Source organism: Ambystoma mexicanum, chromosome 1p (genome assembly GCF_040938575.1).
Source record: "Ambystoma mexicanum isolate Mex_15411 chromosome 1p, UKY_AmexF1_1, whole genome shotgun sequence".
Taxonomy (NCBI): domain Eukaryota; kingdom Metazoa; phylum Chordata; class Amphibia; order Caudata; family Ambystomatidae; genus Ambystoma; species Ambystoma mexicanum.
Genome location: NC_090921.1, coordinates 1,429,276,661 through 1,429,348,749, shown reverse-complemented (window position 1 = coordinate 1,429,348,749; position 72,089 = coordinate 1,429,276,661).

Below are 72,089 nucleotides of genomic sequence, written 5' to 3'. Positions count from 1 at the left end.
GAATTGTCTGCAATGTACTGCACATCTATGTTTGCATTCCATAAGTGGGCAATGATTGCATTATAATCATTGATATATTTTTCTTCTTCTTTTCTTTTTATGTAATATGTATTTTTAGGTGACTTTCCTTTAACACTATGTCTAACTGAAGACATGAGGTTGTTTACTTGACCTGTATTTGTAACTGGTCTAGGGAAACCAAATCGGCATTTGGTGTAGTATTTGCCTTTGTTTTTATATTTGCGACGACAATATTTTCCACATTTGTGTCTTTGAAATTGTAAAATGTGTGCACGAAGATCACTATTTGTGGCTTCTGATGGAATTTCACAAGTGACATATTTTTCAATAAACTGTAAAACAGTGGCATCACTGTCTTGACCAAATTTAGGAGCATCTTTAATCCATAAAAGCATGTGGATATGTGGTGCTCGTCTGGCTTGTTACTCTTTTCTCCAAAAGTGTCAGGAATAAGGGCAAGCATGTGTACACTGGGCTCAGAGGGCTAAAACACTGAAAAAGTCCAACAAAACTACAATTCCCAGCAGTACTTGGGAGGCTGGGTAGTTTACTGCCGTGCGCGCGTGGGGCCAGCTGATCATGATTGCTAACGGTTTATGAGCGGCCCACGCCGCGCGGCAGGTGTGGCTTATTTTGTTTGGAGGTCGAAGCTGCGTCGGTCTGAGCAGCATTCGGAGAAGTCAGGAGCCGCCCGCTATGAAATTGGCATGAACACGGAGGCGGCGGGCGTGAGCACTTTGCAGCGGGGAGAGGAGTGATCTTCACGGCTGCTACGGGCAACAGCATTCAACGTCCGGGAAGGCTCAGGAGCTTCCCGGACACAAGATAAGTGCGGAAAGGATTTATTGGTCATTAATGAAATGCACACGTGATTACGAGCATGCTCATAGAAGTACCCAGCGTTGAGAGACTGTGCACATTTTTCTGTTCTGCTGCAAGGAAGCATTCGACAAATCTTTATGTTCTACACGTTTAATTATTGTCGTGCTTGCTGTACTAGTTAGTTGCCATAAGTGTTGCATATACCAGCCCAGGGGGCCATGTGTCATGTCTTCATCTTGGGAGTATTCCCATTGTATGTTTCATCTGCTAATCATGCTTTGTTTGTTTCATGTCAATGACATACAGTGTGTGAGATACATGTATTAAGATGTTCTCAAGGTATGGGTTATCAGGTAACAGGCAGTAATACCACATATGAAATCAAGTAATCAGAGTATTGCAGAGTATGATGTTATAAGTATTACTAAGTGTAGGATTTTTCCCTGTACTTTCCCCAGTCCTATCCAAACTAGGTTTTCCTCTACCCTCTATCCGGTGTTCCTAAAACCCCTCACCCTGTCCACCACCTCTCCCTAACCCTCTTCCCCCCACTGGCTGCCACGTGGTGTCCTGTCTATATATATATATCAGGTACCTGTGCCAACCACGGTGGGAGGGTCGACTTCATTCGGCTTCTGTGGTTCGGGGGAGAGTGTCGACCTCTCCTCCTATTATTGTGTATTGTGACAAAAAGAAGTGTTGCACTTCTCCAAGGGGAGGAACAGTTTTAGTACAAATAAAATGTAGCATAGCAATGAAGCGATGGTGAAAATATCTTGAAACATTAACAGGATCCAAAGAACAAAGTTCTCCAGGTGTTAGAATACCTATGTTTGTTTTGTTTTTATTTGATATGCGTAGGAAATCATGTAAATCTTCCCATGCATATTCTGCACAACTTAATGTAACAAACCAAGTGGGTGGGCCAAGGTTTCTGATCATACAACGTGCATCTCCATGACGTCGAAACCAGTACTCTTTAGTACCACGCATATTTGCTAATAGATTTGTAATATTTGATTGTAAAACCTCATCCTTTTGTTGCACTTTCTCTAATAATTGTGTAGCTGTCATATTTTGAAAGTGTGATCCTGATTTTAATATGTGTGCAACTCCGTAACATAAAGTTGCTAGTTCACTTTCAAAGAGTAGGTGGAATATGTATTCCACATTTTGTCTAAATCTGGGATCTCCAGAATACATCCTTAATGAGCGGTATTCTGAAGCTGATATTTGAATAGGTCTATCATCATACCTTCCTCCTTTGCCAGTAGGAAAGAGTAGAGGAAAAGCATGTGCTTGTATACTTTTTTCCCATACACTGATTGCCGATCCTTTTGTTTGACACATTTGGTAAGTTTCCAGTACATCTTGTACGGTGTCATTACAGTGCAAAGGATGAATTGTATAATGGTCTAAAGTATTTGATATTGTAGCAGGATCTAGTAGCTCAAATTGACCAGCTTCTTGTGTTTCTTGAATTATTTCAATTGTATCTTTCAAGTTTTCTTCAATATTACTTTCTTTGTAATATTCATTATTCTCTTTAAGATATTGGAAGGCTTCTCTAACTTTATATACATCTACCAGCTGTTGCCATATTTTTTTGTCTTTTGTAGGTACTCCATTTACTAATATAATTAAAGATTGCTGCATTGGACGTTGCACTCCTAGAGTATGCACATTTTCTTTTAGATTTAATGGTAAATAAACTACTTTTCCACGAATGCCTTTTACCAATTCAGAGGGATGTAATTTTGCTGTTTTTGGTTGAAGGTGTATTATTGCTTGAAATGGGTGTATTGTTTGAATTATGATGCTCTCATATAAATTAAGTTGTTGTAGAGGTTTTGGTACTGGGTATAATTCCAAATTATTTGTGATAGAACGTGAAGGAGTTTGGTTGTTGTCAAGTTTTGTAGTGCAATAACTGCAAAGTATTAAGGGCTCAGTTATTTCATATTTGTTTTCTGCTAGAAGGAAGAGAGCTAATTCAAACCATTTAGAATCTTCATTGTCTTCTATTTTGTATGATATGTCCACAGTTTTTGTGTTACTTTTATAAAAAATTCTACGGCAACATACACATACATGGTTTGGTACTTCAGCTGATGTACTTTTAAATTTTAGTATTTCTTTTTTGTATGTATTTAGCAAAAGGTTGCCATGTGTAGAATTGTTGCTTAATTGGTTTAAAGCTATTTCATTCTGTAAATGGCTTTCACTTCCAAAATATTTTTTCTGGATATAGTGAATTTCTTCAAGTAGGTCTTTTGCTGTACCATGTAGAAGGATGTTATTTAGCTTTGCTAGTGCTAAAGCAGGACTTTTAGCATAGTACAGTTTATAGACTAGATTTCTTGTAGTTGAATGATGTGTTGATATCCTTTTGATATCATGGAAAGTGGTTTTACAAGTAGGTCCTGTAATGCAGGCCAATGAATGTCCTTGTAGTCCTGTGTACTTGCGCACTGGACAGGTATCTATATTTCGCAGTAATTTAATTTTGATTTTGTCTTTGCTTTTTACATATTTATTGAGGAATTGGTGTAAAGATTTGAAACATTGTTTGGGAATGTTACACATTGACGTGCATGGCCATTTGTACACTAGACGTTCTGATTCAGTTGAATAGAGGGGTAATTCTAAGTTTTCAGAGCATATTTTTGTAAGGAGTACTTCTTGTTCCATTATGGTAATATTAACTTTTTCATAACCTCGACCACTGCTATTTATGGCAATTGTATTTTTTTGCTTTTGTTTGTATGCTTCTTCATTAAAATATGGTTCTGTGCTCGTAGTGTGATTCCATTCACCTCTGCAGATACTTAAGAAGTTCTTTCTGTTGACATTTCGCTTATTGAGAAGTCTTTTTTGTAATTTAGTTATTAGTTTTGTTAGTGGTTTCATTTTGTTTAACAGTAAAATAAATACATTTTTTTTAGAAGAATTGCACTGTCTATCAATGCTTCTAAGATTAATTTCCTACGATAGGTTTTAAGCTTTTAACCTGATTTCTCTCCTGTTTTTATAAGATTTTGAAGGACTTTGTGACGGTATATTTTGGCTAAAATACTTTTCTTGGTATGCTTACTTTGCACTATATTAAAATTTGAAGAAGTAGTTTTATCTGTACTGATAGCTGATTTTCTGTTAATTGTTTTTTGGTTTGTTTTACATTTTGATAGAGGAAGCAAAGTTGTTGTACTTGAAACTTCTTGTGTTTCACTAAATGATTGTATTAGCTGTTTTGTTTCAACTTTTTTTACAAATTCTGCTAGAGATGGATGCTTATGTTGGACACCTTTATTTTCATTTGCTCTAATTTTGCGTTGCTTTCTACAGAGTTGTGTTTTGGTAGGCATTCTTTAGGGTCTGTTGAAAAAAATAAAGAAGATATGGGTTGGGGTGTTCTGGAATGTATGTGTGCTGTGTGCATGAGTGTTTGAGTAAGATGATAAAGATGTATGTAATGGTGTGTGATTGTGCATTGGGAACTAAAACTAGTAGGGATAGGTATTCTTGAATTTATGTGTTACTAAACTGGGGTTCAGATGACAAAATAAAAGTAAGCTAGTGGTGTGGAAAAGTACAAATAGTAAATCTAATGTATACAATTAAAACAGTTGTTTGTTCTATAATATGAAAATTGTAGTGGTTCAGTTGGCCAATTTGTGTGTCCAAAAATAGAAATTTGTGGGCCATGCTGGTTGTAAATCGCTGTTAAAGACATGGAAATTTTTGGACAAAATGGTACAAAATCTCTATTTTAAGAAACCAAAATAGCTCGTATTAATGTTATAGTATATTTGATTAATAATATAAATATTATGGTGATATTTTACTTACTTTTTTTAAAATTAACAGGTAACTTCTTAGTTTTTCATTCTTCTTCGAATTCGGCTGCTTCTTTTCAGGAAACTGGTCTTCACTGCAACTGTAAAAGCTTCAAATTAGTAACTTTGTTTGTATATAGCACTGTTTTTAATTTAGATATAGATTTTTTTAATTTAAATCCTCAGTGCCTTCTGTAAAACCATTAAACTAATTTATTTACATAAGATACATTGCATCAGTTCAGTACATATGATATGTTCTTAATGAACAAATTGTATTGAATGACTAACTGTAGCAAAAATAAAATATCTTTACTATGTCTTGTGAAATTTATAATATATTAGTGAATACCACTATTTCTGTAAGTAAACTGTTCTAGGTAATAGCTCCCAATGTCATGTCTAATTTAAAGTAATTAAGTAAATAAATAAATAAAAACAAAAAATATGAAATTGTATAAGTATTTTTATAAAGGTTTAAACATAGATTGTGTTTGCATGCAATTTTGTTTGAATATATGTAGTCTATATATTGTATTTAAAAAATGTTAGTTTAACATGATTTGAGTGTGTGTGTATAAAGAAAGTAAAAAGTATAAAGGTGTATAAGTGATAGTTGATTTTAGGAAATTGAAAAAAGTACAGTAAATTCATTTTACAGATTTTACAAGGTAAAAGTCTGTTTGAAAATGTGTTCATCTACCATAGCTCTCAACTCACACGCTTTTGGCGGGTGTCACACGCCTTGTAAAGGGCAGACTCACCCGCCAAGCCTCCTGCACGCCCATTCATTCCAATGGGCGTCTCACCCGCCAAAAACAAAATCGGGTGATTTCACCCGCCTGTAAAACAAAAATGGTTGAGAGCTATGTCATCTACTATACAGAAAATATGCATACATGAAGTTTGTGTTCATGCATATGGATATGCATGGAGCTGCAAGTAGAAATCTTGAAGACTTGTACAGTATTTCTGGTAGATGCTGCTTGCCAATGATATGACACTTGTACTCAGAGAGATTGAGAGTACATTTGCAGTGCTGATCTATGATGATGCAGTTAGATGTAGAGGTCTTGAATGTGATTGGTGCATGGTCATGTGATTTTTGAGGTACATCCAATGAGGAAATGGCAGAGAGAGTGTAGTGGAAATGGTAGAAGTGCTGTTCATGTTACGATATGTCCGCGGACATGGCGGTAGTTCCCGGACATCGGGAGTTACATCCAGGGATTTTTGGGTTTAGAAGTCATGCAAATGAGAATAAGCACTGAAAGGGATTGGTCAGGAACGTTTGGTGGGTGTGTTGTGCCAGGAGAGATTTTCTCAGATACTCTTTTTGCTGAGAGAACAAAAGATAGCTATGGCTGTGTGTTTCAGAAAACAGATTGTTTGAATTTTAGGAGATTCGTGGATACATTGGTTGAAGGTGCATGCAGAAAGCTGTGGCGTAGCTGTAGATCTTGGATTCCCACATGTGGAAGTACACTGGCATGGAGTACGTGGAATGAAGTGGTTGGACTTGCTACCTCTCTGTGCTACTTTGGAGACAGAGCAACATCCAGACATAATTGTAATTCATTGTGGAGGGAACAGTTTAGGACATGTGACTGGATTTTTTTTGCAATTTGCTATGAAAGAAGGACTGAGGAAGGTTATGGACATGTTTCCTAATTCTCAAGTGATATTATCACGGATTGCGCAGAGACAAATGTGGCTTTGTTCTTCTTCATTTGGTCCACAAATGGAAAAAGCAAGGCGCAATGTTAATAAAGCTGTTTGTGGCTTTCTAAGAGATTTTGGCATGTCTTCTTTTCACAATGAAAATATATGTGTTGTAGTACATACATTTTTCGCAGAGATGGAGTCCATCTTACTTATGCTGGCAATCAGATTTTTCTGAGATATGTACAAAATGCATTGCGACCTTTTTTGGAATTACAACAACGATTTTGAAGTAGACGTTAAGCATTTACAATTTTTGACTTACAAACACCACCCAAAGGCTCTTTTCAGAGCCACCACTTCTTTCCAGAGAAAATTAGAATGTTTGTGATGGAGTAGCAACCCAATTTTTTTAATGTTCGCGAACTGTCCGCGGACTTCTAAAAAATACAAAGAGCCCTGCTTCATTTATTTTCACTTCTATTTTTTAACTGGGAAAGGCGGCTCTGAAAAGAGCCTTATTTTTTTTTTGATTTTTGTAATTTTGTATTTTTTTTGGTTTTTCAGACAGGACACACTAGGAGAGGAGGGTAAAGGGGGGACACCAACCACAGGGATAAGAAAGGGCGAGCTGAGAGAGGAAGATGTAGAGTGGGTTTTATTTGGGTAGTGAGCAGGTCTTCTCGTGCTCTGAGATGATAGTCTCAAAAGCACTCCGAAGTCGCTCCCCCCTGCAGAGTACTGTGTCACAGTACATACATACAACTGTGACCCTCAAAAGGTAAGGGTCATCAGCATTCTGTATGGCCTGTGAGGCAGCTTGAGAAAGACGCTGTCCCACAGAGCTGGTCTTTGTGGTGACAGGATCAGAAACAGAGGATGAAGTAGAGGAAATCAACCTGCTACGTTCTTCGCAAGGTACAACCCTGCGAATAGCCCCAGAGTGAAATGACCTCAGGTGTCGCTTCATAGTAGTGGTCCCAAAGCTGTAGTTACCGTGCTTCCCGCGACTGAGTATCATTTTGCACTCATTGCAGGTAACATGGTTCGCACGAGCCTTAGGACCATTCCCATGAATGGTAAATAACCGCCACACCCAAGACTCATGCCTAGTGCGGGTAGTAGGGATTTCCTCTACCTCATTCTCATCATCCTCTTCTTCCTCCTCTGCATCCTCAGTCCTGTTCCCCTCTTCAGGCCCTTGGGGAGGTGGTAGTGGTGGAGGGGGTGGTGGTGGTGCTGAAGCAGGTGCAGCACTAAGTGGCAGTTCAGCAGCCAAGGATGCCATGTCGATGATGGTGTAGTCTGCAGGTGGCAGCAAAAATCACTGTGTTCTGAAGAATAGCCAGAAACACAATGGGAATAAGCTCTTGGGCATGGTCTTTTATAGGGGTGCTTGTGCGCGGTCCGCGGACATGCGCACTGTGCGCGGACAGATCGAACACAAAAAAAGGATCGGAAAGTTTCAAAGGGTATATAGAAACTCAAGATTGCTATGTGGGACTTGTGGCATGGTGAGATTTTATTGAAAAATATTATGGATTAACTAACAATGTACTTTTAAATTGTTCGGGGACACGAACAGTGTCCGCATTTCAGGACACACGATGACCGTGGGCGCGGTCATATGATCTGTTTGCGAACTAGTCTGCGAAGGAAGCGCCTGTCCGCAGGACACCAAGTGCACGGAGATTGGTTAGCGCATGCGCATTGATGTCCTACGGACACTGTTCGGGTTCTGAAGTAATTAAAAGTGCGTCACACGTGAAACGAACATTTCAGGACACCACGTGTGTTCTTAGAACAGTTTAAACTTGGTAGCGAACAGTAAGGACAGATATAGTGTTCTTCAGGACACGTGTAATTTAGTTTGTGTACGAACATTTCAGGACACCAATTGTGTTCTTAGAACACTTTCAATTGGGTAGCGAACACTACGAACAGCTGTACTGTTGTTCAGGACACATCATTTTTGTTTATTTACGAACATTTCAGGACACCAATTGTGTTCTTAGGACAGTTTTAAGTTGATAGCGAACATTACGGACAGATATAGTGTTCTTTAGAACACTTTAATTTTTGTTTCTTTACGAACATTTCAGGACACTACGAGTGTTCTTAGAACATTTTGAACTTGCATGAGAACATTACGGACAGATGTAGTGTCCTCAGGACAGTTACATTTTCGTTTCTTTACGAACATTTCCGAACAATCACAGTGTCCGTGGACACCTACATTGGTTTTATCACAAGGAACTGAAAGTAATTACAACACAATATAAGAAAAGTAACTTTATTTCATATATATATATACAATTATGACTGGGAAGGTGGGGCTGAAACGGAAACAAAAACAGGAGAATTAGGGATTTCTAGATGACATCACAAATGTCATCAATGACATTTGTGATGTCATCTTTGATGTCCTGGGTGTTAGTCTTAGCAGTGCACGGTGGCGGCGCGAGTTATGTTTGCTTAGCTTACCATAACTGGCGAATTTCAAGGGTTTTTCGGTTTTACTTGGAACCATAACGTCCCTTTAACAAAGTTTTTTCACTGAATTTCATAGATTTTTAGTAGTGCAACTTAACCATAACGTCCCTTTAGCAAAGTTTTTTTCACTGTATATATATATATATATATTCAATGAAAAAACATTGTTAAGGGGACGTTATGGTTAAAGGCATGGTCTAGTAAAAAATGTTATTGTCCCTACGGGTTGGCCATGTTTTTTTAAGCCTAAGTGGCTCGATTTTAGAAAACTTTCCTATGGACCTTACCCGAGTTTTCGTCCATTAAACGCATGCGAAAACAAGCACCAGGGAGCTGCCATTTTCTGATAATCCTATCTTTTCCCCCATCGCCCTGGCTGACCTGCTTTTGCGGCACTAAATCAATTCCCCCGCCCCTGAGCCTGTCATCAGCAGACTCGTACCGCCCATTTCCCAACGCCTAAGCACGTCTCGTGTCAACATTCGCTGCGCTTCAGCTAATGACGTGTTGCCATGGAAATGGCAGGACGCCTCTTTCCTCAATAAGTATAAACAGACCATTTCACAACACACAGCAGCAGATTTTAGATTCCATTCCTCTCTCTGTGTTACTTTGAGTATTCTGTGACTCGTTTCAGTGCTCTGGTCAGCTACCTTCGCCGCTTGTAGCCCGTGTGAACAGTTACCAGTACCACCGCTATAAATTATTTTAGTTTGTTTAACACACAATGGCTACTATAATGCCCTGCATGTATGAGCCCGAGTATACCGAGGAGGAACTACTGGAAAGGGAAGCACGCGAAAACGATGGGGATTCGGACGGCAGTTGGCAGGACGAATCAACAGATGAAGAGCCTGGGCCTAATCGAATGGACGCCGTCTCCACCTGGTGCACATGCAATCGGTGCGAGCTAATGCCGACCGAGGAGGAGAACTGCTGCTGCCGAGAAAACTCGGGATGCCTGGCCTACATTTCGGAAGGCGAGCCACGACCGCAATGCATCACCGAGCTGCCAGACTTCAGGGCACCCTGCCTCACACGGGCCGTGTTGAGAATAATGATGGTGCTTATCCACGAACTTCGCGCAACTGTTCGTCCTCGTAATCCGAGTAACGAGTAAGTATACTCTGCTTGTCATGCCACTCCTATTTCATGTTCTTCTACTATATCCAAAATTACATCTACATATCATTATAACGTATGTAAGTCGTTCAATAGTGTCCATTGTCTAGATAGCATTTGTCCGTGCAGAATGCCATTAGTTACAAGAATTGTCATTGACAACAAACGTTTATTAAACTTATCTTGGTCATTTAAAAACAGTTTGTTTCATTCCTTTTCACAGGTGGTACAGGCTGGTGGCCTATCGTTCCTTTACATGGTGGCTCCACGGGAGGCTGGGGCACCGCGTTCGAAGAGTGATACCCGCCTGTGCCGTTCGTGCCATTACAGAAACGTTCCCGAGTGACAGCGGTCAGTACAGGGGATTTTCTCTCGCTGTGCTGCAACCTGAACTGTACAATGTTTAAAGTCTTGTATTTTTGTGTCATCAAAATAAGATACAAAATAAAACACCATATATATTTTAACAACGGTTGTTTCGATTTTTTAAATGAATCAAGTGTGTCTCCATTCAAGGATGGACGTCAGACATCTGTGCTCCGAATGGGTGAAGGTCTGGTTGCTGTGAAGCAGGGTGGTCACTATCTATCTAAGCTAACATAACATATTCTCGATAATGCATGCACTAAATAACACTTGTTCAAAGTCTTTCAGTGGGTTATGTCTATACTAACAATTACCATTGGATTATACAGGCCTTGGGTCTTGACCACTATAATACACCGGTTGAAGTGTGGGTCTGTGCTCACAAGAATCTCCGGTATGTGGCATTTGTTATTGAAAAGCAACGATATACTATCATTGATTTAAAGACGATATACTATATATTGATATAAAGGCGGTTCGCCGGTGGATGCGCGCTGGCATGGGGGGCTGTCAGGGGCGCGAAAGGCCAAGGTGCCAAACTACATGTACACTTCAAAAGGTGACCCACGCCAAGGGGCCATCGGTCACATGGCCGCCTCAGATCCCCGTGTCTCCAGCCAGGCCTCCCCTTGAAACAGGCCGCCCCCCTGCAATCCACATAAGTGTGTCTCCATTCAGCAGTCTTCCTGTGCCTTATCTGCACGCCCCAGGCCCATCCATCCCACCCCCCTGTATCAAAGGCGGTTCGCACCGGTGGATGCGTGCTGGCATGGGGGGCTGTCAGGGGCACGAAAGGCCAAGGTGCCAAACTACATGTACACTTCAAAAGGTGTCCCACGCCAAGGGGCCATCGGTCACATGGCCTTCTCAGACCCCCTGTCTCTGTGTCTCCAGCCAGGCCTCCCCTTGAAGCAGGCCGCCCCCCTGCAATCCACATAAGTGTGTCTCCATTCAGCAGTCTTCCTGTGCCTTATCTGCACGCCCCAGGCCCATCCATCCCACCCCCCTGAATCAAAGGCGGTTCGCGCCGGTGGATGCGCGCTGGCATGGGGGGCTGTCAGGGGCGCGAAAGGCCAAGGTGCCAAACTGCATGTACACTTCAAAAGGTGTCCCACGCCAAGGGGCCATCGGTCACATGGCCTCCTCAGACCCTGTATCTCCAGCCAGGCCTCCCCTTGAAGCAGGCCGCCCCCCTAAGACCACGACAAACATACGTCATTCATTCACAAACACACCCCTGTTTCTATTACTTTATAAACCACTTGATATGTCTCATGAGAACATCTTTGTGCTTTGCAAGTCAACTCCTGAACGTGTTACATGGCAACCACTGAGATCTACGCTAATCTGCTCGTCGTCGTGCTATTTGTATTTGTATTTGTATTTGTATTTATTTATTTATATTGCGCAACCTGCCCAAAGGCATCAGGGCGCATGTTTAGAAGGGATTACAAAGTTTTACAGAAAGATAGATTACAAATTGCATAGTAAATAAGCATACATAGAGAGTAGTCACAATAAATACAACAGTGGACGGGGTTGTAGAGCATGCAATGGATGAACTTCTTTGACCGCTTAGAGCAAACCCATCAGTGTGCTACCTGTGGCGACCCACCTATTCTCCTGCAACATACTGCTCTGCTTGCTGAATCCAACTGTTTGTTGGTCAAGGTAAGGCCATGTATCCTAGTCACATTTCGCAGATTTTTAAATTTCTATCTATTTGCGAGTTGAATACACAATAGTGCTAGGTTCATTGGTCTCATTTCTATTGACTTGAGTTTCCATTGCTATGCTATCAATAGATCTATTTATTTTCATCTGTATCTATTGTCATCGAATTGCACCCTTCGGGGGTCCAGTCTACAATGTAAGCATGTTTCCTTCTCGTGCAATACAGAACATCCAAGGGATGAGTCACATGTTCAGTTTTTAGTCACATCATTTATACATTTCTGCAATTTATGTAAATACTAAGCTGCACATAATGAACTGGTATAGTTCCTGCGACCAAAACAAACCTTGCATTGATCATTGTATGATTCATTTACTTTTGTATCAAATCTTTATTCTTGAAGATTGGATAATAATGTCGATATTTACTTTTCAGATTTATCAACAATGCCTGCCTGTTCGATTAGCGGTTGCCCTTCGAAGACCCATGCTAAATCTGAAGGCACTTCAATGCATGTATTCCCGAAAACTGTTGATCGAATAAGAGAATGTGTCAGACATTGCGGATATCCACTGGATGAGCTGGAAAGTAGAGTCCAACAAGTCTTACAGGACAAGAGGGGTGATCGATACCGCATCTGCAGCCGGCACTTTTCCTTGGACATGTACACAACATCTTGGGTAACAAAGAAGAATAAACGGCAAACAACACGGAAATTGCTTGAAAACGCTATTCCCACTCTATTCGTCCACATTCCGCCACCGGTGAGTCAAGTGTCCGAATTTAGCTTTAGGCATTGCGGTAGTGTGTAGGTATCCGAACGGATTAATTGATATTGTAGGTGTTCTATCCCTTGTAATAATTTTGATATTGATATGAGTGTATAGTTTTTTGAATAATGACATTTACCACTATATTCTTTTCCGATTTCATAACCCACAAACGCAATGTATATATATGGGAACAGGGAACTGTGCTGTATTGAGCATTTTACAAGTATTCTGTCGCCTTACATGGCTATTTTCAATATTGGCATTTCATTATCAATCATTAATTTACCTTTACAACTTCTTGACTATCCCTTGAATCTGAAGCAAGAACATTCTACATCCTTGACGTGGTCGCAGTTATCAACCACTTCTAGCGCGTATCAGGTAATCTTACTAGGCTAATCCGCTACAGACCTGTTTTATGCATGTCAAGTAATATTTTTATTTTATCGAGTAATCATTTTACCGAATGTTTGGTTAGTGCTTTCCAATTGATATACACCTTAGTTATCGTCCACTGGTGTTTGTTTTCAGTTATAATTAGTGTTATCCATACTAATGCAAGTACTGTCTTTCAGGGAGATGCTGAAGCGTCTGCCACATCTACAACATTTCTAGATGTTCTTCAACAGCAGGAGGTATGGATACTGACAGCTTCATCAAGCGTCATCATTAGAGCTGGAATTCTTGTCGTTTGATTGTTTTACACAATGTTTCATTCGTGGTTAGCCGTTGATATGTACCTGTGCTGTCGACCCCAGGTGTGTGTTATGTTTTCACTATTGTAATCCTCACTAATGCAAGTACTATGTTTCAGGCAGTTGATGGAGCGTCAACCCCTGCACTTGATGCAGAGCCTGACATTCAAGTAATTCCAGGGGAAGTGGAAGCGGGACCATGCGTATACGAATCGGTGCAACAGCTTTCAGAAGTGCGCACTACATTTGCAACATCCATAGATATTCTTCAGCAACACGAGGTATGGATAATGACAGCTCCATCATGCGTGATCATATAACGTGATTCCATTTGTTATACTTTCTTCCCTATTAACACAAGTGCTGTGTTTCAGGGAGACGACGAAGCTTCCACTACAATCACAACATCCAATTTAGATGATGCAGATGTAAGTAAATCGGAGAAATAAGTCGATGAAATATGATCATATTTAGATTTTCCTTGATTCTTTTGAACAATGCATCATTTGCGGTTATCTCTTTATATGTACCTGTGCGTTCGACCCCAAGTGTGTGTTATGTTTCCAATATCGAAAACCATACTAATCCAAGTACTGTGTTTCAGGGAGACGACGGAGCTTCCACCACAATCACAACATCTCTTTTAGATGATGCAGATGTAAAGGAATCATTGAAATAAGTCGATGAAATGTGATCATATTTGGATTTTCCTTGATTCTTTTGGACAATGCATCATTTGTGGTTATCTCTTTATATGTACCTGTGCCGTCGACCCCAAGTGTGTGTTGTGTTTCCAATATTGAAAAGCATACTAATGCAAGTACTGTGTTTCAGGGAGATGCGGATGCCTCCTCTCCAATACAACCATTCATGGGAGTCCATGCAGAGCCAGAGGTATGGATACTGACAGTTCCATCGAAATAGATCATCACTGGTCGAACACTTGTCGTTTGATTGTTGCACACCATGTTTAAATCGTGTTTGGCTATTGAGATGTACCTGTGTGTTCTTCCTCACGTGTGTTTTATGCTAACAATATTTTGATACATAGTAATGAAAGTATTATGTTTCAGGGAGACGATGGAGCCTCATTCCGTGCTGTCTATGCGTATACAGAAAATATAGTCGTTGCAGCGCAAGAGGAAGGGAGGACATGCAGAAACGAATCGGAGCTACAGCGTGCAGATGTTGAAGGTCGAGTCAAAAAAGTTGCAAATAAAAAAAAACAAAAAAAGGTTAGTTACAAACAGTTCACAACTTTAAAAAAATGTTTGTGCTGGGGACTATTTTATGTTATTTTCCAGTCAATTCTACTACACTCCATCTTGTGTTTAAACTGAACATCCCTTTTCCAATCTCTCCTCCAGTTACCCGTGGGTGTCAGAACTATACACACACAGACAGTGAAGCGAATGAGAGATGTGGCTTGCCAGACCGTGTACACTATGGAGGAACTATTAATTGAGGCGAGGTCGTGTTCAGGCTGGAGATGCTCATGTCCAATGGCCAGAACATGAATTAACTGTGCTTGGAGACTACAGCAAAGTTGCATTGGACCATAGCTACAGTGCGACCGCACCACCACAAGAAGATGTTATTGAATGTATTGAAGATAGCTCTGAAGTAGTTGCAGATCAATTTACACAATCTACACCCGCCAATAATTTGCCACCAAAAAACCTGTCGACATTGTTGTGTTCTCCCATCAATGTTGAAGTAATAGATGTCGAAATGACAGAGAATGAACCAGCCACAGCATCCATAGACGCATCAGAACTTGATATCAGTGATATTACTTTCCAATGTGTTGAAATCTCCACAAAGTCACAGGCCGAAACAACGTTGACGCAGGATGACAGTCTAATGAAAGAGAGCAAATACATTGTATTCGGCAGTTGTTTGATGGAAATTATAAGTATGCTGAAATGTGTGCATTCCATTAGAGGGAAAGTATGTGGGAAGCCATTGATTAATGTGACTCGTCAAATAAAAGGCAGTAACGTCAAAATAAATGCCGCCTGTAGATTAAATCATAGGTTCTCATGGTCTGCACAACCGATGCTGGGGAAACTGCCAGCAGGCAATCTACTGTGTGCAGCTGCATCACTTTTTAGTGGCTCCAGTTTTAGAAAGTTAGAGGCTTTCTTTCAGTTTGTGGGACTCCATTTCATTTCTAAAGCGCTGTACTACATATACCAACGTGATTATCTGTTCCCGGCCATTAGTGATGCTTGGAAAATTGAACAATTGTCTCTAGCAAGTACATTTGAAAGCAAACGATTCAGGCTAGCCGGCGATGGACAGTGCGACAGCCCTGGATTTTCTACCAAGTACTGCACCTACCACTTTCAGGACATGGATAGTAAGAAAATTGTGAGTTCGGTGGTCGTGCAGGTAACACAATGTACATCGTCAGAGGCCATGGAGAAATTAGGATTTATAAAATCAGTGAAATATCTACAATCAAGGGGAATGCACATCGACCTCATAGCCACGGATAGATACGTTTCAATTGCCAAGACAATGAGAGAGCAGTTCCCACATATTAAACATCAATTTGACGTATGGCATCTTGCTAAATCAATCAATAAGAAAATCTCGGCTGCAGGGAAAAAAAAAGGTTTTGAAAGTATTTTGCAGTGGTCACATTCTATCACCAACCATCTTTGGTGGAGCTCAAAAACCTGTGAGGGGTCAGTGGAAATACTACTTGAAAAATGGCGGTCACTGATGCACCACTGTACCAATGTTCACCGCTGGACAGCAAATGAACATTTCCACCAATGTGAACATGGCCCTTTGTCCCCAGAGGAGGCACGGAAGAAGAAGTGGTTGATTCCATCTTCACCGACACACAAAGCCATTGAGAAGATTGTTTTCGACAAAACTCTATCAAGAGATTTGAGAGGACTGACAGAATTCTGTCACACAGGAGATTTGGAGGTGTTCCACAATATGTGCCTAAAGTACAGATCAAAGCGCTTGCATTTTAGCTTTCGGGGCATGAAACATTGCACTCTACTAGCGGTCTTGGCCCATAACAGCAATGTCGGACGTGAACAATCTAGGACTAGGGGTAAAGTAAGGATGCCTCGCTACACTAAGGTGTTTTCAAAACGAAGTAAGCAATGGGTGATCAAACCAGTCTATGATGAAATGCAGTTCGACTTTGTGAAAGGCCTTATTGTTGCTGTGTTAGAGAAGCACAGATATGGAATTTTGGACGTTTCTGTACAGCGCAGTGATCCATTGCCACCGAACATTGCGACTGTGCCATGCCCACCCGAAGCACAGCTGATTGTGAAGTACAAATCCCGGTTTAAATAATTGCAATACGATTGTCTTTTTGTAAATAAATGTTATTGTACAGTGTACCTGTAAACCTAACCCCTACCTTCACCATCATGGGTGGCGAACAAGCTGGGTGTCATCTTTGAATTCTCTCTATTCACCTCACATATGTGTATGTATATATTTTTCTCATGTCTCATCTCATGTAAATGTAAATGCTGCGCACTGTTAACGGAGGGGAGGCTTGCGTATTGCAAATAATAAAACAAACAAACAAACAATAAATCTCACTTTTAACTCAACTCCTGTGGTACTTTATACTTTCCCTGACCTTCCGCAAAAAATTAAATGTCTCAATTTGGGCTGCAAAGCTCGCAGACAACGGGGACAAAATTGGGGAACTTAGAACGCGCCAGCCAAGCGGGCCGTGGCATTTGGGAGAGAAGCCAGTTCGCATTTGCACATTGAGGCGCACTACATAGACGGATTCTAAACTTCAAGTTCTCACAGATGCCTATACTACGTGATGTTGCAAATAAAGAATGTGAAGGACAGCGCCCAGATGAGGCCCACAAGTTGCACTGGAAGTATAAGGGTCTATTGTTTTTTGACCTTGAGACAGGGACCATGCCAAAAGAACTACATTTGACGGGAGTGCGCAATAACGTAAGAGACGATAAGGCAGAAAATTCAGAAACTAGACCGAATTTCATTTTAGTTCAGTATACGAAAAATCGTTGTCAAGAGCACGGTCCGTTTTACAGACTGCATTACGAAGAGACACAATGGAAATTTCAAATATAATGTAAGTAAATCTTTACACGCTTTTATACCGGAATGAAGATTTAATGAATGGATGCATGAATAAATGAATGAATGAAGAGCTAGGAAAAGCAAGTAAAACGTGTTCGTAGTGGGCACATGGGCATGCAGGCCACTGGTCTCACCGATCTCGGTCCTTGGCCCAGCCACTTTTCCCTGCACTGCCTACCTGCACTACGGGACTGTCTCTGTATCCTTCAGCCCCTTCTCCCGGCATTTACCTTGCACTTGCCACCAGCTGGCCCTATTATTTAATTTGTATTCAACTAACCATGTACAGCCCTTCCCCATGCGCGATCAGAAAGACACCTGGCCTAGTAGGATCGTTGTCTGTCTGCCCTTGTTCCCCACCTGCCTCGTCACGCCTAGAAACACTTTAGTATAGGCGTGTTACAAATGCCATATCATATAGCATATCATTCCTCACGCATGTAGACTAACTGTCGTTTATCATTTTGTGTTGCCCTCGATTTATCTTGTTACTTTTCGCATTGATTTTAGAGACGAACATACTCCATTGAACTATCCTTGCAAGCAAATAGTTTCTGATCGGCCGTAATAAATAAAATGAGTAATATTAATAAAGTTCGGCTAGCGAGACTAATTATAATTTTTTTGTTTTCATAACAGGTATTTGATCCCATTCTGCCACTGCCATCTGTTTGAGACACCTGCGGATGGATTCTTCAGCAGACACCTGCAGCTTCGTGTCAACAACTGGAGCACGATCACCATATTATGGGACGATCGCCAAGGGCCCACATGCCCTTACGCTGTACTAGTGGCTAGAAGCAACATATCAACCTTTAGGCTGGACTAGTGCCTAGTTGATGGAACAGCCTTGCGGTTCACTCTGCTTCCAAAGTGATTCTTTTTACGAAAATGAACACCCTGTGTACCATAAAGGAACAGCGCGTGACTCAAGATGAAACGGAACAGTTATTGCGGATACAGATAAAAGAAATTAAATGGCTTTCGGAGTTCATATGGCAATTGCTGAATATTCTCTAAACATTTAATGTCAAATAAATGTACTTTACCAAATGTACCGTGTTGCTGTTTCATTTTAAAGTACAGTTTCACATTCCGAATTGTGGCGCGCTGTGTTGTGAGTTGATCTGTGTTGGTTTCCGGGTTCTGTGTGGAGTCGCGCAGAAGACGACTGGGCGCGTTTGCCTACGCAGCACAGTAACGTCATGGAGAGAGGCGGGGAATATGAATGTTTCGATAATGTCAGGCTCAGGGGCGGGGGAATTGATTTAGTGCCGCAAAAGCAGGTCAGCCAGGGCGATGGGGGAAAAGATAGGATTATCAGAAAATGGCGGCTCCCTGGTGCTTGTTTTCACGTGCGTTTAATGGACGAAAACTCGGGTAAGGTCCATAGGAAAGTTTTCTAAAATCTAGCCACTTAGGCTTAAAAAAACATGGCCGACCCATAGGGACAATAAACATTTTTACTAGACCATGCCTTTAAGTTGCACTAATAAAAACCTATGAAATGCAATGACAAAACTTTGTTAAGGGGACGTTATGGTTAAGTTGCACTAATAAAAACCTATGAAATTGAATGAAAAAACTTTGTTAAAGGGACGTTATGTTTAAGTTGCGCTACTAAAAACCTATGAAATTCAATGACATGTGTGATGTCATCTTTGATGTCCTGGGTGTTAGTCTTAGCAGTGCACGGTGGTGGCGCGAGTTATGGTTGCTTAGCTTACCATAACTGGCGAATTTCAGGTTTTTTTCGGTTTTACTTGGAACCATACCGTCCCTTTAACAAAGTTTTTTCACTGAATTTCATAGGTTTTTAGTAGCGCAACTTAACCATAGCATCCATTTAACAACATTTTTTCATTGAATTTCATAGGTTTTTATTAGTGCAACTTAACCATAATGTCCCCTTAACAAAGTTTTGTCATTGAATTTAATAGGTTTTTATTAGTGCAACTTAACCATAACGTCCCCTTAACAAAGTTTTTTTCATTGAATTTCATAGGTTTTTATTAGTGCAACTTAACCATAATGTCTACAAACATCTGACTTCATTGCAGACCTTCCAGAGAGTGCCACATGACAATATGCTGGTGCGCAGCATGATGATGTGTCTGAGAACCCGTACGCACTTCATGATAAGATCTGTGCTTCGTATACAGTTCGGAACTGCATTTTCTACTGATTAGGAACTTTCAACTTCAAAATTTCCCTTGCACAACTCCAACACTCTACTCATCCGTTAACAATCTAGTACAAAGTACATACTTTTAGCAAAACTGCTATTTATCTTAAATAGAATCAGCTAATGCCATCCTTCCTCCCCAAGAGACACCACCACTGCTGTAATCCAGGAGTATGAGAAACACTGCCCCCTACCTTAGAAATAACACACGCGCAACATTTTCCCCTGTCCACCTGCCCCCTCCATATTAGTGTTTGGTGCCTCTTCCCTCATTTCCCTCCCCACCTTTCGTTCTAAGCTCTCCTGCCAAATAAAATGCATTCAAAAACAAAATAAATGTTCCTTTAGGAACCACCTTTCACAGTTGGTCTCTAGAGCATTATCCCCCCATTCCAGCCCCTGAAATGGGGGGTGAAGGCCATTAGCAACCTAGTTTCCCAAAGCGGGAACCCGAGGTGCTAAGAAAGAGGATTTTGGCGTCCCAGTGTAGGAAGGAAAATCCTTTTCCAACATGGCCACCATGGAAAGAGAAGGTGAGGGTCCCATACAGGGCCCTCTTCGCTTTCCATGGCAGCCTGCAGAAGGCAAAAAGAGAACCCTATGACCATATTTTCACGAGCACATTTTTCTTCCCTTTCAGATCTATCCTAATTTCGAATAACTTCACCACAAAGCCAGTCCCAGGTGGACATGGCCACTTGCATCCTATGTTTTGTCCCTTGTGGTAATGGCCAGTAGCCAGATTGTCTGGATCATGACCTTATTCCATGAACTGGACAATCTGGCCACTGCCCATGGCCACAGGCTACCCCTCAGTCACTAAAGGTATACCGCTATTTTTTGTAACTACATTATGACACTTGTCAAATAATAAAACACTGGCACATTTGCAAAACCATGCTTGTAGATCCTTGCCAATGCGTCCTACGCAAGTTTGCTGGAAATCCACCCACGTTTTATTTTTTGAAAAGTATCAAATGAATGCACATACAATCGTCATATGACCTAGCCCCCACTTCACAAAATCCATTCAGAATTTACGAAAACATGTATATCTAGATCTATAGCCTTTTTGCAAACCTTTGTGTAGATTTGTCAAATGGCACCACATTTATAAGCCTTTACATTATTGTGCACCCCCCTCTAATTTTTCCCCCTCTTGACAAAATCCCACCAAACTTCGCGAAAACATTTATATCTAGATCTATTATCAGTTTGTCAAAAGAAGTGTAGATTTGTCAAATGGCACCTCATTTATAAGCCTTTACATCATTTCGGCACCCCATCTCTAATTTTGCCCCCTCTCGACAAAATCCCACCAAACTTCGCAAAAACATTTATTTATAGATCTATTATCAGTTTGCGAAATTAAGTGTAGATTCGTCAAATGGCACCTCATTTATAAGCCATTACATTATTTTGGGACCCTCTCTAATTTTGCCTCCTCTTGACAAAATCCCACCAAACTTTGCAAAAACATTTATATCTAGATCTATTATCAGTTTGCCAAAAGAAGTGTAGAATAGTCAAATGGCAACTCATTTATAAGCCTTTACATCATTTTGGCACACCCCCTCTAATTTTCCCCCTCTGGACAAAATCCCACCAAACTTTGCAAAAACATTTATTTCTAGATCTATTATCAGTTTGCTAAATTAAGTGTAGATTCGTCAAATGGCACCTAATTTATAAGCCATTACATTATTTTGGGACCTCCCTCTAATTTTCCCCCCTCATGACAAAATCCCACCAAACTTTGTAAAGTCATTCGCAATCAGGTCAGAAATATCCATCCCATCCTCATCACCCCTCACATCCTCAGAGATTATTTGATAAGTTTGACAAGTGCAATGCTAAGAAAATATTATTGTCCAGAGGGTTCGTGCATGTATTTTTATACATACGTTGATCGATCGCAGAAACAATCCCAATGCACCTTACCTTAGTTTTCCACTTTTGTAAACATGCGAAATCTGGCAGCAGGGCGCAGTCATCTTGTGCTAATCTTATCTGTTGCTGCATCGGCCAAAGGTGAACTGCCCTGATGTCACTAAATTATATGCCCCGCCCTTGAGCCTCACATCACCAAACCTAGTGATATTCTCCACCTTTCTTGGTGACGTTCCTTGGCAGCATAGCCAAACGCGCCCATAATCACCTATGTGACGTGATGCAGAACCCAAAAATCAAAACACACACCATGTCACAACACAGCACATCACAATTCGAAATATTAAACCGTACTTTAAAAGGAAACAACAAGACTGTACAATTTGTAAAGTACTTTTATTTCACAATAAACGCTCCGAGAACATCCGACTATTGCCATATTCAATCAAATTGGAAATTTCTTTCTTTGCTCGCGATACAAAATGTTTTTCGTGAGTCACGCATTGTTCTTTTTGCGTACACAAGTTGTTTGTTTTGGGTAAAAGAAGCGCTTGCGTCGCACAGTGAATTCCAGGGCCTGTGCATTCACTAGACCATTGTAAAGGATGTTATGTTACTCCTAATCGCTAGTACAGCGTAAGGGCATATGAGCCCTTGGCGATCGTCCCACAAAAGAGTCAAATATATCCAGTTGTTCAGAAGTATCTGCAGCTGCCGGTTAAAGAACCCGTCAGTTGGCATCTGGAATCTATAACAATCGCAGAATGGCAGTATGTACCTGTTTCGAAAACATAATAGTAATGTGTCTCACTAGCCAATCTTTATTAAAATGTATCTATTGACTTATTAATTCGGCATAGAGTTTAAACTAATGATTAGCACAGACATGAAACAATCTCAACAGAGAGAAAACAATGTGGGAAATGGTACACAATTTGCTTCAGAGGACATTGCTATGTAGTATGATCAACTCTAAATGGGATACGGAAGCTGACGCTACAATTCTAGGTGCTCATAGATGGCATTTTAATGAAATATTAGCGTTGAACCTGGGGGAACCGAGTGGTGGTCTACATGCACCTCGATGCTGAACTGACCATGTGCACGTTAGAAAGACCACTACACACACAGTTTGTGCTTACATTTTATTGCAATATGCCACACAGAACAAACAAGTAGAATGTAACCCAGAAAAAATGGTCAGATAATAATAAGTTCATGCTCGTTCGGGTATACAATCGTGGAAAATCAAACTTACATTATATTCACCATTTCCATTCTCTTGGCGTAACTCAGACCGTAACGCAGACTCCATTCGCACCAATGATTTTTCATAAACTGAATGTACATGTTTCTTAGTCCAGTTTTGGAATGCATAACCTTATCATATCTTACATTATTCCAACCCTCCTTTCATTCAATTCCTTTCGGAATGGTCCCTTTCTCTTTAGGTCAAAAAACAATTGAACCTTATACTGTGTGTCTGATGTGTGGGCTTCCTTAGCTCGCAAGCAAAGATTCAAAGCTGGTGACCTTCACTCAAAATCAACCTACATTCTTAGTTTGCAACAACTTGCCTCACCCCATCCATGAGAACTGTAATTCTGATGCACGTGCAAGGCCGGTCTTTGCATCAGTCAGTGCAGGTGGCTGCCTGAGTTGCCAGGCTCTAGGGGGTGCCAGTCCGACTCCATTATTATTTTAATTACATTTTAACACAGACATGAATAGCCCTTTCTTTGCCGCGCTCTGGGTGTAGCACAAGCACATCAATTTATAAACATCAAGTGTTTTAATTAAGAGTGTAAAATAACTTGAAATTGCTTCTATTTAATATTAATATTAATAAATATTGGGCAACCAATATAAACAATATAGGTGAATGGGCATTCGGAATGTAGTATTACTCTGTAATACCACAAGGTAAGCTTTGTTACGCTCACCTGGTTCCCACAGGGGCGTCGATCGGACCCTGACAGCTGCAGTCTCCACCAACGTGATGCGTAGTGCCGAGATGACTGTCTGGACTGGCCCGCCTAATCTCGTCTGCTTGATCCATAGATGTATTCTCCTGCAGGTGAAGAAAGGGATTTAGCCACCCGTGGATTTTAGTGATGGCCCCCTCTCACTGTTCTCGTTCTCCCCTCTTGTCACCTCCTATATCCCCTTTTAGTAACCTCACTTTTTGTTTTTAAATGATGAGCTCTCCATCCTGCATGGCATGCAGGGGCGCGTAGATACCAGTTACTTCACTGGTTTGAAGGTGCTGGAGGAGTTCCGGAGGAATATTGACTCCGGGGTTTATAAAGTTCAAAGAGTTCAATATGTCCGATGATCACTCTTATTCCATTCCCTTGTTGAATTGCAACTGGTTCAAAAGAATATTGCCTGGAGGCAGCTGATGGCTTTCATGTAAGAGTCTGTAATACGCAACACTGTCCGGTAAAAGTTGCATGAGTTTAACTTGCTGTTTCTCCCTTTATAGGTGCGGAAAATGAAGATGAGGCGTATTAAAGGGTAACGCCTCCGGTGGTAAATCAGGTAAGCCTATGGTGGTAAAAGATTGTATTTGTCAGCTCTCTTAGCTCGCCTTGTTGTTTCTTTTGTTTTCACCCAGGTGCTGGAGTTCGGCGAAGAAAATGATGGAGGCAGCGCAGGATCGAAAAATGCTGTGAGGACTTGTGAGCATGGCGCGGCGCTGCAGCTGGCGATGCGACGCGTGCAGAAATAATGTCCTTTTCAAGTTCGAAGACGTGATGGATCCGGAATCAGGTAAGGATTGAAATAAGGTTGGTGTTCTAACCTTTCCTTTTTGTTTTCTCTTTTGCTAGGAGCTCTGGATTCGAGACGGGCGTGGCTGAAGACTGGATGCTGACTGCAGGCACGGTGAGCGTTACGCTGCTGTATGCAGAATAACGCGAAGCGTGTGTTGCTGATCGGGCATGGTTTAAATAGCCTCCAAAGTAGTTCCAGGTAAGAAGTTCCCCAGAACCACACCTGAGTAAAAAATAGTCCCTGTAACAAAATAGTGCCATCCAAGCCTCACGTTGGCTTGGATGCAGTTGCAGCATGGTCTGCACGAGGTAAGTAATGTCTATGAGCCTGGCGCCTATGGCGCCAGGACTGATTTCTATTATGAGCCTGGTGCCTAAGGTGCCAGGACTGAACCCAGACAGCCCCTAGCCGGGGCTGCTGGGGTTTTAATAAATATCTGGATGCCTGCTCCCGGGGCTGATGGGCTTGGTCCAGATGCCCAGGGGTAGGCATCATGACAGCTTGGGGTTGCAGACTGCAGAAGCAACAATATATGTTTACAAGTCAACCATTTACCTTTCTGCCTCACCATCTGTGTTGCCCAAAATAAATGGTGGTGGCAGCAACACATTTAACAAATGAGCGGCAATTGGCAATGTAAAACATTTTATTATTAGCACCTGCAATTGTATGCATACATTTTTAGGCAATCGAAATCAGATGGATGTTCATTCTTGCATGCCAGGGGAGTGATTGTAAGTATACGGGCAGGAGGCCATTCATTTTCACCAGCAGAGCTTAAGTGTGTGGTTTCTGAGTGGTTTTATAAGTGAAAGAGGGATATAACTGATTGTAACACTGAAGCTGCACTAGAATAGTCTCATTAGAATGTGTAAAGAAGTTAGATGCCCCCACACAAGTTTGCCTCTCCCCATCGTCTCTGAAGTTAGCACCTCTGCTAACATTTTGGAGGAGTGCCAATGATGCTTCCTGCCTGGGGTGCAATCTGGTCTAAGACCTGCCCTGTGCACGTGCACAGTAGGAAAAATGTGGAGGCTGCCCTTGCTCAAGGATCGTGGCGCTGCTAAGGGGTAGGGAAACTTTGCAATGACAGAATGCGCCCTACTCCAACATTGAAGTAGAGGGTACATAAAAAAGAGCCAAAGTGTTTCTAGCAATAGCCCCATCAAAGCTTAGGTCACGGACTCCTTCACTTAAGTAGCCTAGGTCTCATCCCTTTTGAGGGATTGTAAGGCAATTGTAAAAAGTGGAATAGTTGAAAAAAAAAATAACGAAGAGGATACATTTTAACAGATAAATTGAATGCTTTATTTGGACACTTCTTAAAAACATTGTTAATCAAAAAAACAGATGATAATCATTTGTACCTGGATTTGAACTGTTCCACAAGCTCTGTTTTAGGTGTCAGGGCACACTGGTTTGTTTTCTGACATTGTATGTGTACTCGGAACAAAATCGAACACAATTCCATGATTATACATCTCCATCGCTTGAATGCCGAAATGCAATCTCTTTGGCCTGTACTTTAGGCACATACTGTGGAACACCTCCAAATCTACCGTGTGACAAAATGCTGTGAGTCCCATCAGATCTCTTGAGAGTTTTAGCAAACACAATCTTCTCAAATGCTTTGCGTGGAGGCAAAGATGGAATCAACCACTTCTTCCGTTCCTGCACAGGACTGTTCACAAACATGCTAACTGTTCAGACTTTCATGACAAAAAAACACCTGTTTTTTGCTTCTTGCAGCCATATCCCATCCCATCCTCATCACCCATCACCTCCGCAGAGATTATTTGATAAGTTTGACAAGTGCAATGTTGTGTTTTTTAATATGTTTTTACTGCGATGTCTGCAGACACCAAACACGGATCCAAGATGGCGGGCGCATCGAAGCAATCCGACGCACCTCACGCTTCATCCCAGCCAATCGGCGGACACGTTGCATGTCTGCGGACATGACGCAAGCCAATTAGCCAATCGGTGTCCTGTCCGCAGAGCGAATAGGGAAGTGTGTCCGCAAGCGGACATAGATATCACACATTTTTGTGGCCTACTTTTTAGTCGTTTTTTAAAAAACTACTGGACGGATTTTCACCAAATTTACAAAAACACGCTTTCGGGACCAAGCCGCTGCTCCTGCTGCAAATTTGGTGAAAATCCGTCCAGCGGTTTGGGCTCTAGGCATGAGCAACGTTTTTTCCCCATTCAGTCTATGTGTCAGAACTCACAGGCTGACCTACCTGATTGGCCACGGGGTCAGTTATATCTTCTCTTTCGCTAGAATCACCAGAATTCCACAATTTCCCTTCCTCCTCCTCACCTGATGAAGTCGAGTAATCCAACTTCTTCCTTCGGGGGTGTCGGGCTTGAGACTTCTTTTTGGTGAGCAGATAGGGTCTGCTTCGAAAGGAAGCCACCGTGGCTATAATAGAGTAACTCACAGTGACCCCTCTCTGCGCCAGCCAGGTACCGTAGCAAGGGGAAAAAGCCGCTAGGGCACAAAAAACCCTTGGTGCAGTGAAGAGGATTGCAGATGGCTGGATCCGCAGTGTAGAGATGATCCTTGTCCGGAGAAATGGGAATAACGAGATGTGAGATCCACGTGAGTAGATGGTAAGTGTAGCACGGAAGTCCAAGGCAGCAGAGGAAACAAAGCTGCAATGAAGATCGGTAACAACTATGGGAATTGTAGTTCCAGGGGGACAAGGAATGGAGGAAGCAAGTAGGAAAGAGAAAGCGCAGCAAATCCAACCAGAAAGGGAGGTCCCCAGGGGGGGGCAACAGGGAAGGTGGAAAAAGGAAATAAAAGGGGGAGGGAGAGAGCTGAGAGGGAAAAACAAGTCGCAGAAAAACAACCGCTGGAGGAAACAAACTTACAAGCACAAGCAACAAGGGAAAATCACAGTTGCAACGCGCTGATCCACAAGGCGGTGAATGTTGATGTAGACTGTGGCGGCCATATTGGGAGAAAGACTAGACCGTAACAACACGTAACCAGGAAAACGTTGCGGAACAGTCTAATGGCGTCCGAGTTTCCACCTCCTCCAGACTCGCCAGTCGCCTAGGGTCGTGACACTATGGGAAAGAAAGACATTTTGGGACCCCGCCTATAACTTTGCCCACCCGGACCAAACCTCATCAAACTTTTCAAAAAAAAGGTCAGAGTGGGCCATATACTTTTATTGCAAAGTTTGGTGAGGATTTGTGCAGGGGGAGCGAAGTTATAAGCATATATAGTATATATAGTGATGTAATCACATTTTGTGTACCTTTGAATGTTACAAGATTAATTTCTGTATCATTATTTTGAAAAGTAGTATTGTGAACGATATTGGGCACATACTGATAGTTTTTTAGACCCACATTGGACCAATATTGATAGTTTCTCAGATCGAAGAATGAATGCATTATAGTATTTTTCACAACTGGTGAGCTGATCTATACATTCATCTATTTCGTTCATTTTTTTGTTTCCTTTACTTCCCTTCAGTGTCATCTTCTTGATTGCATGTATTTTACACAGGGACTTAGTACTTTCCAAAACTGTATGCATAGGGATCTATTCACATACTTTTTTTTAGCTTTAAATATTACAAAATGTATTTCTGAAGCATTGTATTTGACACTTAGTATTCTGATCTATTTTGCACCCATACTGATAGTTTCTTAGACCCTCATTGTACCAATATTGATAATTTTTTTTTTTATATCAAAGGTTGAATGCAATATAGTATTTTTCAAAGGTGATGGACAATCTGTTTGGTTCATTTTTTATTTTCCTTTCCTGACATTCACTGGCATCTAGTCACATGTTTGTTTTTTAGATGTGAATGTAACAAGATGTATTTCTTTATCATTTTATTTGACAAGTAGTATTTTAATTCAGAATAACTGCATATGTTCATTGTGCGACATTAAATGATATATATACACTGTATGTGTGTTTCAGATGTAATCTAATGTAATGGCAAAACATTAAGATTGTATATTGGCAAGCAATACATCAAGATGAATGTGTTCTCATGTTATTGCTGCCTTGATGAATGAATGAGGTATCATTGATTGCAATGTGTCTAAATAATTTATAAATATTCTGACATACGTGTTCTTCCAATGAGAACATGCTGTCATATTAATCGATTCCCTCCAAGGTAAACTTGAGCAAAATCTCGTTCTTCTGGTCCATGGTAAAATCAGGACAAAGGGAAGAGGCTTGGTTGGTTCCAATTTGGGGCTCGGTGAAGGTAAGAGTGAGAGGCACTTAATTATTTTTCCAGATTATGTTTTGCTCAGCCTGATAACTTCCACTATTTCATTTTTGAAGAAGATATTGCAAGTGAGGTTGGCTATTGGGTCGCCTTCCTGTACTGCCATACTTGATTGCTGCACTTGGCTTCCATCTATACCTAGATATTATTAGCTAGTTCACTCTTAGGTCTGTTGAAACAAAGGCTTTACACTTTGAGTTGACTGTTCATATCATCTAAACTATAAAAATCAAAGCCAGCCAATCCTATGGTAGATTTAAAGAGATGGTGTCTCTCTTTATAACCCTAACTACTTTTAGGTGAAGTAATCGTGAGATTTCCTTGACTGGTCCGATTGATCCAACTTCTGACACCATATGTCCCAAGGCCAAGTAGGACCAATGAGAGGTGGCGACAGAAATTAGATTTAAATTCTTGGGTTTATTGAACTGAGATATGGAATGGAACAACTCAAAAGGTAGAAAGTCAACTAAAAACAGGACGCCTTTACTAAATATTGAAAACAAGCCTCTAGGTTTTTCTAGTAAATCCTTTTGTGCCCTTGCAGGGAGTTGTGGTTAAACCTCTTTCCTTACTGCTAGATCAAGGTACCTAAAGGGTTATCTACGCTACCCCCAGGAGCATAAATTGATGTCAGTCTGCCTGTGAAACAGTTGAGTCGTAGTGTGGTGGATCTTTATTGGATTAACCCTTTAATAATATCTCATCAGACATCTCCGAGCGAAACCTGAGAATGCTGCCGTCTTTATACAAGCCTTAGACCAGAAACGAACAACAGTTCCTTGGCTTGCCCTCTACCTTCAGCCATGTTTAAACACGATTATGCCAAAGCCACACTCCTCCCAACACTCATTCTCTCAACAAGACACCTCCCAATTTATATGATCTACCCAACTCAAATGTGCACTGTTTAGGCTAATGGCTTTGAAACCATAAGCCCTATCCTCTATAGCTCGTTCTCCACCTGAGCCATGTTCTCTCATTGGGTAAATGCGTTTTTATCTATGTGCTTATGTCTTGTGCTTTGGGTATGAGGCTAAAGCCACCTTTTCTTTCCGCTTCAGGCCCTTTGCCTACATGCGATTTGAAAGCACTTCATTAATTTTTTTCTGTATTTGTGTCTAGTGTCCTGATAATTTCCCCTTTGATTTCATGTTTCAGTGGCTTGAATGATTGTTTCCTTTAACCAAATAATTATTTTCTGACGCCATGAAAATGCGCAGAGAAGAAAAAAAATGAACAACCTCTGATGTAGCCTCGGATTAAAAAAAAAAGTGTAGGGGGTTATAGTATGTAAACACCCCAATAAAGTCGGCGCGTAAAATGAACAGGTCATTACGTTGTGGTTAAGACTGTAAAATGTGCACTCATGTGTTCACTCTGTTTATAAATGTGCCTGTGAGATTGAGGCTCAGGCGCATAAAAGGAAAAAAAAAGACGAGGTTTATTTAAACGACAGAGCGAAGCAAAGCAAAGGTCAGAGGCAAGACAGATTCTGACACAATGAGACTCCACATCTATGCTAATGCCTCTCAGATCAAGCCTGCAAACACGAAATAATAAATTTAGCAAAACAAGCAAAATGACCCTGCTGGTTGGTTGGCTTCCCAGATAGCATCTACATATTTTAGAAACGTCCAACCTTCTAATAGAAATGAATAAACTACTCAGCCATAAAGTTGCTCTGGAAGATACGCTTGTTCTGATTGGAAAGGGCATCTGCTATCTGCGCCATTGATAATACTTTTCAAATTTCATCTGCTTTTGTTTGCATTCGGCGTCGTCTGCTTAAACACACTGGGAATAATAATGAACCGCAGCATTATCTACTCTTTTTCAAGGCCGAACGTATAACTTTATCACAGAAATAATTAAAATTCTTTGGCCCGCTTCTATTATTTCCATTAAATGTTATCATGCAGTGACAATAAACCACCAGCAGGCCAAGGCTGCCCGTACGCTGCTTTTTAAAGGGACGCCTTCGTCCCAGGGTAAGACACATGAATTTTGTGCGTGCAGGGTCACACACGGCTACAGCTTGTTACTGTGTGAGAAAGCGAACAGTACGTCTCCCCCTTCAGCGTTCCAACCTCGCCGGACCACGTATAAATTATATTACAGAAAATGCGATTTATCGCGATCATTATTGAGTGAATAATCCATTTTGAAGCCAGAATTTACTGTGTTACCCATTGTCGCGATGAATAAAAAATATGATCAGTATTCAAAACAACCTTTGTGCTGTTTTGAGTGTTTATCAGACACAGATGTGCCGTTTAAAAAAAAAAATGTGTCAGAAGCGTTCCCGGCCCGAGCATTGCGCTATCTTCGGATTCTCGTTGAAAACCGTCCAAATTTTTGCAAATAAAACACCCCATTGTTATTCTGCATAGATACTAGCAGCGCAAAACATTCGCAGTGTAATACACTCCTGCGCCCAAGGAATCTTCGCTGCTTAAGGAAATCACCAGGGCTGCTGATTATTAATTTCAAGCTGCATTGAATAATTTGCCCAATAAAGAAAACAATATAAGTTTCAAAACTCACATCTGGTTTGCTTTTGTTTGAAGTTTCCATCGGAGTTCGGATGACATCTGCTAACGAACATTCATAATGAAGCAAGAGCCTCACATCGAGACTGTTTAAATGCCATGCAGCAAAGCGCTGGCTTCAAGAGACGCGAGCATGGCAGCCATCCTCCGAACAGAGTTCTGGGGGATAATTGGAGAATTCATTTCAGCAGAAACGCTAAATACTCCCCCAAAAGGCTTCGTGACGCTTTGAGAATGTGTGTGTGCTGTTGGCTCACGTGATAAGCAGAAGTAGGGCGATGTGGCGTTGCAGTTGGTTTAAATGTGCTGACATTGATCTGCTGGAAGAGATGCATTTTCTACTGATACAGCTGCTTATAATCACGTTGCATTTTCAACGTCAGCTCATTTCTGCTTGGCACTCAGATCGGAAGACAAACGGAAACCAAATGAGTGATGGGTGGAAGGGTCTAAATGAATCTGAACCACTGGCACTGCTCTGGGCAACCTTCCACACTGGTTTTCAGCCCTTCGGCACCATTGCAAACAGGGTGCAGCCATATGCAAATCAGTCAGGTGCTGCCACCATTGGGAGCAGTCTTGCCCGAACTCCTAGGCCAGGTCCTCTTTGTACGGAAACACAAGCAATCCCAGGTATGTGTTGTCCTTGTTCGGCCCTACATTTTAGAGAATACACATATTTATTGTCATGTTGACAGTCATGTTCCAGAGGCACCGACGCGGGTGGGAGGCGGGGAGGGAAGTGACGATGGGAGGAAAAGGGTGGGAACAGTACGTGTGGGAGGTTATGGAATAAAGACGTTAGATGAGCGCTCTGGGTCTGATTCATATCTGCTGCATTGGGCCAGCCATTACACTGGCAAAGAGGTCAAGCTGAGTGCGCACGGACCCGGGCAGCAACTGTGAGCCGTAGTATGGCAGAGGACGGGGAAACGTTTGCCCAAGCCGTGGCAGTGACGCTCGTACCCCGCCCAGCGACACGCGGGAAAAGAGCAACGGAGGTTGGGGAGGACTGGGCCATGGCGGTGTGTGATCATCACAGGACGGTGAGTGAAGATAACAGGAAGAGGGATATTAGATGGTGCTCGTGCATCTCGGCGGCCATCTGCAGCTACACCTCTTCCCCTGAGGCCCTCAGACAGACACTGGATATAATCACTTTGCTCATGCCTTGTCACGTGGCCGTGTGGAAGATTAGACTACTCCACAGTAGTCTTAAATGGCCAGCACACACCAAGGGACAATGACTGACCAGGAGGCCCCTCAGTCCGCAAATCAAGACGTCCAAGCACAGGGTCAGGATGCCCCACGAGCCACAGCCCCATATAGACTTCCAGAATCGCTGACGGTGCAGTTGCCACGAGCTTTTGATGTGACAGATACCAGTAACATGGGGCAGAGGAGGGCCAAATGGATTAGGGATTTTGGCATATACATGGGGGCCACAGGGCCTGTTGACGAGGAAAGGTAAAAGTGCTTGCTCAAACTGGCTGTTGGACCTGTGACACGGAACATCATTGATGAAATGCCTGCAACATCTATTGATTCAATTCAGGACCTAAAGAGTGCACTATCAGCTAACTTCACCACACACAACAACGTGGACTATGAACGCCGCCTATTCCATAGCATGAAGAAAGCAAAGGGCAAGACCATGGATGCCTACGTCATGCATTTGAGGATCAAAATGAAGCACTGTGACTTCGCAAATTATTCCAACATGGAGGGCCTGTGCTCCCAAATCATTGCAGGTTGTGAATCCCAAACATTCAGACACAAATTGCTCCAGAAGGCCTGCACCCTCGATGAGATTCTGACGCTTGCAAGGGCAAAACTGGCAGTAGACACACAGCTTGAGAGCTTCAACACCACAACACCTGTAGAATCCGTACACCGGCTACAATATGACAGAAGGCAGGAAGAACCTTTTTGTTATCGGTGTGGGTACGAATACCCTTATGAGGGGACCTGTCCGGCAATGGGACAGAGATGCTTCGCATGCGGCGAGGAAGGACACTTCAAGTCTGTATATCGACTAGCGAGAGAGAGAGGGCGCTACAGAGGGAGGGAATCTGCACCCTGACACAGACCAAGACCCCTCCTCACAGCCCCACAAGCATCGGGAGCAACATCTCAATCCAAGCAGAGACTCAAAGACCCTGAACCAAAGGAGACAGAATCAGGGGGTGACAAGAATAGGAGAGACAGGAAGGAGATACGCCAAAGGCATACGACCTGAGCACAGATCAAGATGCCACGTGCGCTACCTAGTCGAACAGTTCCCCTCCGACACCAACATCAGCTCTTTAGAAGGTGAACAGTGAAAGAAGTGCTACATCTACGCATTGGGCAACTGAACTGCGACAGAGCGCAGCCCGATACTGCTGATGGGGCTAAATGAAAGGCCAACAAAATTCTTAATAGACACAATGCTACGGTAAACGTAATAAGTGAACAGATATACAAAGAATTACTGCATGACCCAAGACTAAGACCAACAACAGTCGACATATACCGACATATACCGGTATGGAGCAACATCTCCCCTAAAATGTCTAGGACAATTCGAAGGCACAAGGCACAATCGAAGAAGGTACTCATACATGTGCTCGCGACAGAGAGTGAAAGCGGCTGCAAAATCAGCTTCATTACATTCGTTGACATGGGACTAATACATGTGCTATACACACTGATGGTGCACATATACATTGACTCTGTGCACATGATTGACGAACCATACCCAAACCTGTTTAAAGGGATAGACAAACTGCAACAGACAGATCAAACTGCACATTGACGAAGAAGTCCCACCTGCAGCACAGCACTATGGGGGCATACCGGTCAAAATCCAATGGAAAGTAGAGGACGAACTGCACAGGTTGATAGAACAGGACATAATAGAACCAGCAACAGGCCCCGCACATTTGTCTCACCCATCGTTCTGGTTCCTAAAAAGGGTTCAGACGCCATCCGTCTGTGTGTAGATATGAGGAGACCCAACTAGGCCATTAGAAGGGAGAGATAGATAGTACCACGTATCACGGACATGATACATTTGCAACATGGGGCCAAAATCGTCTCCAAACTGAATTTGCCAAAAGTTTACCACCAGCTAGTACTGAGTCCAGAAAGCCAGAACATCACGACATTTTTTACGCGCCTGGGGCTCTACAGCTACAAAAGGTTGAGCTTCAGTGTATCCTCCGCCGCAGAAATCTTTCAGGCAGAAGCCCATAATGTCATCAAACACATACCCAACAGTATGAACTACAGCTGTGGCATTCTGGTGTTCGGGACTGATGTAGGGAAGCATGACTAGACTCTGTTCAGGGTCTGCATGGCACTGGAGGAAGCCAATCTTACCCTCAATCAAGAAAAGTGTGAATTCAGGAAGGGCACACTGAAATTCTTGAGCCACATTATCTCAGAAAACTGCATGATGCTGGATCCGGACAAGGCCACTGCGCTCAACTAGACACCACCACCTACCAATATCTCAAAGCTGAGGTCGTTCCTGGGCCTCGTCAGTTACTGCACGCAGTATATCAAAGACTTTGCCATGGTCAGTGAACAACTTCGGGCGCTGATTAAACAACATGCAGTGTTCAACTGGTCAGACAGGCCTTCACAACGATTCTAGAGAGAGTAGACCGGGAAGAGAACATGTCTTACTACAATGCCATCCGGAAAACGGAATTGACAGTGGATGCAAGCCCAGTTTGACTGGGTGCTATCCTGGCCCAAATCGACCCTGCCAATCCTGGTCAAACACACATAATTGCCTACGCCAGCCAAAGCCTCTCGACTACAGAGCAGGCCTACTTGCAGGCCGAGAGGGAAAGTCTTGCAGTGGTATCGGCGTGCAACACCTCCATCCTTTTCTCAATGGCAAGCTGTTCAAAGTAGTGACCAACCATCAGGCTCTGCTTATTCCTGCATGGCAACCCCTAGGCCAGAATGCCACCCTGCATCACTAGGTGGGGGCTCAGACTGCAGGACCATTCATTCGAGATAGTATTCCGGCCTGGCAAAGAAGAGAACCCTGCTGACTTCCTATCCCGGCCTCTGAGAAGTGGCAGCGCCCCAGAACCATTGGTAGCAGACGCTATCTCTGCTACTTAATCCAGCTGCAATACCCAAGGGCAATGAGCCAGCTCACCTTGCCCAGGAAATGGAGGCGGACACGGCATGCCAGATAGTGTACAAAGGGCTCAGGTCGGGACAGTGCAGGAGAGCCAAAGAAAGGGTTTGCCCGAGTCAGAGGACATACAGAAGGAAGTAGAAAGGCTCCTGTAAGTGAAGGAGGAGTTGGCTCTCTCCAAGGACAACATATTGCTGAAAGGACAGAAAATGGTGATTCAGGCATCGTTAAAATGGAGGGTGGTAGAGCTAGCCCCTGAAGAGCACCGGGGAGTGGTCTCCATGAAACGCATACCACGCCAAAAAGTGTGGTTTCCCCAACTAGACTCTCTGGTAGAGGAGATCCTGAGACTGCCCCACCTATTGCCTCATCACACCTACTCGGCACCCTGAACCACTATGGATGTCAGAATTACCAGAAGGCATATGGGACACAGTAGCTGTTGACTTCTTTGGACCGACTGATGGACGAGTACTCCAGATACCCGGAAGCTCAACTTTTGTCCTCAACCGCAGCACACAATGTAATTCCTGTAATGGATCGCATCTTCACTGCCTATGGCATTCCAGGAATGTAAAAACAGACAATGGACCACTTTTCACTAGCTAAGACTTTGCACGGTTCAGCAAATATATGGTTTCAATCACCAGAAAATCACGCCAGTCTAGCCGCAGGCAAATGGCATGATCGAACGCTTCATGGCCAAACTCAAACGGGCACTGCTCAGTAGCCCGGCTCAAGGGTCAGCCATATGAACAAGTGATTCACCAATTGTTGAGAGACTACAGGAGTACACCTCACAGTTCCACAGGAAAAAGTCAGGTAGAAAAAATGTTTGGGAGAGACATGCGGACCAGACTACCGCAGCCTAGCCCTCAAGAGGTTGAGCAGCCGAATGACGCCGAAATGAGGGACGAAGATCGAGCTGCTAAACATCGAATGAAAGAATATGCAGATATCCAAAGGAATGCCTGAGTAATATTGAAACAACCACAGACAAATAAAGACACATCAGCATTCAAAGATGAACCATTGATCATCACAGAGAAAAAGGGCTCCATGATTATGGCTCAAGGGGAGCATGGACCCACCACTCAAAGCTCATTACACTTCAAAAGGTTTCCGCTAACCAGCCCCAGGAGGTTAATTAAGTCGAGATATTGGAGGAATGTGCCTCTGATGACTCGTATCAAGGAGATTGAGAAGACTCAGATGCTTCTGGTCTGGAGGACAGAGGTGGATCAGAGGAAAGATGTTCCATGGGAATGGCGAACTCAAGACCGCAAAGAGCGAGGAACAACATTGAAGAAATGGGCTAATCAACCTCATGTTAAGTTTGGGTGAGAGCCCTGTTGGGTAACTGTTTAATTTGGGGGGGGGGATGTCATGTTGGAAGTTATGTTCTGAGCATGAGGGCAGGGAGGGATGTGACGATGAGAGGGAAGGGCCGGGAACAGTACGTGTTGGAGTTTATGGAATAAAGATGCGTTAGATGAGCACTCTGGCTCCATCTCATATTTGCTGCATTGCGCAGTGCGCAGCTGCACAGGGCTGTCCCTCAGCAAGGGCTCGCCATTACATGTATGTATTTATGTATGTGCAGAATTTATATAGTGTGAACTTGGCTAGCAGGCTGCACAGAAAAAAGGGGCAAAAACGGGGTGAAAGACAGGAAAAGTGAGGCAACTTGAGGTGGTGAGGAGGAGGAAGATACGCTATCAGGTCGTTAGCAAAGGGTGAGCTATAAAATATTACTTGTATTCTTGCTTGAGAGATCATGTGGCAATGAGGCTAGAGAATATATGTGTTTTTCTAGCGGTGTGTGAAGGACCACTCCTAAATGCCAAGGCAAGAAGATGTATGCACACATTTATTTATTTATGAATGTATTAACAGTTTGCTTTACTGCCGTAGCAAAAGGAGCAGTAGAGGTTACTCACATTTCCTTGAAAATGATGAGCCCTAGAGGCCAGCTTGATTCCGGGGAAAGTCTCCATTTGGCATTCTTGCCTGCTTGCCTATAGCTTCGCGAGTCATCCAAAGGGCTGTTTGAATAGATAGGTCTTCATAGGTTTTCTGAAGTGCAGGTGATAGCATTATGCTCTCAGGTTACTTTTGAGAGCGGTTAAGAGTCTACGAGCCATAATTTCCCAGTGATATCTTACATGAATCTCTGCCTTGGGACATCACCAAATGGTTCCCTTGAAGACAAGGTTCTCGATCATTTGCAGATTCACACTCACTGGATTCCTTTTCCAGATCTACTATATTTGTGCCCATTCGTTCCTCAGTCATTACTCAGACTATTTAGGCTCCTCAGTTTGCTATAGGCACAAAGGACAACCTTGAGCCTGCTCACTGAAGCATAACTATTTGCATCAATGTATGGAAGAGATAAGTACTTTGAAGTGAAATGCTGTACATGAGGTTCAATCATTTATAGTAGTAAGTTAGCATTTATGTGCCTTGGAAGGGAAGTTGGCAAGTGCAGGAGGTGGGGAGGGAATGATGCAACGGTAGGAGTATGGCACCCCTCCCTTAGAACTAAGGGTTTTTTGGGGGGCCTTCTTGAAGGTGTTGAAGTACTGTGATGAAAGTATATTGGTGGACAACGTTAGCTGTTTCAAAGAATGAGAGGGGCCCTATGTGGGTCCATGACTCCCATCTGAATCCATAGCGCTAGATTTTTGGCTGAAAGGAGTATTCCGTGCATGTCTGATATCCATTTTATTGATGGTGCTGCAGAATCTATTTTTGCCTTATTTTTTTAATGTGTACATTTCATCAACATGATCTTTACACACTAGCAAAGAAGTAAACTAATACTCAGCTAATATAAAGTAGTAACCACCAAAAGTGCAACTTCCACATTACTCTTCCAACATTGTCAAACTTTCATGCCACATTTTAAGAGAGGAAATCATGATCATTTGATCATCCCACTTCATTAGAGGATGCCATGATCTACTCAGTTCATCATTGCTCCCCAGATTCTTTTTTCTCATATAATCGCATTCCAAGTGCGCAGATCCCGGACAGGATAATAACAGATGTTTCATTGTTTCAAGAGCGTCCACACACCTTATAATCCGATCAGGCCACTTAATATTTGACCAAATACCCAACACTTGCAATGTGGGTAGTAGGATAAATTCCAATAACAAGTAGTCACGTCTTACAGTAGGTTATGGAAACAACTGTACATAATTCGGAACAACCCTAAATTGGGCCACAAGTGGTTAATATTACCAGGCATGTGACTTAGGCCAAGATTTACAAGAATGTTTTCAATGGGACTTTCCCATCGTAAACATGTTTGGCGAAATCAGGCCCTTAGTGCATATGTCAATCAGATTCTGTTCATGATCAAGGGCCAACAGTCGGGAGAACCCACTACGCCTTTTAAACACTCACATGAGTAATCAGATATGTTCAGCTGATGCAAGGCCGTTCATTTAGTGTGACTAGTACAATATTTGTCGAGAGTAGGTGAAAACATTGTATAATGAGCAGATGTTAATACTTCATAGATGCAGAGGTGCAGAGAATTGGTAGTTGCCAGGCTCCATATATTGCAAATGATACATGTGCTCTCTGCAATTCCCTGGATCTGAATGATCACAGGCCAAGCTAAGATCCAATATGCTTTTCTTAATAGCACCGTGTATGGAAAGTGTAGAGCATCTCAGTGAATATTAATTCAAAATAATGCGGACTGCAATAAACAGCGGATAAATGCATTTTTTCAATTTTGATGACAGAGGCACCCTGATCACCTATACTCCACCCTCCATCTTTATTCGGTTCCCTCTCAAAGCCAGACTTCACCCCAGCGTAATCGCTTGTCTCACCTTGCAAGCCAAGGCTGCACCCCAGCGAAAACACGGGTCATCCATCGCAAACCCAGGCTGCACCCCTGCAAAAATGTGGGCCCTCCCTTGCAAAGCCAGACTGCACCCCAGCAAAATCACAAGCCTCACCTCGCAAGACCAGGCTACACCCCAGTTAAAATGTGGGCCCTCCCTTGCAAAGCCAGACTGCACCCCAGCGAAATCGTAAGGCTCACTTTGCAAGCCCATGCTGCACCCCAGCAAAAATGCAGGTCCACCCTCGCTAGCCAAGGTTCCACCTCTGCGAAAACACGGGCCCTCCCTCGCAAAGCCAGATTGCAAGCAAGCAAAATCGCGTGCCTCACCTCGCAAGACCAGGCTGCACCCCAGAAAAAAGCAGGACTTCTCTCGCAAGTCCTGGGTGCACCCCTGCAAAATCACGCGCCTCTCCTCGCAAGCACAGGCTGCACCCCTGTGAAACCACAGGCCCTCCCTTGCAAGCCCAGGCTGCACCCTCCAGACTGGAAACCCCCCCAGGCAGCCCCCTCCGGACTGGACAGCACCCACCAGCCCCCACCACATGTGACACTCCCCCATGCAGCACCCTCTGGACACCACCATCCAGCCCCCCTCACCTGTGACCCCCCCCCCAGGCATCCCCCTCCAGACTGGAACCCCCCCAGGCAGCCCCCTCCAGACTGGAAAACCCACCCAGACAGCCCACTCCAGACTGGACCCCCCCCCCCCCACCACAGTCTCCCACAATACTAGTGCAAAGCATGTCTGCAGCTTACCTGAGCCTCCATGATCAGCCAGCTCCATTAAATGGAAGACCAATATGTCCACCGCAAACATGATCAACGGCAAACACCAGAGATCCATCCAGGAATGGAGCATCTGCTGACACACCCCTCAAGACTTTAACCAGCCCACTCCATACACATGTGAAAAGTGAATGCAATGGCAAGTGGCATGTGCATGTTGGCCATGACACATTGCCAAGGCATCAAAGCACACTAACTGAATGTGTGCCCACAACAGAAGTAAACCTACTACTAAATATGGAATATATACAAACAATGGGCAGGCGCATCACAGCCTGAGCATCAATGAACTGAGTGGAAAGAGTGTCAAATTACCTGACATGGAACAATAACATGACAGGGCAGTCAGAGGGTGCATGAGTCACAGAGACCGTAGAATTGTGCTACCACTCAGAAAGAGCAAATATAGCTCACTACTGCATTCCAGTGTCCGAGGAGGAGCAAAACATGAGAAAAAGCAGTGTGTGACTGCACATGCTGGTGGGCGTGTCTGCATGACATGGGTTTAACACAGTAATGGCAAACAAAGGCGCCATTAACGGGACCATGGACACCTCCACAGTGAACCCACCTACCTCCACTCCAACCACACTGATGGCAAACACACAGTGATGCTGCACAGCTAAAAGCAAATTAAAACATACAATGCAGACCCAGCCATCTGAAGGACCCACCCCCACATGTCAGGCACATGTGCATCCTTCCAGCCGCAACCATCCCAGCAACAACATCACATGTGCATTCACGCCACAGGATACATGACTTGCACCAGAGAGAAGTACTGGCAGAAAAGTGAACAATCAAAGTTGCTGACACACAATGAACAGCATGAAGCGTAGAATGTAACAAAATCAAATATGTATTGTATATAAATATTGACAATTAAAAACGGGTAATTAAGGTGAAAGTAGTCCAGGGGAAAATAAGAAAAGAAATAAAAACCCTACGCCTAGCTAACTATATACATGAAAAACTGGAAAGGAAAGTCTGCCAAGTCCGGGGGGAAAAAATTAATAAAAAAGGAAATTTACATCTAAATAACTATTTACAAAGGCAGCGGTCTAGTCCTCCTCTCATATATCAGTCGAACTTTCCCCCAGGGCTGGTTCCCACGCTAATTCTCCCCCCACAGGTGGGCCTCCGTTGTTGCTTGGAGGTCTTGCAGGTCGTCCAGCATCCAGGTCTCTATACCTTGCGCCTCACTGGATGGCAGCCCGCCTCCTTGCACGACGCAGTACAATCCCATCCCTGGCCATCACTACTCCTGCTTCCTGTTCCACGATCTGTCCTTCAAAACGGCGGAACACGGAAGACAATCTGTGCTTCATGCATTCCCCCTGCCTCACTCTTGCCACCTGCCTCCTTTGGGTGGCCATCACAGCGAAAAATCACCTCCTCCTCATTTTCACCTGCTGGGCCAGTGCCCAGTGCCTGGTACGATGGTACGCCGTCTGAGCTGATGACGATCACCAGGCGCATACGGCATCTGCACTGCTCATGAGTACCTGTGCCCCCCTCCATTGCCGGTGCCCCTGTCGGTGCCTGTTTAGGCACAGTGGATACCTCAGCTGCTGTGTCTTGGACTCCCAACGTGGGCATGGATGTGATCTCCACCAGATGGGGCATTGTGGGTGGGACTGGTCCACAGGGGGCCTTGCTGGTATATGGGCCGAAAAAAGGCACCCTGGAGGATGACTGGCACACAGAGGAGGAAGACGAGGAGGTGGTCGCAGCAATGAATATTGCATGGAGTACAACTCAGAACAGCATGTTGCAAGACAGGACACAAGGCGGTATAGCTCATTTTAATGATGTGCAAGCAGACTACGAGTAGCCTGCAGATCACCACAAATGACACCTGTCCGCCTTGTCAACCTAGGACAGCGGGGGCAGCACATAATCCCGGATGTACACATCACATTGTAAGCCATACCAGCCAACCACAGGGGATGAGTCTGGGTGGAGGCATTCCAGCAGGTGTACACTGCTGCATTTGATGGCCCTGGGACCGGATTTTGCACAGGCACCTTCGCAGTAGCCTGCACAGCCTCATGCCCCTGGGACAGGACTGCAGTATGCATGCCCACGTCAAAACCCCCACCTGGCCCCTTGGGCTGGGCTTCAATAGCCACGTCCTCCACCTCCCCATCCATCAACCTGGATGACTCTGGGGCGTCTTCCACCATGGATGGCCCCTGTGTGGCATCACCTGGCCTCAACGCTGCTGAGGAGTCCACTCCCACCTTCACCTTCTTGGAATTACCCCTAGCAGCCATGCCCAATGTCACTGGTGCTGTCACTGCCACATCGCTACCAGAAGATGAGCTGCCACGGGTGCGTGGCTGTGTCCAGCGCCTCTGCCTAGTGGAGTCATCCCTGCATACCTGCTCCAGAGCACTGCCTCTGCACTCTTCATCAGATTCAACTGTGGAAAAGAAGACACAGAACAGCAATATCAGTGTACTGCACCAAAGCCGGCTTGGCATCACCAACATTCACAGGGACATGACTTGTGTAGGGAAAAACCAAAACATCCACACCCACAGACATGGACATGCAATCCACAAACATGCAGACACCTGCCTGACCATCACTCCACATGATCACATCAAACTACATGCCACTGTTACAACCAATCTATTGTGCATGCCATACACAAATGCATCAATTGCACATGCACATGTGAGCATGCCATAGCAACAAGCATATACACATGTCATGGATACATATCAACTCAGAGGGCACAAGCACTGCCATGACCAATCACATCAGAGTCCTGTGAACTGCAATGCCTCAAAGTGACTAAGCCAGACATCCAAATGCATATGTAGCATCCAGGCGTTAGTGATGCACAGTCACACATTTCCATTTTGGGCACATACACATGAGCATCAAGCATGCACATGATGTGGGCAACACTACCTCAACTGGCACACTTGCCATCCTGGAATGTTGCAGGCAAAAGTAACATTGCATGTGCACTGTCTGAAAGACAGTACTACAACACACAATCCAAGTAAGAGCACATTTCAAATCAAAAGATGCCTCAATGCACACATGGAGAGCAATGTCTGTGGCATGCATGCCGACATCTGTCTCAGAAGCATACTTGTTGCAAGCCTAAGGGGTTCACTGCCAACATTCTGGCACATTCACAGCACACATGAATCGTACAGCAGTGCATCACAAAACTACTCAACAGTCAACTCCAGATGTTGCTGTAATTCACAGACCTGGGTGTGAGTAAAACCTCTCCTAGACCCGCATGTTGTTCCCCAACATCCATCAGCTGTGCACACTGTGCCCCACATCGATAGCACCGGCCTGGATGAATTGCATGGCCTTGCCATGGGTCCTGAATTAAAGATCCTTGCAGCATTTGTGCATGGTCTTGAGGGAGCGGACTGCCATCCCCTCTGCTTTGGTGGCATCCGTGATCCTGTTCCAGATCTGCTGATGTCCTTCCTTGTAACATTGCATCACAGGGTTGAAGTGGGCATCATAATGCTCCAGGACATTCGCCACCAAGATATCAACTTCCCTGGTGCTGAAGTTGACAGCCCTCTGCCTCGCTGCTAAGGGGTTGCTGCTCAAGTCTGAGGATGATGATGCAGACATGGCAATACCGGAGGCAGGTGTGGGTGGGCAAGGTGGTCCTGAAACTGGGCTGTGGACTGGTGGTGGTGGAATGGCACGGTGTGAGTCCAACAAAGCAGCTGAGGTGGTCACAGGGCCGGAGACAGGAGCACAAGCAATGGCTGGAGAACAGGTACTCCAAACGCAGTGCATGTGGGCAGCAGGCAAACAGACTGTACAGGCAGCAGCAGATGGCAAAGTTGGAGGCAGCACAGGGCAGGTGGATGCAGGTAAAATGGCACAGAGGCAGGATCGTGGGTGTTCTGTGTCTTGCAAATAATGGCAGCTGTGAAAAGAGTGAAGGGACTTTGCACGCAAAAAATAAGAAAAGTGTGGACACGTGAAATCAGAGGAAAGTCCCTCATTGCGTAACGTACATGACATTCGCTGCACAAAGGCATTGAGCACACCATAATCGGTTATACATTAGTATGTTTAGAAGCAACTCAGAATGTGCATGCGAAGGGAGGAGACGGACGAGTGGAGTACTGTATATTTTGGGCTGCCACGCAATCCGTTCACTTCAGGGACCGCACAAACTTCTTATTTTGGTGGGGATTTCCTTCAACTCTGCCCATGTGTATCGCATACCACTATTCCTACCTTTCTGGTAGCTTTCCGGGGTTCGCATATGCATTTTTTGTGTTGCTGGGTGCCACTGTGCATCGCGCACCAATTTGTTCTTATTTCGGCAGCTATCCTGGTATCGCGTACACATTTATTTTTATTTCGGGGTGCCTGTGCATTACACATACTGCATTTTCCACACCTGGGGTACACTTGAGACTTGCTGGACCACAGCACTATGGCTTCCATCACGTAGACTTCGCTCTCACTCAAATTGCCCAGGACAATTACTTGGTGTGCCTTCCATACTTCCGTTACACCTGGAACATGAGTGGAAAGGCCCCAAGAAGGAAAGGGGGAAGATGGGGCCAGAGTCAGTTACGTGCTGTGAAAGCAGCTTTCCCAGTCCCAGGGGTTCCAGAACGTGCTGTGGAAGCAGCTGTCCCAGCCCCAGGGGTTCCGGGAAGTACTGTGGAAGCAGCTGTCCCAGCCTCAGAGGTTGCAGGATGTACTAAGGAAGCAGCTGTCCCAGCCCGAAAGGCTAAGGGACGTGCTGCGGTGGCAGCTGCCCCAGCCCAAAAGACTAAGGGGCGTGCTGTGGAAGCAGCTGTCCCAGCCCCAGTGGTTCCGGGATGTGCTGTGGAAGCCGCTATCACAGCCTGAAAGGTTAATGGATGTGCTGTGGAAGCAGCTATCCCAGCCCAAAAAGGCTAAGGGAGGTGCTGTGGAGGCAGCTGTCCCAGCCCCAGGGGGCAATACCATGCCCCAGGCCATTTGTGGTCCGGCATCTGGAGCCCAGAGTGGTCCCAGTCACACAGGGGTGATACGAACTCCTTGTGGCAAGAAGGCAAAGCCTGCACAGCAGGTACTGGCTCAACCCCATGACACGGCACATGACACTGGCACGTGGAGGAAGAAGAACTTCCATGATGAAAAACTCAAGATCCTCATGGACTATGTGACCATTCACCACAGTGACATGTGCCAGCATCCAGGGAGCACACATACATCAGATCACGTACGGTGCATTGGCAGCATGTCACTGATGAGATCAAAACCTTAGAGTTTGAGAAGTGCACTGCTGCACAGGTAGTGAAGCACTGGAATAATCTCATCTATTGCAACAAGTCCAAGCTGGGTGCCAACCAACTCTCTGCTATGACAACTGAAGGGAAGTCACCAGAGGAGGAAAAGCTGGCTAAGCAATGAAGAAGCTATGAGCCAATTCATTCTAAATGAGCCGGTGCAAGGCGTGGGATGCCTGCAAAATTATGAGGACACGTCTGTTGAGTGCCCATCATTGTGCATCCTGAGTACGTGAAGCAAAGCACCACAAAGATGTATAATTGTGGTTCACATTTGGCTGCATTAGAATGACTGCCCGGTTGATCCATGTCATGTGGTGTACTAACTTCTGTCCAGTGTCCAAAATCCGAGTTACATTTCATGCCCTGCAGGGAATAGAATCTATTTTCAGACATGTACGTATGTGCTTCCATGCTACATAGAACATCCAAGATGACACCCAACACACCTTATGACATGCCCTGAGTGAGTGTGTATATGTCTAGACTGTGCACATCCCCGCTGCCCCATGGCAATGACTCCTGAGGCAAATCATTGTGAGGCCTGCTCCCTGTTACCCTCCCATTCTCAACCCACACTCCCTATTGTGGGTCACTGTTTGTTTGTTTGTTTGTTTATTTATTTATAAACCACAATGAACCCTTGGGTATCTGGGCGCAAACAGGTAATTAAGGAAGTTACAGTTGCATATATAGTTACAGTCATTATATACAAGGCTCCGTTTTTCACTTGCAGATAGGAATATTACAGGCATTATATACGAAATATTACAGACATTATATACAAAAAATCTAATAATACATATAGTTTGCTTTACATCAATAATTTACAGTAGGCAGAGTTATATGCTGTGAAAAGGAGACCTAGAATATGCAACAACACTTCACAAGTCCTTAGTGAGTAGTCAGTTTTTAGTGTTTTTCCTAAAACTGTAAAATGTCTGTTCAGTTCTCAGAGCAGTAGGAAGCTAGTTTCACAATTGGGCGGCCATAACAGGAAAGCTGCTGCCTCCTGCTTTTTTCCAATTGAATCTTGGGACTATGAGGCAGAAAGAATTGGATGACCCAGTTGGGCGTGTCAACGTTTTTTTATTAGGAGTTTGTTGACAATGTATTTACTTGCCCCTAAGTAAAGGGCATTACAATAATTAAGTTTGGATAGAATTAAGGCTTTCGCTAGCGTGATGCAACATTCTGTGGAGAGGAATGGCTTGCAAGCCTGAATCAACTTGCAAGTGTAGGCAGTTGCAGAGGTGGTAGTCTTAACTTGTTTGCCTAGGTTGAGAGTTGAATCTAGGTTAAAAACCTAAAGTTTTGACCTCCTTAGCCACATTAATGTTGATGCTGTTGATGTTGAAGGCTGAGTATTTACTACTAAGTTTGTTGATGTTGGCCCGATGTTCCTAAGATTAGGAGCTCCATCTTATTGTCATTCAGGCAGGGGCCATGTGTGACCATCCATGCCTGAATGATTAGATAGATTTTATTCACCAAGGCCAGGTCAGTATCATAGTCTCCAGTGAGCGGGATCAGGATCTGGGTATCATCTGGATAGTTTGTGTAGGGGACGCCCAGATGGTCAAGGTCATCAAACAGCAGTTTGCTGAAGACATTATACACAATAGGTGATATGCAAGAGCCTTAGGGTACACCACAAGTTATAGGTGTGGGATCCGCTGAGGCTGAAGGTGACAACACTCTCATTGACCTATTGTTAAATGAATGGATCCATGCTGTTTCTTCCTGGTAGAAATGTGCTGATGTAGACAGGTGTACCACTTTTTGGTCCACCAGATCGAAATCGGCAGATAAGTCCAGTAAGAGTAGGAGGGCAAGTTTCCTGTTGTCTTTGATTAAATCAATTTGGGTCTTCAGATCTATCAGAGCTGTTTCTGTGCCATGAAGAGGTCTAAAACTGGATTGCCGAAGACCTAAGAGATTGTTGGTCTCCAGGTAAGCTTGTATCTGGAATGAAGCTGCTTTGTCTATTATCTTAAGTTAAAAAGGGGCTGTACTAATTGGTCTGTAATTCGTTGGGATAGACGGGTCCAAGGAAGGATTTTTAGGAGTAGCATGACCCAGGCATCCTTCAAATTAGTAGGGACATTGCATGAAAGAAATGAAGCATTCATTAGTTTGGTAATGAAGAGAGCCAGCTCACTGGCCGCTTCTTTGATAATCTGGGCTGGGCAAATATCGCCCTGACACCTTGAAGGTTTAAGCAGGGCAATGATATTTACCACCTCTCGGGTAGTGACTTGTGCAAATTTGAAGCACGGAAAGGGTTTCAGAATATGATCTCAATTCTTTTTACATGAACCTGTTGTAGACAGGTTCACATTTTTTTCTGATATTTTTCTGTGGAGGAGGGAATCTTTATTAGAGAATGCGTTCTAGATGTTGGTGCACCATACTTGATCTTTAGTGCACGTGTCCACGGGAGGAATGGGGGCTTCCAATTCTCTAAGGATAGTAAACAGTTCCTTGGTGCTTGAACTAGCTTTCTTTTTTTTTCATAACATATTTTTATTGTTTTGCATATAGAAGGTGAACAAGTTACGGGACCATAGGGTCCAACCTGGTCCTAAGTGAACTTTTACGAACTATCATGCATGCACATAAAGAATAAGAACAAAAAAGCAAAGTATCGAAACAACAAACAAACATAAAAATTAGGTCTCGAAAAGTCTCTCATCGCTTACATCAGAGGCTGATCCGGCTTTCCCCTACGTTCAATATTTTATGTCTCTCGCCTAAACAATTGTAGTACTCATTGTGCGTCTTCCCACCTCTGCCATATCTAATCAGCCTTCCTTGGACAACCTCTAGCCGTATATACTCTATGTTCCATCATAATGCACACATTCACATCTGTAATCCATTGTTCGTATTGGGGGAATACCACTGAACCCCACAGCCTCGCAATGTTCCTTTTGATTAGTGCTGTGGTCGTTGATAAGAACAGTTTCTCATATCTGGACAAATCTCCCTCCTCCTCCATCCCAAGCAGCAGTGGTTTTGGAGTTCTGCCAATCTCCCTCCCGAGTACACGTGAAAGTTCATTGCAGCATTGCTGCCAGTACCTTTGGATGTTGTCGCATTCCCATAATATGTGAAAAAAGGTGCCTTCTTCCTTTTAGCATCTGAGGCACTGCAGGTCAGTAATTTTCCCCCACCTGTAAAGCGCCACTCTAGGGTAATATATCCTATGCAGTATTTTGAACTGTATAAGTCGGAGTCTGGCCGAGATTGTCACCTCCCGGGGATGCATGAGGGCCGTTACCCAGTCCTCCGATTGTATTGTTCTGAGATCTCTCTCCCATTTCAGTTTTAGGCTCGATAGTTTGGTTGTAGCAAAGGAGGTTATAACATTGTACATTGTGGATGTGATTTTAGTATCTATTCTTGCATGAACTAACTTCCTCTCAAGAGGAGTGCTTTCAGGCATATTCACCAGATCTTGGAGATGAGCTCTCAATGCATGTTGTAATTGTGTATAGTGGTAGTGTTCGATAAGTGGGAGGTGGAAACAGTTTACTAGGGATTCAAAGGGCACCAGTTTACCTTCAGTGATGATGTCCTCTATTGTCTTGATCCCAAGAGTCGTCCAACTGTGCCATCTCGGGAGTTTGTTCACCTCAGGAAGATTCCTGTTACCCCACAGTGGTTGTAGTGGGGTGATTATCGCCTCCCAGCCTACATATTTGTGTGCTGCTTTCCAGATTATTGATATATGTGACAGCATGGTTCGAGGGGATGTGAGGGATGTTGCATTGTAAAGGTGTTCTTCAGTAGTCAATGTTCTTTTGTGTGGCAATTATTTGTCTCCGTGTAGCATGTCGTTAACCACAGCCATTTTGCTGGCCCAGTAATAGGACTGTAGTTGTGGAAGACCGATCCCTCCTTCCCATATGGAACATTGGAGGGTACACAATGCAATACAGGGGTGTCCACCGCACCACAGCAGCCTTCTGAGTATGCGGTCGATGTTTTGAAATTCCTTCTGGGGGATGTGTAACGGGGCATTTTGTAATATGTATAAGTAACGGGGGAGGGTCATCATTTTGAAGAGCGCTGCTCTACCCAGCAGGATCAACGGGAGGGAGACCCAGTGGAGAGTGTCCTCTGTGAATCTGGCCGTGATCAGACAGAGGTTTTTTCCCACATAGTCACTCAGGTTACTCGTGACTTTTATACCGAGGTACCGAAATTGATTCATCACAATTCTATACGGACAGTTATCTGGTATCACACATTTTGATTTGTCTACTGGGAATAGTGTCGATTTGGACCAGTTCACCTGGAGTCCACAAAATGCTCTGTATCTATTTAGGAGGTTTGTTATCATAGCGCAGGAATTATGCGGGTCTTTCAAATAGATTAATAGGTCGTCCGTGTATAAGGAGACCTTATCCTCCCAGTTATCTGCCCAGCATAAGCCGGTCCATGACGTTGATGTTCGCCACAGCACCGCTAAGGGTTTGATAGCTAGTGCGAATATTAACGCAGATAGGGGACACCCCTGTCTCGTCCCCTTTCCCAATTTAGAGGGCCTCGAGGGCCAGCCATTGACTCTCATTTCTGCCTCAAGAGACTCGTATAGCAACTGTACCCAACTCATATATAGTGGGTCGAATTCCATTCGACGCATTATTTCCCATATCGTCTCCCAGTGCACTGAAATAAATGCTTTTTCAAAATCCATTGCGAGTACCACCAGGGGGCCTTGTATGGTAGAGGCCTTTTCTAATGCTGAATGTAATCTATGGATATTCATACTGGTAGACCTTTTTGGCATAAATCTGCATTTGTCAGGGTGGATCAGTGATATTATGGACTGTTGCAGTCTATAAGCAAGCACTTTTGCCAAGATTTTGGTCTGCTATTAATAAGAGAAATTGGTCTATAAGAGCTGCAGTGGTCCGGGGGTTTGTCTGTTTTGCAAATCACTATTATTGTAGCTCTTCGCAGATCTGCGGGGAGGGTGCCCTGGGTTCTAGCGTAAGAAATGAACTAGCTTTATTAATCCTGTCATTACAGGTTTCTCGTTTAGTGGGTAATATTTCAGCTTTATATTTTGCAGACATTTTCAACAAGTTGCATTTGTTATCCTTGGACGGGAGGTTTTTCCACTGGATCTCCATTTTCCTTTTTTCTGCTCTAAGGGCTTTTAGTTGAGGTGCAAACCATGAGTTCAAGTGGGCTCTAGGTTTACTCTTACACAATTTGAGCGGGGCAATAATGTCTATGGCATGTGTGATAGTGGAGTTATATAAATCCACTAAGGTGATTGGGTCAGAGGTAGCGGCACCAGGTTTAAGATCGGCAGCATATGTGGCATTAGCCTGTCCACTGTGATGTTTCATTTGTTCCTAGTGAGAAGTGGGGGAACTATTGGCATAGTCTTGATAGGTGGTGTACTAGCTTGTATGGTGAAGGATACTAAGTAGTGCTCAGTCTACGAGTGGGGTAGATTGGAGCTAATCACAGTGTCGCAGTTGAGATCCACCATTCAGTCTAAGGTTCTGCCTTTATCATGGGTAGTCTGCTTGACTCTTTGTGTGAGGCCAAGTTCAGTAGGGGTGTTCGAGAGCGCCAATGCGTGTTGGTCGTTAGGATCGTTAAGTCCAAGGTTAAAGTCTCCTAGCACTAGTATCGGCGAGGTAGGTTTGGAGGTCTATAGATTAGGTGCGCCATAACGGTCTAAGACTCTGATATAGGGAGTTTCACAGAGAGCAGTTTGCAAGACTAGACATGGGGTGACGAGGATACTCTCAGCCCTATATGCGACTTGGAAATGAAAGCAATGCCACCTCCTCTATAAGCTACTCTATCTGTTCTCAAGATAGTATAGTTCTCTGGCATCACACGTAAGAGAGAAGGGCCAGAAGCTGCGTGTAGCCATGTCTCCGTAATAGCTAAGAAGTCTAATTTATCAGCAGTGATCAGGTCAGCTATGTCAATGGCATGTGCTGCCAAAGATCTCACGTTAATTAGGACACCTTGGATAATCGTGGTATCTGTATTCGGAAGGTTAGAAACAGAGTTTCTCTGACTAGTTTTTTTGTTGTATTATTGGTCTTGGTGGAAGGGTTGTTAAGCACAGCACTAGGTTTGGTAAGCAGGCAAGCCTGATGTTAGTTCGTTTTAGTAAATCTTGAACAAAGCCTGACATTTCTAGCCCCAGTGGAGCATGGTATGTTAGTTACTGGTCTGGTGGCAGGTCTTATAGGGTCTTGGATGTGAGATAAGGTACCTTCTGAGCCAGTAGCAATGGCAGCATCTATGTTATGATGCTTGCTTACTAATTTTAATTCAGGTATTATGGTAGTAGGTTTAATGGATGTTGGCTGGACGCAGTACTTAAGGCGAGGTAGGGATTTGGTGGGCTTTATCCATAATGTTATGTTATGTTATGTTATGTTACTTGGTATTTGTAAAGCACCTTATGTATCAATGGTATGATCTCAAAGCGCTGGTAGGTTGAACGCCCTCGGGAACCGCAGTTCAAGTCAGTTGAGAGAGAGAGAGAGTCATAAAGTGCATGGGCGCACCGGGTATGTGTGCAGCTGGTGTGGTTGTTGCATGATAGCTGCTTCTTAGCAGTAGGTTTGGTGCTGGGGAGATCAGTTGAATGTGTTCAGTCTGGAGGGTGGACACCCAGACTGAGTTCTGGCTGAGTTAAGCCTGAGGAGACACCTATTGTGAGAGACGGGCCTCAACGACCGGTGGGGGGTGTCTGTACTTCCGCTCCCTATATGGTGGAGGAGAGGCACAGGAGACCCCAGCCAAGATTCTCTATTCGGTAGCAATGGTCGAGCAATCAAGGCCTAGCTTCTCAGGAGGTGATGCAGGCTGGTTCTTAAGTACAGTGTATCCCCAAGCCCCCACAAAGGAATATCCACACTCTGTATTGGTTAGAACACAGTCTTTATATAATCAATAGTTAAGGTTATGTACATTTATCATAGTAACTCACTTTGTACTCTGGCAAAATCTACAATGGCAAATATTTACAATCCTAAAGTGGTACCACCCTAGATCTCGTTACAGTGCATTAACAATACTGTACAATGTCACACAGACCAATAGAGTGAAACCAGCAATAGAGAGAGGAGAGAAAATAAGGTGGTTGAGCAATAGGCAGAATACTGGCCCCTACCACTGGACACAGTTCTGTGTGGAGATCCCCCCACCTGGGCAACCTGTAAATAAAGATATAGCACAAGCCCAGTCCATATATTGCTCTGCAAGTCTTATTCTCTCCTAAAATGTTTTTACCCCCCCAATGTACCTGGTGGAGTCGAGCTCCTTGAAGAGACGTCGACAAACGTCGAGGAACTCGCTGTTCGGCGACAGGGAATCGACGGCCCTTCTTGAATGCCTTCCCTTTCAAGCGGGAGGCACGGGGCGTCGAACGTCCGTCGACAAACGAGGTAGAACGATGTCGATGAGGCGGCAGCTTCGTCCGAGCGGTGCTCGTCGGCGTCAGAACGTCGGCGTCCTGCAAGGCGGAGGTGTGCGGGGCACCTCGATGACAATAGTTCTGGACCGCAAAGATTGTAGAGACGGAGGCCCAGCAAGGGCGTCGAGTCGTCCGAGTCTTTGAGGTCGTCGGGTGGCGGGAAACCCACCGGCAGGTTTCTCCTCGGCGCGTTGGTCGTCCTCGACTTTCTCCGGCAGGATAAGCGGTCGACGATGCGGTCGAGAGAGTCCTTCGATTGAATGTTCTTAGGCAACGGAGCGGACGGCTCCAGTCGTCGGCGGCACGGCGTCAAGTGGTTCCCACGGCTGGGCAACACAACTTCGACGGGCCTCCAGCGGTTACACAAACCTGCGAACCCTGGTCGACGGCAATGGACTTCGACGGCGTCGATGTCCGGGTGCTTCACTTCGATCTCCTCAGCGGTCCCGTCTCGGGTCGACAGCCTTTCGAGGGTCTGTCTTCCAGGGCGCTTCGGCGAAGATGGAGCGGTGCTCGATGGTCCCTCGGAGCACGGGAAGAGGGCGCCTTACCAGGTCCTCTCTTGGGTCAGCCCTTGACGCTCTCGTCAGCCTTCAGATCGGTCGAAGCAAATGCCACAGCAAGTCTTCTTCTTCCAGCTGGACGTCGAGGATCAGCAGTTCCAGTTACTCGTAGAATGGAGACACAGCTCCCTGGCTGCTTTAGGAGCACAATGGTCGCTTCTCAACCAAAGGTCCCTTCTGAACACTTTTCCAGTGGTGAGAGGTCCCCAGATCTACTATCCTCTCTCTCATCCTCGCTGCTGGCACACACTCAGCAGCCAATCATACTGCAGGGCATTCATGCAGTCAGTCAGCCAATCAGGCACACAGTGCATTCAGGCCACACTCCTCCCTTCCAGACACTCACAACAGCGAATGTGGATTGGGACAAGTACCCAGCCATTCAACACTACACACTGCATTCAGGCCAGTTTCGGGCAGGGCTGTCTCAGTCTTTGTCTCTCATGCCAGAAACCAGACAACCACAACAAGAAGTGTATATTGGTCACACACTCCATTCACCCAGGTCCCACCCACAGGAGGTACCCACAACATACAGTCACTGAGAAGGCTCCAGCCAGTCTAGCTGGGCCTTCACAACAATACCATACATGGAACTTCCACCCAACAGCCAGTCAGGGGGAAGGGACAGAGACAGGGCTTCCCAGGACTTTGGGAAAACAAGATAACAGGCCATAGAAAGCAAGAGGCCACAGGGGCCATCTTGTTTCCTATCAGGAATCAACAGATCCCAATGGCAGGGCCGGGGTATCCCAAAATGGAGGACACCCGGAGCACCTGTCAAATTCAGCACGGAGCTGCCACCAGCCTATACCCTGCTCTGGGGCCACCCACAGGTGCCCAAAAACATACACTAGGGGCACAGGGTTGTACCCCTACCCATGGGTGCCATAAGGGTATCCCATGGGTCTGTTCGCCAAACCAAAAGAGAGAGCTGCACTGCCAGGAGTCCCACATGGACTCCGGGGCAGAAAACATAACAGAACACACGGTAAAAACAGAAAAAGGACAAGGATTCAGAGGCCCTGTCCCTCAGATGCATTTCCAGCATCACAGTCGCCCCCCCCAGACTGAGGTGGAGGGTGTCTAATCTCCCACGGGATAGGTGGAGGGTGTCTAATCTCCCACGGGATAGACACCCTCATCCAGACGGTCAACATACCTTCTGGAAAGGCCATCTGCATTATCGTGACTCTTCCCTGGTCTGTGCTCTATGGTGAAGTCTAGCCCTTGCAGGCTAATGGACCAGCTGAGCAATTTCGGGTTCTCACCCTTCATCTGCATAAGCCACTTCAGGGGCTTATGATCTGTTTGGACCTTGAAGGTAGACCCCGCAAGGTAGGGCCTAAAACGCCTAAGGCTCCAAACTATACTAAAACACTCCTTTTCAACAGTAGCCCACCTAAGTTCTCTACCCTTGAGTTGTCTACTGATGAATATGATAGGGTGTTCTCTCCCTTTGTCATCTAACTGGGACAAGACAGCTCCAATTCCGGTGTCGCAGGCATCCGTCTGGACGATAAAGGGTCGGCTGTAGTCAGGCGCACTCAACACAGGTGCCCTACACAGACTTTCTTTCAAGCCATCAAAGGCCCTCTGACAGTCTTCGGTCCAATTAACCTTCCTAGGCTGCTTGGGTGACGTTAGAGCTGTCAGGGGGGCAGCTATGGTCCCATAGTCTGCCATGAAATTGCGATAGTACCCAGTGAGGCCCAAAAAGGCTCTCACCTGGGTTTGAGTAGTGGGAGTCTCCCAGTTCTGTACATCCTGTACTTTACTGGAGAGAGGTTGGATTTGACCCCCTCCTACCTCATGACCAAGATAGGTAACTTTCCCCTGAGCTATCTGGCACTTGGTGGCCTTGATAGTGAGGTTAGCCCTTTTCAAGGCCTGCAACACCCTATCCAGATGTGTCAAATGCTCTTCCCAGGTGGAACTGTAGACGGCAATGTCGTCTAAGTAAGCCACACAAAAGGCTTCCAGCCCACTGAGCGCATGGTTGACCAATCTCTGGAAGGTGGCAGGGGCATTCTTCAACCCAAAAGGCATGACTCTAAACTGGTAGAGTCCCTCAGGTGTTGAGAAGGCCGTCTTTTCCTTGGCATGGTCCGTCAGAGCTATTTGCCAATAGCCTGAAGTAAGGTCAAAGGTGCTCACAAACTTGGCAGCACCGATGGTGTCCACGAGCTCATCAGCCCGGGGCAATGGGTGCGCGTCAGTTTTGGTGACGGCATTGAGTCCTCGGTAGTCCACACAGAACCTCCAATCCTTGGTACCCGCCTGGGAACTTGCCTTGGGGACAAGGACCACTGGACTGGACCAGGGACTGGTTGAGGGTTCAATAACACCCAGATCCAACATCTTGGCGACCTCAGCCAGGATGTGGTTCTTGACGGTATCTGACATACGGTAGCACCTGCTTTTGACAGGCACACTGTCACCAGTGTCAATTTCGTGTTTACACCACGGTGTAAGGCCTGGCTTCAGTGAAAACAGAGAGGCGTACATGGGTAGTCTCTTTGTGCTTGACTCTTTGTGTGAGGCCAAGTTCAGTAGGGGTGTTCGAGAGCGCCAATGCGTGTTGGTCGTTAGGATCGTTAAGTCCAAGGTTAAAGTCTCCTAGCACTAGTATCAGCGAGGTAGGTTTGGAGGTCTATAGATTAGGTGCGCCATAACGGTCTAAGACTCTGATATAGGGAGTTTCACAAGAGCAGTTTGCAAGACTAGACATGGGGTGACGAGGATACTCTCAGCCCTATACGCGACTTGGAAATGAAAGCAATGCCACCTCCTCTATAAGCTACTCTATCTGTTCTCAAGATAGTATAGTTCTCTGGCATCACACGTAAGAGAGAAGGGCCAGAAGCTGCGTGTAGCCATGTCTCCGTAATAGCTAAGAAGTCTAATTTATCAGCAGTGATCAGGTCAGCTATGTCAATGGCATGTGCTGCCAAAGATCTCACGTTAATTAGGACACCTTGGATAATCGTGGTATCTGTATTCGGAAGGTTAGAAACAGAGTTTCTCTGACTAGTTTTTTTGTTGTATTATTGGTCTTGGTGGAAGGGTTGTTAAGCACAGCACTAGGTTTGGTAAGCAGGCAAGCCTGATGTTAGTTCGTTTTAGTAAATCTTGAACAAAGCCTGACATTTCTAGCCCCAGTGGAGCATGGTATGTTAGTTACTGGTCTGGTGGCAGGTCTTATAGGGTCTTGGATGTGAGATAAGGTACCTTCTGAGCCAGTAGCAATGGCAGCATCTATGTTATGATGCTTGCTTACTAATTTTAATTCAGGTATTATGGTAGTAGGTTTAATGGATGTTGGCTGGACGCAGTACTTAAGGCGAGGTAGGGATTTGGTGGGCTTTATCCATAATGTTATGTTATGTTATGTTATGTTATGTTATGTTACTTGGTATTTGTAAAGCACCTTATGTATCAATGGTATGATCTCAAAGCGCTGGTAGGTTGAACGCCCTCGGGAACCGCAGTTCAAGTCAGTTGAGAGAGAGAGAGAGTCATAAAGTGCATGGGCGCACCGGGTATGTGTGCAGCTGGTGTGGTTGTTGCATGATAGCTGCTTCTTAGCAGTAGGTTTGGTGCTGGGGAGATCAGTTGAATGTGTTCAGTCTGGAAGGTGGACACCCAGACTGAGTTCTGGCTGAGTTAAGCCTGAGGAGACACCTATTGTGAGAGACGGGCCTCAACGACCGGTGGGGGGTGTCTGTACTTCCGCTCCCTATATGGTGGAGGAGAGGCACAGGAGACCCCAGCCAAGATTCTCTATTCGGTAGCAATGGTCGAGCAATCAAGGCCTAGCTTCTCAGGAGGTGATGCAGGCTGGTTCTTAAGTACAGTGTATCCCCAAGCCCCCACAAAGGAATATCCACACTCTGTATTGGTTAGAACACAGTCTTTATATAATCAATAGTTAAGGTTATGTACATTTATCATAGTAACTCACTTTGTACTCTGGCAAAATCTACAATGGCAAATATTTACAATCCTAAAGTGGTACCACCCTAGATCTTGTTACAGTGCATTAACAATACTGTACAATGTCACACAGACCAATAGAGTGAAACCAGCAATAGAGAGAGGAGAGAAAATAAGGTGGTTGAGCAATAGGCAGAATACTGGCCCCTACCACTGGACACAGTTCTGTGTGGAGATCCCCCCACCTGGGCAACCTGTAAATAAAGATATAGCACAAGCCCAGTCCATATATTGCTCTGCAAGTCTTATTCTCTCCTAAAATGTTTTTACCCCCCCAATGTACCTGGTGGAGTCGAGCTCCTTGAAGAGACGTCGACAAACGTCGAGGAACTCGCTGTTCGGCGACGGGGAATCGACGGCCCTTCTTGAATGCCTTCCCTTTCAAGCGGGAGGCACGGGGCGTCGAACGTCCGTCGACAAACGAGGTAGAACGATGTCGATGAGGCGGCAGCTTCGTCCGAGCGGTGCTCATCGGCGTCGGAACGTCGGCGTCCTGCAAGGCGGAGGTGTGCGGGGCACCTCGATGACAATAGTTCTGGACCGCAAAGATTGTAGAGACGGAGGCTCGAGTCGTCCGAGTCTTTGAGGTCGTCGGGTGGCGGGAAACCCACCGGCAGGTTTCTCCTCAGCGCGTTGGTCGTCCTCGACTTTCTCCGGCAGGATAAGCGGTCGACGATGCGGTCGAGAGAGTCCTTCGATTGAATGTTCTTAGGCAACGGAGCGGACGGCTCCAGTCGTCGGCGGCACGGCGTCAAGTGGTTCCCACGGCTGGGCAACACAACTTCGACGGGCCTCCAGCGGTTACACAAACCTGCGAACCTTGGTCGACGGCAATGGACTTCGACGGCGTCGATGTCCGGGTGCTTCACTTCGATCTCCTCAGCGGTCCTGTCTCGGGTCGACAGCCTTTCGAGGGTCTGTCTTCCAGGGCGCTTCGGCGAAGATGGAGCGGTGCTCGATGGTCCCTCGGAGCACGGGAAGAGGGCGCCTTACCAGGTCCTCTCTTGGGTCAGCCCTTGACGCTCTCGTCAGCCTTCAGATCGGTCGAAGCAAATGCCACAGCAAGTCTTCTTCTTCCAGCTGGACGTCGAGGATCAGCAGTTCCAGTTACTCGTAGAATGGAGACTCAGCTCCCTGGCTGCTTTAGGAGCACAATGGTCGCTTCTCAACCAAAGGTCCCTTCTGAACACTTTTCCAGTGGTGAGAGGTCCCCAGATCTACTATCCTCTCTCTCATCCTCGCTGCTGGCACACACTCAGCAGCCAATCATACTGCAGGGCATTCATGCAGTCAGTCAGCCAATCAGGCACACAGTGCATTCAGGCCACACTCCTCCCTTCCAGACACTCACAACAGTGAATGTGGATTGGGACAAGTACCCAGCCATTCAACACTACACACTGCATTCAGGCCAGTTTCGGGCAGGGCTGTCTCAGTCTTTGTCTCTCATGCCAGAAACCAGACAACCACAACAAGAAGTGTATATTGGTCACACACTCCATTCACCCAGGTCCCACCCACAGGAGGTACCCTCAACATACAGTCACTGAGAAGGCTCCAGCCAGTCTAGCTGGGCCTTCACAACAATACCATACATGGAACTTCCACCCAACAGCCAGTCAGGGGGAAGGGACAGAGACAGGGCTTCCCAGGACTTTGGGAAAACAAGATAACAGGCCATAGAAAGCAAGAGGCCACAGGGGCCATCTTGTTTCCTATCAGGAATCAACAGATCCCAATGGCAGGGCCGGGGTATCCCAAAATGGAGGACACCCGGAGCACCTGTCAAATTCAGCACGGAGCTGCCACCAGCCTATACCCTGCTCTGGGGCCACCCACAGGTGCCCAAAAACATACACTAGGGGCACAGGGTTGTACCCCTACCCATGGGTGCCATAAGGGTATCCCATGGGTCTGTTCGCCAAACCAAAAGAGAGAGCTGCACTGCCAGGAGTCCCACATGGACTCCGGGGCAGAAAACATAACAGAACACACGGTAAAAACAGAAAAAGGACAAGGATTCAGAGGCCCTGTCCCTCAGATGCATTTCCAGCATCACAGTCGCCCCCCCCAGACTGAGGTGGAGGGTGTCTAATCTCCCACGGGATAGACACCCTCATCCAGACGGTCAACATACCTTCTGGAAAGGCCATCTGCATTATCGTGACTCTTCCCTGGTCTGTGCTCTATGGTGAAGTCTAGCCCTTGCAGGCTAATGGACCAGCTGAGCAATTTCGGGTTCTCACCCTTCATCTGCATAAGCCACTTCAGGGGCTTATGATCTGTTTGGACCTTGAAGGTAGACCCCGCAAGGTAGGGCCTAAAACGCCTAAGGCTCCAAACTATACTAAAACACTCCTTTTCAACAGTAGCCCACCTAAGTTCTCTACCCTTGAGTTGTCTACTGATGAATATGATAGGGTGTTCTCTCCCTTTGTCATCTAACTGGGACAAGACAGCTCCAATTCCGGTGTCGCAGGCATCCGTCTGGACGATAAAGGGTCGGCTGTAGTCAGGCGCACTCAACACAGGTGCCCTACACAGACTTTCTTTCAAGCCATCAAAGGCCCTCTGACAGTCTTCGGTCCAATTAACCTTCCTAGGCTGCTTGGGTGACGTTAGAGCTGTCAGTGGGGCAGCTATGGTCCCATAGTCTGCCATGAAATTGCGATAGTACCCAGTGAGGCCCAAAAAGGCTCTCACCTGGGTTTGAGTAGTGGGAGTCTCCCAGTTCTGTACATCCTGTACTTTACTGGAGAGAGGTTGGATTTGACCCCCTCCTACCTCATGACCAAGATAGGTAACTTTCCCCTGAGCTATCTGGCACTTGGTGGCCTTGATAGTGAGGTTAGCCCTTTTCAAGGCCTGCAACACCCTATCCAGATGTGTCAAATGCTCTTCCCAGGTGGAACTGTAGACGGCAATGTCGTCTAAGTAAGCCACACAAAAGGCTTCCAGCCCACTGAGCGCATGGTTGACCAATCTCTGGAAGGTGGCAGGGGCATTCTTCAACCCAAAAGGCATGACCCTAAACTGGTAGAGTCCCTCAGGTGTTGAGAAGGCCGTCTTTTCCTTGGCATGGTCCGTCAGAGCTATTTGCCAATAGCCTGAAGTAAGGTCAAAGGTGCTCACAAACTTGGCAGCACCGATGGTGTCCACGAGCTCATCAGCCCGGGGCAATGGGTGCGCGTCAGTTTTGGTGACGGCATTGACTCCTCGGTAGTCCACACAGAACCTCCAATCCTTGGTACCCGCCTGGGAACTTGCCTTGGGGACAAGGACCACTGGACTGGACCAGGGACTGGTTGAGGGTTCAATAACACCCAGATCCAACATCTTGGCGACCTCAGCCAGGATGTGGTTCTTGACGGTATCTGACATACGGTAGCACCTGCTTTTGACAGGCACACTGTCACCAGTGTCAATTTCCTGTTTACACCACGGTGTAAGGCCTGGCTTCAGTGAAAACAGAGAGGCGTAATGTTGGAGCAAAGCCCTACAGGCCCTCTGTTGCTCTGTTTCCAAATCCGGAGAGAGATGTACTCCCTCCACTGAGCCATCCTGAGGGTTGCTATGCAGCAAATCAGGAAGGGGCTCACTCTCATCCTCTTCTTGCCCGGAAGCTAGCAAGAGACATGAGACTTCTGCTCGCCGGTGGAAAGGCTTGAGCCTGTTGACATGGAATAGCTGAGGGGCTACCCCAGGGGCTCCCATGTCAACCAGATAGTTCACTTCGCCCACCTTGGAGATGATCCTGAAGGGTCCAGTCCACTTGTCTGCCAAAGCTCTAGGCTTGGTAGGCTCCATCACAAGGATTTCCTGTCCCGGAGTCCAATCCACTTGCGAGGCTTTAAGGTCATGCCAGTACTTATTCAATTCCTGGCTGGCCTTGAGATTTGCTGTTGCCTGACCCATCATCTGTGTCATCCTCCGTCTGAGGCCTAACACATAGTCCCCCACTTGCTTGGCGGGACCCGGAGGGGTGGCTTCCAAGCCTTCCCTGATCAAGGCGAGGGGCCCCCTCACGGGATGTCCAAAGAGTAACTCAAAGGTGCTGAAACCAACACCCTCTTGAGGTACCTCCCTGTAAGCAAACAGCAGGCATGGCAGGAGGAGATCCCATTTCCTCCTTAGGGGTTCGTCCAAAGCCCCTAGCATGCCCTTGAGAGTTGTATTAAATCTCTCAACCAGACCATTGGTCTGGGGGTGGTAAGAGGTGGAGAACTTGTAGGTTACCCCGCACTCTTTCCACATGGTTTTCATGTAACTCGACATGAAGTTGGATCCTCTGTCAGAGACAACCTCCTTGGGGAATCCAACACGGGTGAAAATGCCCAGGAGAGCCCTGGCAACCACCTTGGCCGTAACCGTCCGAAGGGGTATCGCCTCAGGGTACCTGGTGGCATGATCTACCAGGACCAGGATGAACCGATGTCCACCTGAAGTGGGAGGGTCAAGGGGACCGACAATGTCGATGCCCATCCTCTCAAATGGGGTGCCAACCACTGGCAACGGCTGCAGTGGGGCAATGACACTGCCTCCAGTCTTGCCAGACAACTGACAAGTTGGGCAGGTCCTGCAGTGGGACTCCACTTCTACTCCCATCCGTGGCCAGTAGAAATGGGCAGAGAGCCTCTGCTTAGTCTTCTTGGTCCCAAGATGACCAGCCAAGGGCACCTCATGCGCCAACTGCAGTAGGAAGGGCCTGTAAACCTGGGGTACCACCAACCTCTTGCGGGCACCAGGTTCAGGCTTAGTGGGCTCACTAACAAGGAGCTCACCCTCCCAATAAATCCGGAAATTCCTAGGCACTTCTCCTTGTGCCTGGGCCAGGGCCTGTTTCCTCAGTCCCTCAAGAGAGTGGCTCTCTCTCTGTCCCTTACAGAAGTCCGCCCGGGAGGGTCCCCCTTCAGCTAACAAGCATTGAAGGTCGGGATGATCCTCCGGGTTAAGAACCTCTCCCACAGGAGAGTCTTCTGCCTCTTCTCCCAAAGGAGTTGAGTTTGGGTTTTCCACTGGACCCAGCCCGTCCGGAGCATGGATCCCAATGGGTGCTGTCGGAACAGCAGGAAGAGAAGGTGCTCCCTCCACGGAGGTGGCCTTCTTGGTCTTCCTTCTTCTTGCCTTAGGCCTCGCCTTTGGCTCGGGTACCTGACCCACAGCCAGACCCGGTGTCACCTGTGACCTAGTGACTGCGGCAGCAGTCATGGGAAGACCATCTGAGATCAACCCCAACTCTACTAGATCATTCCCTAACAAAATGTTAGCAGGGACATTGTCCTGAACCAGGACAGGAAGCTTCGCTGTCTTGTCACCAATCATGAGTGTGACTAAGGCTACAGGTGATAATTTGGGAGGCCCACCAGCTAACCTGGTGGTTTGCAGAGGAGCACCTTCATAGTCCTCTGGCCTGAGCAGGGTCCTGTCCACCACTGTCATGCTTGCCCCAGTGTCTCTCAAACCAGTAGAAGGCTGGCCATTCAAGAGGACACTTCTCAAAAACCTACGGGTGTTCTGTGGGATAGTCGCCAGTACGTCCGCATACTGGTCCCAGGCCCCAAGGGACACTAAGGAAATCTCTACCGGAGCACCAAATGTGATCCCGGCAGAGGAGGGGAGGACCGTGGCCTCCACCTCAGACACGGGGTAAGGGTAGGTCAGGCTGACAGCCTGTACTCCAAGTGCCTTACCTTTACACTTGGGGTCACCCCTTTTGTGATCCAGAGCCCCACAGTCCCAACAAGCGCCAGGAGTGCGGGGTACGGTACTGGAACCACTGGGAGCCTGCTTTGCAGCAGGTGGACCACTACTCTTATTCCCACCCCCAGATGACTTATCCCCACTAGATTTTTGGGTCTTAGGAGAGGAAGGTTTTGGTTTACCCGACTGTTATTGCTTGGGGGACTCCTCAGCTTTCTGAGAGGCTCCCTTCTCTTTGTCCTTGTCCTTCCCACTGGAGTCCTTAGGGGACGCCCGGTGGGAGACCCACTTGTCAGCCAACCTAGCCAGCTTAAAGGGGTCCAAAATGTTCTGGTCAGCCACATACTGACGCAGCTCTGGTGAACAGGCTTCAGAGAAATGCTCAAAAAACAAGAGGTGGGACAATTCAACAAAAGTCTTAACCTTGTATCCATCGATCCACCCCATCATGTTCATGTGCGCAGCACTCACCCAGTCAACCCAAGACATATTCTCCTTTTTCTTAAAATCCCTGAACCTTCTAAGGTATTGGGTAGGTGTTTTGCCGAACTTGGCAATCAAAGCAGACTTCATACACTCGTACTGACCCCTTTCTTCCACACTCAGCTTCAGAATACAGTCATAACCGGTTTGATGCACTCTGCTTAACAAACACTTTGCCCAATCTCTTTTATCCACATCATGAATCTCACAAGCCATTTCAAACGCTTCAATCCATTGGAGGATATCCGAACCCTCCACAAATACACCAACCAAATCTTTCATACACTTGGTGGCTGGGGTCCTGACACTCTCACTGGTTCTAGCTGAAGTCTCCACTCTAGCTTTCTCTAGCTGGATCCTCTGACATTCAGTGTCCTGGCTCTTGAGTTCAAGATCCTTATTTTTGAGCTCCACTTGTTGAGCCAACTCCTCTTTCTTAAGCTCAGCATCTATTTCCAACTTGCGGTATTCAAAGGCTAATTTCATCCTTAATAACTCAAGCTCTAAGGAATTGCTGGAGTTTGGAACAGAGGCAGCAGGAATGGCGGCATTCCCAGAAACAGATTCAGCAGAAACCCCAGGGGCAGAGTCCTCATTGGTTGCATTCCCCCCCTCATCAAGAGTTTCACTATCAGTCTGGTAGTCCACCAGGGCAGCTATCAGCTCAGCCCTAGACTTATCCACAAAGTCTAACTCCCTAGCTTCACAAGCACTCTGGAGAGCCTCCAAGCTCATCCGAGTTAATTTGCCATTCGCAATAGACTCCATTGTTTGTAATGCAGTTACCTTGTACACAACTAAACCTTAATTTAATAAAGGGCAAATATCCTTTGTAAGTGGCACGGTTATACACTGATTCTTAAAACCATAAGCATCCCACCGCTTGCCACCAGTTTGAGAGACGGGCCTCAACGACCGGTGGGGGGTGTCTGTACTTCCGCTCCCTATATGGTGGAGGAGAGGCACAGGAGACCCCAGCCAAGATTCTCTATTCGGTAGCAATGGTCGAGCAATCAAGGCCTAGCTTCTCAGGAGGTGATGCAGGCTGGTTCTTAAGTACAGTGTATCCCCAAGCCCCCACAAAGGAATATCCACACTCTGTATTGGTTAGAACACAGTCTTTATATAATCAATAGTTAAGGTTATGTACATTTATCATAGTAACTCACTTTGTACTCCGGCAAAATCTACAATGGCAAATATTTACAATCCTAAAGTGGTACCACCCTAGATCTCGTTACAGTGCATTAACAATACTGTACAATGTCACACAGACCAATAGAGTGAAACCAGCAATAGAGAGAGGAGAGAAAATAAGGTGGTTGAGCAATAGGCAGAATACTGGCCCCTACCACTAGACACAGTTCTGTGTGGAGATCCCCCCACCTGGGCAACCTGTAAATAAAGATATAGCACAATCCCAGTCCATATATTGCTCTGCAAGTCTTATTCTCTCCTAAAATGTTTTTACCCCCCCAATGTACCTGGTGGAGTCGAGCTCCTTGAAGAGACGTCGACAAACGTCGAGGAACTCGCTGTTCGGCACCGGCGGAATCGACGGCCCTTCTTGAATGCCTTCCCTTTCAAGCGGGAGGCACGGGGCGTCGAACGTCCGTCGACAAACGAGGTAGAACGATGTCGATGAGGCGGCAGCTTCGTCCGAGCGGTGCTCGTCGGCGTCGGAACGTCGGCGTCCTGCAAGGCGGAGGTGTGCGGGGCACCTCGATGACAATAGCTCTGGACCGCAAAGATTGTAGAGACGGAGGCCCAGCAAGGGCGTCGAGTCGTCCGAGTCTTTGAGGTCGTCGGGTGGCGGGAAACCCACCGGCAGGTTTCTCCTCGGCGCGTTGGTCGTCCTCGACTTTCTCCGGCAGGATAAGCGGTCGACGATGCGGTCGAGAGAGTCCTTCGATTGAATGTTCTTAGGCAACGGAGCGGACGGCTCCAGTCGTCGGCGGCACGGCGTCAAGTGGTTCCCACGGCTGGGCAACACAACTTCGACGGGCCTCCAGCGGTTACACAAACCTGCGAACCCTGGTCGACGGCAATGGACTTCGACGGCGTCGATGTCCGGGTGCTTCACTTCGATCTCCTCAGCGGTCCCGTCTCAGGTCGACAGCCTTTCGAGGGTATGTCTTCCAGGGCGCTTCGGCGAAGATGGAGCGGTGCTCGATGGTCCCTCGGAGCACGGGAAGAGGGCGCCTTACCAGGTCCTCTCTTGGGTCAGCCCTTGACGCTCTCGTCAGCCTTCAGATCGGTCGAAGCAAATGCCACAGCAAGTCTTCTTCTTCCAGCTGTACGTCGAGGATCAGCAGTTCCAGTTACTCGTAGAGTGGAGACTCAGCTCCCTGGCTGCTTTAGGAGCACAATGGTCGCTTCTCAACCAAAGGTCCCTTCTGAACACTTTTCCAGTGGTGAGAGGTCCCCAGATATACTATCCTCTCTCTCATCCACGCTGCTGGCACACACTCAGCAGCCAATCATACTGCAGGGCATTCATGCAGTCAGTCAGCCAATCAGGCACACAGTGCATTCAGGCCACACCCCTCCCTTCCAGACACTCACAACAGGGAATGTGGATTGGGACAAGTACCCAGCCATTCAACACTACACACTGCATTCAGGCCAGTTTCGGGCAGGGCTGTCTCAGTCTTTGTCTCTCATGCCAGAAACCAGACAACCACAACAAGAAGTGTATATTGGTCACACACTCCATTCACCCAGGTCCCACCCACAGGAGGTACCCACAACATACAGTCACTGAGAAGGCTCCAGCCTGTCTAGCTGGGCCTTCACAACAATACCATACATGGAACTTCCACCCAACAGCCAGTCAGGGGGAAGGGACAGAGACAGGGCTTCCCAGGACTTTGGGAAAACAAGATAACAGGCCATAGAAAGCAAGAGGCCACAGGGGCCATCTTGTTTCCTATCAGGGATCAACAGATCCCAATGGCAGGGCCGGGGTATCCCAAAATGGAGGACACCCAGAGCACCTGTCAAATTCAGCACGGAGCTGCCACCAGCCTATACCCTGCTCTGGGGCCACCCACAGGTGCCCAAAAACATACACTAGGGGCACAGGGTTGTATCCCTACCCATGGGTGCCATAAGGGTATCCCATGGGTCTGTTCGCCAAACCAAAAGAGAGAGCTGCAGTGCCAGGAGTCCCACATGGACTCCGGGGCAGAAAACATAACAGAACACACGGTAAAAACAGAAAAAGGACAAGGATTCAGAGGCCCTGTCCCTCAGATGCATTTCCAGCATCACACCTATGCTAGCTGGTATGTGTTCAGCTAGCTGTGTTTTAATTAGGATGATGGGTAGTTTGATGGGAGATGGTAGTATGAAAACAGCTATGCCGAATGTGTCATAGTACAGCTGTGTTCTAGTTGAATGGTGGTGTATAGGCGAGAGTAAGTGTAGTAGTGTGATATTCTGGTAATTAGTAAAGTGCATGCAACAAAGCACACTCAATGATGTTGGGAATACCTTCTAAATTCAACTTTAACACAGTGATCATATTAGGGCATGCTCAATGATGTAGAGAATACCTTCTTAATTCGTCTGGCACAGTGACGCGATTAGGCATACTTTCTGAGTTCAACTCTAACAGTGACGCTATTCGGGCACACTCAATGATGTTGGGAGTACTTTCTAGATTCAACCTTAACACAGTCATAGGGCACAATTTCTCAATTCAACTTTAACACAGTGGTGCTAGTTGGGCACACTTAATGATGTTGGGAATACCATCTTAATTCAACTCTAACACAGTGACACTATTTGGCATGCTCAATGATGTTGGGAGTACTTTCTATAATGGTAGTGAGGTAGGAGTCGACATGGTAGGGAACTGGCCCTCATAGTGTATAGAGTCTCCGACTGTACTGGACTAACTATCAGCCAGTAGGAAAAGCACCAGTATTGCAGGGAGACACATGAGATCATACATAGTATAAATGGAACGGTCAGCTGACTTTGGAGGTGAGTCAGGCAAATGTGCCAAATAGAGTTACTGCTGTATGGTGGGATGAACTCTGGCAAACAAAGGAATAAAGGCCTCCAATTTGCTTAGCAGCTAATAAAGAAGTTGAGGGTAAATAGTTGCAAGGCTAACACAATATACTGGACCTTGCTCCTATCTATAACTCCATTGACTTACTCTCGCCACTTCGCAGACCTTGCCTAGGTGATGCTCTTACAGCCATACACCAACTGAGACTGTTTCCTTTTTCCCAGACTTACAGCATGTTCCCATTGTGTACAGAACCTGTACCAAGACAACACTGGTGTGGTATGTGATGATGCAGACTTGGATGTGGATATGTGTGTCTGCCTGTTGCCATGTGATGTAAATGCCCATCACAGAGCCACATGTCCATGCCCATTTCACTGGTATTAGTCAACAGTTTGTGGTGCCATGAGCCATAATGTGCTTCTTAACGACCCTGTTGGTTTGCAATGTGTCCACTGGCAGCATGACCGTGAGCAGGGAATTTTGTTGCTAGTCTGCATATGCCATGCTCAGATAGCTTGCTGTCCATGGTGTGTGGATGACGTATTTCTTATCGTGACATGTCCTGCATTTTCTTGCATGACAGCAATGTAATACACATGTTTCCTGTTGACACGTTGCACATGACTCCACCTGTCTTTTTCTGTCCATGTGCAGGTGAGGAGGTAGCAGATGCAGAGGAGGCGGAAGATGATGAAGAAGAGTCTGTGGGACTTCTGACCACCATTGGAGGATGTGGTATGGCAGGCTGTGAGAACCCACTGGTGCTACAGACCATCCTGAGCTGTGCTGCAGACACTTCTGACTCTTTGGACTCAACTGGCTCTGTTGCTGAACAGGATGTGCAGTCCGCAATGTTGGCCGAGATAAGTACACCAATGGATGGAGCAGTTGGGGACCATAAGTCTGCAGGGGGTCAGGTGCTTTCACAAGGCCAGTCAGTGGTGGCATGCCCGTCTGTGGTGGTTATGGCTGCAAGGCCCTGAACCCATAGACATAGGGCCCTCTAAGATGAAGTAGCAAAACTAAGAGATGGATGGGGATGCAGAATTTGCTCAAACATCAATAATCCAAACCGACTCAGGACAGGAAGTTAGCAAAACTTTATTCTATTTTATTTGCAATGATCTAAAACAGGGAGGTTACAACGGATATCATCCGACGTTCGCTCAAGCTCTCAAAGCATTTCAGAAAAAAATACTTTTTATAGCAAAAACTCATCACCAATGACGTCACACTATGTGGCAAACTACAAAAAACTACTTGGCTTTCAGGGAACATCTAAGTATATGTTCCATACTAACGGGGGTAGTGATTGGGTCTCTATCTTCAGGTGGACAACTAAGCCCTCCTCTAATACAAGTCATCTTCATCGTCATAAAATACACAACGAGTCATTGGTTACACAAATTATAGGGCTCTCTTAATACGTGGCCCTTGAAAATTGGTTGGTACTCTTGTACCCTTCTGGAATATTCCACATGCTAGCAGCACGCAGGCTACAACTCCAGGTGGATGGAGGGTCGGGGTGGCCATGCCTTCCCATCCAATTAGCCCAACATCTATCATCACTCTTGTCGTTTGTCATTTAATTAAGGCTTCGAAGTTGCCTTGCATAGACTCTCTGTGCCTGATTTTAAAAGGGAGTATGGCATGGTCTTATCTTCTGATTTCGGTGTAGCTCGACCCAATGTCAATTTTCATCATACCATATGACTGGAGACCACATTTTTCAAGCTCTTTGCTGCATATAATACTATTAAATGATGAACTCTTGACGCCTTCAGTGTTTTTCCATTCGATCTCAAACAGAAGTGTGTTTCTTTCTCATGTTCATGTAACTACTTGATGGACAACCAGGCTCACAGTGGCCTCAATTCTTGGTGCTGGGCCAGCCAAGCCTTTCTTGAATTTCTCCTTCGCCATTAGCTGTTTTCCAACTGCCCCACACTAAAAACCCTTTCCAGTCGCAGGTTTTCAAGCCTTGCTAAATTGCACCATGAAACATTGAGGTTCTATACATTCCTATGTGTATACATTGGCGCATCCCATCAAACTATTCACTACATACCCAGCCTTAAGATAACATTGTCTACTTGTGTTACTGCATCAGTACAAATTTAAACTGATTTTTCATTTTCTTCCATGTTTCTTTGCATGAGCATCTTCATCTCAAGCCCGAAATGTTGCTCATACTTGACACCTCATCTTCAGATCTTATAGAATATTTATGTTCTTTTGTTTTTCATATCTTTTCAGGGTGCATTAGTCCTGCTTCACTTGACGTCACCAGTCTTCTTTCTCACTCATTTTCACACTTCTTCCAGGACATCTACCAGAAAAATGTTATTTCTTTGTGCATGCATATAGGGTTTTCTCAATGGATACCTTGTTTCATTGATTCTTTGAAGTACAGGCATTCTCACTGGTACTGCATGTGTCGCTATTTCCGGTTCCCAACATATAGGCAACATGGAGGCGGAGCTTCTGGTGGGTGTATTTGACACCTTCTTCTACACTTCCCCTCTCTGGGTGATTCATCGACCACTCATCAGTCTTCACATCTAGACATCCTCATTTGAAGAAGTGCTTCGTCGGAAACCCATATCTTTATGACTCTTTTCAGGCATATTGCTGATGTTACATGTTAATCAACACTCCAGGTCATGAGCATACACTGTCCATTGGGACTGCAGTAGATCCAGCTCCCTACATACTTCTTGTGGTTCTTCGGGTACAGGAACTTCGTTCCCTCAGGTGCATGAATACTGGCTTTCACTTATACTCTGTTGTTTTCATCTGTCAGCTGTTTGGTTTTGAATCCAGATTCAACATCAATTACAATTTCCATTGCCACTGCTTTCTTTGGGGTCTCTTTATTTGTGCGATTATTATCCTGATCACACAGAATCCAAACATGATTATCACCAACAGGGCTCCAAGGAGCTTGAAAATATTTGCCATCCACTGTGGAACCCACGAGAAGATTGACCCAAAGCAACTGTCATCAGCAATATCTTCTACTTCACTTCCATCTTGATGTGTAGGTTTGTCAGCATCGTTATGGCCTCCTTCAAGGTGTTATTCTCGTTGTTGTGAGAAGGTATGAATGTGCAACATTATTCTCCGATTTTGGAACAAATACCTCCATCCATAGCTGTAATCATATCCAGGACATATCTATTCTGGAGAGTCATCAGTCATATGGCTCTCAGTTCCTCCTTGATTGCATTGAATCCCTTTATGGTGGTGCTGATTGTTTGAAGAAGCTCCCATCTGGTTATCTATAATCATTTGGCATTCATCATCACCTGGATCCTAGATATAAAGATTGTCATGAATATTGCTGATGTCTGACTGATAACAATCGCTACTCATATGGAATGGCATCAAAAGCTTCTATTGATTTGGCTGAGAAATAATATCCCACTTCATTTGATTCAAGCGTTCAGCAGATCTTTTCTTCCTCAGGAGAGCATCTGCTTTTGGAAACTCACCAATGTTCAGGTCACTCTTTGGAATCACCAATGCTGGAACATGAATGATTACTATTGAACATAGTCCTCCCCAATCTCGGGTAGCTTCATGTAAGCTCTGGATCCACCGGCCCAGTAGTGATACATTATCACCACAGTCCCATCTTTCATTCCTGGTACATCAAAGATCTGTCTGCACTGTTCATTCTCTCCAACTTTTCTCGTGCCATAGTTTCTGAAGCATATTTCTGCACTAGCCAAAGGCACTATCTGCAAAGGGCTTCCTTTGTCTTTGACCCATGTCAGAAGCTTTGCAAGCCAGGGCCATAGAGGTTTCCATTCTTTTTCCACGTGTTCAATAACTGGCTTGGGATGTCCAATTACTGCCACAGTTCTGCATATAACTACACCTTCTTCCCATCTATCTGGAGAAAGCACTGTTCCCCAGATCTGCATCGGGCCTCTTTTCTTACAGCTTTGAATATCTTCATCAGTCTTCCCTTGAAAATTCAGTCTTCTGTTTACTTCCAATCTAATTCCTGCTCCCTTCACACCAGGCTATTCATATATTATCACGTGATGTTTGCTGTGTGCTCTCGCTCTTGTCTTCAAATCTTGGACATAATCATCTTCATTTGGAAATGTCCATTCTGTCACCCATACCAAGGATGCCGTTCAACCCTGGAACTGACCTCTTGTATGGCAAAGTGCAAGGTGAGTAAGGCATTGAGCCATTTGAACATCTATTTCAATAGCTATGAATATTTTAGACTTACCCATAGCATAAGGCAGGGGTGCACATACAGAGCAATCCTCCTCAGAGGTCCGTTTTCCCACCTCCTTCATGTGCTGTTGCCGCATGTTGTTCCCCAAATGGGCTGTACTGTCTAAATAATTATTTAATTCATAATCATACTCCCTTGAACTTCTCTTAGGTCTCTTTCTTTGTTTCTCTCTAAGAATCTGTATCTGACACAGTGAGGATATCTAAAAGAGGGTGTCCTACAAAAGGATGTCTAGGGACACTTGTCACAGAATTAGGTACCTTTACATGAGCTAC